This window comes from Gorilla gorilla, chromosome 5 (assembly GCF_029281585.2).
Source record: "Gorilla gorilla gorilla isolate KB3781 chromosome 5, NHGRI_mGorGor1-v2.1_pri, whole genome shotgun sequence".
Taxonomy (NCBI): Eukaryota; Metazoa; Chordata; class Mammalia; order Primates; family Hominidae; genus Gorilla; species Gorilla gorilla.
The window spans coordinates 31,612,515-31,684,603 of NC_073229.2; the positions used below are offsets into that span (position 1 = coordinate 31,612,515).

General features: G+C 38.5%; 1 protein-coding gene and 1 pseudogene across 3 annotated transcripts; both read left to right on the top strand.

Moving 5' to 3' along the window:
* Positions 1 to 2,347: 2,347 nt before the first annotated feature.
* Positions 2,348 to 57,979, top strand: RNF182 (ring finger protein 182). Of its 3 annotated transcripts, none has more exons than XM_019028669.4 (3): positions 2,462 to 2,838; positions 52,158 to 52,312; positions 54,861 to 57,979. In XM_019028669.4, the coding sequence occupies exon 3, from the start codon at positions 55,072 to 55,074 to the stop codon at positions 55,813 to 55,815; it is 744 nt and encodes a 247-aa protein (XP_018884214.1). In that variant the 5' UTR covers positions 2,462 to 2,838; positions 52,158 to 52,312; positions 54,861 to 55,071; the 3' UTR covers positions 55,816 to 57,979. The 3 variants fall into 3 exon arrangements, with proteins under 3 accessions (XP_055246640.1, XP_018884214.1, XP_055246638.1); XM_055390663.2 differs by lacking the exon at positions 2,462 to 2,838 and adding an exon at positions 39,461 to 39,543; XM_055390665.2 differs by lacking the exon at positions 52,158 to 52,312 and having other exon boundaries at positions 2,348 to 2,838.
* LOC101149741 (large ribosomal subunit protein bL35m-like) lies at positions 27,054 to 27,623 on the top strand (annotated as a pseudogene).
* Positions 57,980 to 72,089: the final 14,110 nt, after the last annotated feature.

The following is a 72,089-nucleotide window of genomic DNA, read 5'->3' on the forward strand; positions in this document are numbered from 1 at the left end:
TACATTTTAACTAAAAGTTAAGAAGAATAGCTAACTTTAGATTTCTTAATGATGTTTTGCTATAAACACTAATTCTAAAACAGAGCTGTCCAAAATGTCACATATATAATTTAAAATTTTCTAATAATCATGTTAAAAAAGTGAAAAGGAACAAATGTTAATGATTTTAATAACATCTTTTATTTAACTCAATAAATTCAAAATATATTTTAACATGTAACCAATATAAACATTATTAATAAGATATTATTTTTTTAAAGTTATTGTTCCAAGTCTTTGAAATCTGGTGTGTATTTTGCACTTACTGAACATATCAATTCAGTAGCTAATTCATATGTGGCTAGCAGTTACTGAATTAGACTGTGCAGCTCTAGATCTTTTTAGGAAAGCAAATTCATTATTTTAACCTCATTTCAAAAATGGTGAGAATAAGAAAGACTAGTCATGTATCCACACATTAATTTTTAAGCTTTAGTATCTTCATTTTCAGTTTAGCTAAACAGACTAAAAGCTGCCACTTAACCTATTCAAATGATATCCCCTGGTAAGTAAGGTGGCACATTTTAAGATGGTTTCCTGACAAGTCTTTTAATTTTCTCCAAGAGGCAGAATGGAAGCAGACCTTAAGATAAAGCTAAACCTCTTTTGGAAAAATGAATGTCTGGAAGAATGTCTCACAGAATAACGCAGGACCAGGTCACTAAGCAATTCTCTAAGTGGGGACACAATGTGGACTTTTCCAAGCCTTCAGCTGAGGGCAGGGATGGCCAAGTCAATGGTCCCTCCCTGTTCCGTATTCAGTTTTTGATCAGGCAGTAATGTGCATGCAGGTCAACAAACATTTATTAAAGCTTTTTGTTTTTGATTCTTCACTGATAAATTACTAATAAATGCTCATTTGAAAAAGCCAAACAAACCAAATATGTGTACTAAATTATACATCGTAACAGGTAACTGTCCCTTCAATTTTTTTTGTAGTTAACAGGTTACCACTTCTAGCAATTAGGTAGGCATTCTTATAGACCTTTATCTCTATGTTTTTGTTCTGTTTCTATATATCCAGTTTTTTTGTACAGAATGGGATCACCCACACATACGGTTCTGAGCCCCCCTTTTCCATTTAATAAGAAATCAATATCTATGAATTTTATATATTTTATTCTTATTAATGGATGCATAGTATTACATGGTATGAAGTGCCACATTATTTAACCATATCACTATTGATGGGCATATAAGTTGTTTCAAACATTTACTATTACAAAACTTCTGCAATGCATATCCTTTTATATCTATCATTACACATTTGTGTGTTTCTGTATGACAGATCTCTAGAATTGAGATAGCTGGGAGAAATGTATGTGCATTTTGAATTTTGGCAGGTATTGCCAAATGCTTAATGGCCTGCCAAAAAGACCTTGTCTTTTGACTTCATCTGGAATATTATTGACTTCATTCAGAATATTCCCATTACAAGAAAGTGGCCAGTCTCTCCGAGGAACAAACTGTTTTCTTTTTCCACCATGAAATAGATCTTATCTTTTCATTAGTTAATATATGTGTACCTTCAAATGGCAATAACATTGTTCTGCTTTGTGACTTCTCAAGTAGTAAACCCAGAAAACATCAGCTACCGTGGATTTTATTATAAATCATTGACATTCCTTTGGTGATTCACAAATGCCAAAAAATAAATGTCATGTTCCCCAGGGTTTGAAGAAAGACACTGTAGCTTTTGGATTCAGCAACGGATCTTTCAAGAAAACAGTATGGAGGGATGACTCACTCCCCCCATGGAGGCTGCCCTCTAGTTCGTCCTTTAGAGGAAGCATGACCAAGGGTCGGCTAGTACTTTTCTCTCCCTCTCTAAGAATTTCCTCAGGAGAGGAAAAAGTTAGCTTTCTTTTCTCTGCTCCTGAGTGCCATGGCCTGCAGTACGTGATCAGTCCTTGGCACAGAGTCACTCAGGGGCTCATGGTAGATGCTTAGCAGTCACAGCCAGTAGCTGCGCAGTGTGGCAGCAGCTGAGATCCATACTGCAGCCTGAAAGTTGTGTTTCAGCTTCTGAGGTTACAAGTGTATCCAGTGTTTACATCAGAGATAAAGCCCCCTTTCCCCTCTCTCCTACGGCAGCCCTCAACAAGACAGATACACGGGTTGGGTGGAGTGAGACCACATCCAGCAGAGGCAAAGCTTGCTAAAAGAGAGAGGAGGAGGAGGGGGAGAGGGAGGAGGCGGCACGGCGTCCCTTGGCAGCTCCGTGCATGCTGCGGCAGTTGTAACAGGAGAACCGAGTACCAGTTGCTCAACACTTTATCACTTTGCATTGCTCTTTCTCCTCCCTTAAGTGAATTTCCATTTTGAGGGTACAGCTCCACAGGAGAAAGGTGTGGTGGTGGTAGTGGTGGAGGGTGTCTGGGCGGGGGATGGTGGTGCGACGGGAGTTTGAATGTCCAGTGTGGGGAAGCAAAGGAGTGCCTACTAGGATGCGAATACCACTTGGCCCTGGGCTAGCTCCGCTTTAGCCTTCCCCTCTCGCTGGGGAGAAACAGGCGGTTTGTGAGGGAGACTGAGACAGGGGCGTGTTTGTGGTGGTGGCGGCCCATCGGGGGTCCTTGTCCTCTCCGAATACCCGGACTGCTGAGGGGAAGGGCCGGGGGGGCCCCGGCGGTTGCCATGGTGACGCAGGGTCGGCGGCTCCGCGCCGTAGAGACAAAGCCGCCCGCCCGCCAGCCCGCTAGCTCCTCGCGCGAGCTCCTCCTCCACGGGAACCTCCCTCCCCTCCCAGGCGCCGCCGCAGCCCGAGCGGCTCCCGGGCCCTGGGCCGCCGCCGGCCAGGTAAGGCGATCGCGCCCGCGGCCGGGGAGGGGTCGGCGGGACGCCGGGTGGGGTGGGGTGGGGTGGGGTGGGGTGGGGTGGGGTGGGGCCCGCCCGGCTCGCGGAGGGAGGGGTGCCCGCACTCGGCTACTCCCGAGTCCCCGGGGGCCCGTCCCCACCGAGGAAACGGCCGGCGGCCGCCCCCGACGCCGCTGCCGCCGCCGCCGCCCCCGCGGCCTCCCCAACGCCGGGGCAGCAGCCAGCCCCGCAGTCCTGGACGGCGCCGGGCCGCCCAAGCGCGCCGAGGAGAGGGGGCGGCAAACTTCGGGCCGAGCGGCGCCGGGGCCCGCGCGCGGAGTCTCTCTCCGGGCACCACGGGGGCCGCCGTCCTGGCACCAACTTGAGGGGCTGTGCGGCGGAGGGCGGCTGCGGAGCGCCCGCGCGGGCTGCACCTGCTCAGGGAGCTGCCCCTCTGTTGTTGTTATTTTCCTTCTTGGCGTGCCATCGAGGCTTTTGGGGGGGGAAAAGGTATGAAAATATTTACCTTTGGACTTTCATGTTTCATGGCATTCTCTTTGAGGAGGGGGTGGGAGGGTAGTAAGAGGGACAAGCGAAAGATTTTTACAAATCTCTGAAAAGTGAGCCCATTTTTATGCCTGTGGCTGAAGCATTTTGAGGAGGCTTCTGAAGTTCGTTTGGATATTGAATCGAAAGACCTTTTTTCTTTGGAAGGTGCAGTTGCACCTATAACTGGATGGTAAGGGTAGCCCGGCTTTCCCCGACTAGCAAGACCAGAGTGTAGAGCAGTACCGATACTTTGTCGAGGAGATACTTGGCACCGAGGTCATTGCTTTTGTTTCTAGAAGGTATTGTGTTCATGCTGTAAGGAACTGGAAAGTGCCTTGTGTTTTTATGTGTAGGGAGGCAATCCAAAGCACCTCTGGAGGCAGGTAGCTGGGCGGTGTTTGCATCGGTGTTTATGAGTGTGATGATGAGGACCACGATGCGGTTGCCATTGGGGCACTGGATAGGTTATAGGTACCTTTCTCAGTGGCCCCAACCCTTGCAATCATTTCGTGATAGTTTGTTGCAGACGCGAAGCACAGATTTAAATTGTGACTGTGAAGACTTATTTTTTTGGTACTTAGACATCATCTTACATGTAGTAATATGAAAGAAAACAGATGCATTTTCAGAAATACAGTTGATCAATTCAGAAGGAAATTGTATATATGTTAATAAGATTTGTTTTAAATCATATTTAAACAATATGAGATGTCATATTGGTAACTGGAAAATAATCTAACATATAAAATTATATATCCAACTTAGTAAAATAATGTATAAGTTGGAATAGGTCAGTTAAAGAACTGTATATGGAATGCAAGAAATTATATTTTTGCTAGAGAATAATTAATGAAAACAGTACCACTGATCATTTTGAATTGCAGTTAAGTTGATTGGAATTCTGCATATTACAACTACTTGAGGTGTCAGGCAAAGAGTGATTATTTAATATTCCTTTTCCCTCTTTTGGGATTTCAACACCTGTTAGCCTGTGATTACTGGGTTTCTCAGTCTGTTCATATTTGCCAGCAACTCCAAGTAATGCCACTTCATTAGAAGATTGTATTGGAAACTAAAGGATTGAAGTTGCAATTAACAGTTTGCAGGTTATTTCATAATTGGGCTTGTTTTTAAACTGAATTTTACCTGTGGAAGATTCACAGATGCTCTGCTAAATACTCTTTCATGACGGTAATAAAATAGTACATTGATTAAAACGAAGTAGATCTGTTTTGAGAAGATAAACGGGAGAGAAAAATAAGTATTTTCTCACTTAAGCATGAACAGCAAATAGGATATTGAAGCCTAGGCACATTATATAGACAGAGAATGTAGTTTTATGTTTTGTACTAAAAATAAATTAGTTTGTGTGTGTGTGTGTGTTTTTTTTCCTGAGGGACCAAGAGAACAGCTTTATTCAGATCTTTGTTAGCAAAACCAGTATTCAAGTTCAAGGACTTGGTCCGTGCTTTCAGCCAGATGAAACCCACACTGTGAGTTCTAGCCTAAACATTTATGCTGTGGCCCTTAATCTGAGTGCCGAAGAACGGAGATATCCATGGTGAATTTAGCACAGTAAGGACTGGTGCTTTGCCTTTGCTGCTAGCTCACACGGGCACAACATTCAATATAGTTTGGCTTCTTCAAAGCTGCATCATTTTCTGCCAAAAAATAAAGTTGGTATACAGAAATCAGCAATCATGTATTGCATGCACTGCTTGGTTGTAGTGGCTTATTTATAAGAGCTCTGAAGCATGAAATGAAGCTTGTGTCAGTGCAGTGGAAAACAATAATCTGGCATGTTTATATGTGTTACCAGTGTTCTGAGGTATGTGCATAACCAGATAATGAAAGAAAAAATACTATGATATCTGCAATATGTCCTTAGAAAATGCAAACAGCTATTGTGTTTTCTGTCCATGGTTTAGCCACCTGGTGGAAGCAGGCAACAGCACTGCATATCCCCAGGTGTAAAATACTAGTCATCACTCTTGCTGATTCACGGGAGTAGGAGTCTTTTCCTGCATTTCTAGCTTACGGGTTTTAATTTTATGACGTAAAATTGGCCCTAATTTTTGGTATAAGCTGTAAAATATGGCCTGATAATTGTCACCATAGCTGTATTCTACCTGAAAGAATTCTGTAATTCAGTTTATGAAGCATATCCAAAGACAAAAAAAAGCCACAAATGTTCCTGTTTAAGTTAGGATTAACATTATGTTTGTGCCATTGAAAGTCAGTTGTTTGTAACCATATAAGCCTGCATGGGCAGCCTAAATAAAGCCACTGAAGCCTTTATTGACTGTTTCTGGGTCAACATTCTCTTGCAATTTCTAGTTGCACTGTGGTAACATGATTACTGGTTGGTAATTTAGCATCTAGTGCAATGTGTTGTAGCATTTATAAAAGCACATTTGTGAAGGATGGTAGTTTTTAAATGATTTCTTCATTACCAAAACACTTAGGTTTAGATTTGTGGCTGGGGAGAATAGTGTGGCCCTGAGACCTCAAGACAAAATGCTGTAAATATAAGGTATTGTTAACTGACCTGCTGTGCACAGTGGGTATTGATCAGAACTACTGTGCTGAGAAAAGGCACAGGAGACACATGGTCATGGTGATAGGTTGTGGTGTTTAGTGACATGGATTATTAATAGTGATTGATAGAAGCTGAAAAACTTTTGTGGACGTGTGTTTCATTTTTCATGTTTTCAATTAAAATGGAGATAAGATGTCTTAAGCTGTTTGGTAAGCCACAAGTGCTTGGGGAAAATGTATACTTTTATACAGTATTGTACATAATTTAAGTGATATAAACATAGTTCAAGATAAACGATTGTTTTCCTGATGTGCCAATTGTAGCAGTTATGGAGTATGGTTTTGGACATCAGTCATCAAATGTTTATCAAATGCTTCCTTCTATATATTCTATGTTGCTTGATGAAAGTCAACCAACCTCTTATAGTTGGGGACTTACTTGTTTCTCAGCTATTAGGATTATTTATTTTATATGTAATTCTTAATGTATGATACCCAAATATTCTCCTTTGTTTTCAGCCTTCCTTTTTTCAAAAGTTACCAGTTAATTTTGTAATGTTTTTTTAAAAAGTTTTATATTTCTAGAGCTTATTTTAAAAATGATTTGGTTAATTTGTAATTTGATCAGAAAATAGTGTGCATAAAAAACACATTATAATCTTTATATTTCGCATTTTGAGTATTTATAGACATGGTTTGTTGGATAGTAGAATCTGGGATCCTGTTAGGTGATTGCTTATTTCCATACATGTTTTGAACTTGATCCTTGCTTCTGTATCTTATAATCGGTTGAAGTGAAAACCAAAAAACTAGGAGGTAGAGGCAGCAGTGAGTTAAAAGGTGTTAAAGAGATCAGTACATACTGAGAGTCTGCTGGCATAGTGGCCAAAGGTGGTGCAGGGGTGGGGGTGCAGTGGTGGTGGTTGGGAGGGCAGGGTCAGGGAGTCTGGGGCAGGAAGCTGGGGGACAGTGATGGCTCTAATAATCTCTTTTAACACTTTATGGTCCAGACTCTAAAGCAAATTACCTGAGGTCTTTACCTAGTGACCATTTCCAGAGGCTGGCTAGTCCTACAAAAGAGTTGCTGGTGCCGGTCCTGGTCACTTGCCTCCATTTTTCCTACCAATTAACTAAAACGTGACTCTCTTGAATTGTGGTTTAAGTGCACTTTAAGCATTGTAAACCACAAATTAAGGCCCAATAATAAAATTTTTCCACATGAGAAATGTTATCTAATTGGTCAGGTACATGATTTAGATAATCAAGATGGCAATGGAACTATAAAATAAAACTGTGTGTTTGGCTAACATATTGTATTTGAGTGAGAAGTTGTGTTTCTGATCAGTCAGTTGTGAATCATCTTCCCTCTTCTATAGCTATAGTCATTCAAGGCAGACATGGTGTTTTACATAATTTGATCACCATGTGATGTGTCGGGCACAGTTATACTGAAGAATTGTTGTTTATTCAAACTCTTGAATTTTAAATCTACAATAAAAGGTTTCTGTGTGGTCTTCCCTGGCCTTTTTTCTTCCTGTATATTGGTTTACTGAGAACTTGTTTAGTCTGATTGCAGTAATTTTGACTTCCAGCTCTTCTCTGTCAATCAAACCTTTATGAATTCTTCCCTATGGGCCAGACACTTTTCTAAGCACTTCAGAAATATCAACTCATTTAATCCTCACAACAACCCTTTGAAGTAGGTACTATTATCCCTTTTTTATGAGTGAGGAGACTAATATGATCACTTTCTGTTATGTTAACCCGAAGGTACACAACATATACCAGAATCCTGGCTTTACATCAAGGAATGCAGCAAGCTTTATTTTCTGTTTACTGATATCTACTAAGTGTAGAAATAATGACACTAATTATTATGCTTGGGCTTTCCTCCCCCATCTTATTTTCTCTTTTTGCTAAAAAGAAACAAAACCTAAAGTCATAAAACAAGAAGCATTTCTTCATAGCATATTGTGACATGTACCAGTATTCTTTTCTGTACATAGAAACTAGAATAATTTATGAAAAAGATGTTTTCCAAAGGTAGTTGTTCTTTAATTTATTATTTGTATTCATATATTAAAAGAATATAGTCAGCCTTGCATATCTGCAGGTTCCACATCTGCAGATTCTATCAATTATGGATTGGAAATATTTGGAAAAAAATAACAATGCAACGATAGAAAATAATTCAAATAAGAAACCCAGTCTAAGAACTATTTACATGGTATTTACGTTCTATTAGGTATTATAAGCAATCTACAGATGATTTAAAGTACATGGCAGGATGTATATAGGTTATACGCAAATACTATGCCATATTATACCAGGGACTTGAGCATCCTCAGATTTTGGTATCCTTGGGGGTCCTGGAGCCAGCCCCCCTGCAGATATTGAGGGGTGACTACATATTTTCCGTGGTATTGGCCTTGCTATATACATGTAAATCTATCTTGGAAATGTTGATCCATTTGCATTGCCTCACGGGATTATCCTCAACCTGGCCTCACCTGCTCTTTCCTAAGCTACCTCTTACATGTGCTAAGGACTAAGTGATACTCCCTTCTCACTCCCTCCCAGTAGAACTCTGTGCATGTCCCTCCTCTGAAATAACACATGCTCTTACTGTCTCCATAGAAGAATGATTAAGCATTTTAATTTCAGGAGCTTATTTAAGCTATGTGAAAAGTAGGACTAAATAAGAGACAGGTGTTCATAAAAGCAAGTGAGTAAACATAGTTCTGTAGGTTCTTTTAATAGTAAATATTGTAATAACTACCATTTATTAAGCATTTACTTGGTGCCAGGTACGCTATTAAGTATTCCACACAAGCTGTCTCTTTTGATTGTCACCGTAATTCTTGTTTCCTCATCTATAAAAGGCTAATAAATAGCTTATCCAAGATTGTACAGAGTTGGTAGATTTAAAAACATGATTTGTGTGGATAAACCACAATCTGAATTTGGCTGTGATTGCTTTGTTAATTACCAGCAGACAAAGAATGCCTTTCTGCTGCAGTGAAGATGCTTTTGGGATTATGTTACTTTGGAAAGAGTGGCAGTTGAGGACTGCCTGGTGGAGCAAATTCAGAGTGGCAGGTATGGCTGGCTGAGAAGGAGGAGGTAGTTCTCAGGAGGTAGCCAAGAAAAAGACATCGTTGTTCACAGTTATTGCTGCAGACCTCAGATGGGCTTTTGAGTAGAAAGAGACAGAGAACCCCTATCCTCAAGTCTATTTTTGGAAGAAAAACCAAAATTAAATGGAGTTATTTTCTGTCTCCTGAATTTGTGTTTTGTTTTATACTGTGTTCTGGATTGGAAATGAACAAGGACAAGGGCTACATGAGTGGTATAGGATGAAATGAAATGAAATGTAACTCAATAAATGTCATATCCCCCAGGCTAAATTCCCTCAGGGTCAGAGCAACATGCTTTTTGCTACAGTGGGAGATTTCCTTGTTTTAGGATGCTGAAGGTCTGGAGTGTGGTATCAGGGATGAAGTTAGAAGTTTGGAAAGATGTTTTCATTTGGGTCATTCCCCTGCATGACATGGGGTTTTCCTGGAATTCGTGGTGCATACTTTCCTTGATAACTCCTGGGGGTAAAAAGGAATGAGACTTAGAATCTGAATAGTGTGGAATAAACCCACTTTTATGATCATCTAATTATATAGATCACTGTGACCTTTTTTTCTCTCTTTTTTTTAATGTTCAAGGCCAGTATGAGAAGCCAGACAGCCTGGATTTGAATACTGCCTCTGCCACCTTTTAGTGATATGACCTTGAGGTAGCTGCTTAATCTCTCTGTGCCTTCATTTCATTACTGCAATGGACAGCATGCTCATGTCCCCTCCAAATTCATATGTTGAAATTCTAACTCCCAAGGTGATGGTATTAGGAGGTAGGGCCTTTGGGAGGTGATTAGGCCATGAGGGTGGAGCCCTCATAAAGAGTATTAGTGCCCTTATAAAAGAGACCCCAGAGAGGTCATTGGCCCCTTCTGCCATGTGAGAACACGGTGAGAAGGCACCATCTGTGAACCAATAAGTGGTCTTTGACCAGATACCTAATCTGCCAGCACCTTAATCTTGGACTTCCCAGTTCCCAGAACAGTGATGAAGAAATTTCTGTTGTTTATAAGCCATTAAGCATATGGTATTTTGTTATAGCAATCTGAGCAGACTAAGACAATTACCTGTAAAGTGGAGACAATAATATTACTTCACTTGGTGATTGTGAGGATTAAATGAATTAGCATTTCTAATGTACTTAATTATTAGTTATTAAGGGTAAGTTTTGTGTGGAGAAAGGAAAATTAATATTTAATTTATTTCAGGTAGAAACAAAAATCTAATTTTCTTTAGGCCTTTAAGTTCAACTTGCATATGTTAATACTCTGTTTATATGTCTGGTAAATATGAGCAATCATCTTCACTTTTTCTTTGACTAAACTTTAATTCAGATTGAACAGATTGGATTTCTTAAATTATCAGTCTCATTTATGAACTTAGTTAAATTTCAAACCTTAAATATTTTAAATTGCATGTTACTTTAATGTATTTATTTTTCTATTTAGATAAATCATATGTTTATTGGGCAAATTTATGACTCAAGTAAGTAAAACCTTACCAAATACTTAGGTTAAGTTCCTTTGAATATTTTGTCACTTACAAAATTAATATTGTATAGACATAGTCAAATACTCCTAAACATTTCAATCAAAATAAATCATATCTGAAATCTATTACACATTTTGAACTAGAATCACAAAGCTCATCTGTCAGTTTGATGTCAGATTCTTTTAAACATTAAAAACATGACAATTGTGCACAGGCTGTTCCAATTAATATAAGACGTATTTCTAAACTTTTCTAAAAAGTAATAATACAAATCTGATTCTCCTCATCTCTGTATTTAATTCTAAACCTTCTCTAGATTGGAGTTAGTTACCCACTAGAAGGAAGTTTATTATCTCAGATAAACTGAAGGTGTCATTCTAGGTGAACTTTAGTTATCTTACCATCCCATATTGATTTGAAATTGCTGTCCGAGCATTTTTTAATTAAAATATGGTTGCTTATTGATCACAGATTTAAGGCTTGAATGCTTCATCTGGATGGCACACATTCTGGAGAATTCTTCCTATGACATAGATGGACAGGCTTGGCCCTCCTGTGTAGTCATCATAACAATAGGAGACTCCAAACCCTTCTTTTCAGATAGTATTGGTTTTTTAATCCTTAGACCAGTGCTGTCCAATATGTACTTTTAAGTTATGGGTTATATTAAAAAGTAAGAATTGGCCAGGTACGTGGCTCACACCTGGAGGCCGAAGCAGGAAGATCACTTGAGGCCAGGAGTTCAAGACCAGCTTGGGCAACATAGTGAGATCCCACCTCTACAAAAAATGCAAAAATCAGCTGGGCATGGCGGTACGCACGTGTAGTCCCAGCTGCTCCAAAGGCTGAGGTAGGATGAGGCAGGAGGATTGCTTGAGCTCAGGAGTTCAGGTTTCCATGAGCCATGATTATTCCACTGCACTCCAGTATGGAGTGAGACCGTGCCCCTTAAAAAAAAAGAAAAAGTAAAAAGTAATTATTTTTAGTAGTAGATTTTATTTAACCTAATATATCAAAATTACCATAATTTCAACATGTAATCAATATAAAAATTATTAATGAGATTTTAAACATTTTCATTTTGCACAAACTATTTCGAATCTGATATGCATTTTACACTTAGAGAACATCTCAATTTGGAGGATATATTTTCAGCAGTTAAAGTGAGGCCGGGCATGGTGGCTTATGGCTGTAATCCCAGCGCTTTGGAAGGCTGAGGTGGACAGATCACCTGAGGTCAGTAGTTCGAGACCAACCTGGCCAATGTGGTGAAACCCCGTCTCCACTAAAAATACAAAAATTAGCTAGGCCTGGTGGCACGTGCCTGTAGTCCCAGCTACTCGGGAAGCCGAGGCAGGAGAATCGCTTGAACCTGGGAGGCGGTGGTTGCAGTGAGCCAAGATTGCACCACTGCACTCCAGCCTGGGCAACAGGGGAAGACTCGGTCTCAAAAACAGGAAAAAAAATTAAAAAAAAGAAGTGTGGCCTTACCAAAAAAGTAATGTTGTATTTGCAGGAAAAGTATTTTTCATTGTTTCAGTTTCTAAATTTAAATTAATTGAAATTAAATATGATGTAGATTTCAGCTTCTTAGTTGCACCAGCCACATTTCAAGTGCTCAATAGCCAAACATGACTAGTGGCTGCCATGTTGAATAGTGTAGTCCTAGACTTGATTCAGAGTCACTCCTCACCCTGTCTCTTATTGTTCTGGAGTCTCCTGTTGTTATGATGACTATACAGGAGGGCCAAGCCTGTCTATGTCAGCTTTAGGCCGTGCCCACCAGTGTTTGAGATATCTCCTTTCATTCTGTTGGATTCTTCATTTCCGTCGCTCACAGTTATGTTAGTCGTTTTAATGACATCTGCTTGGTTTGAAAGGCATTTTAATGTAATTTCATTAGATCCAAATATTCTATACTTTCGCCTATTTTTCTGAGTGACTTCTCCAACAATGTTTTTTTGATTTGTTTACAACAGTTGTAATAGTTCCAAAGGTGGTGCAGCGAGGTAAGCTTATGCCATCTCTGTTTTGTCATAGGTAGTTTGCCATTTAGATAGGATTATGAAGACTGAACTGTGATCCACACATGAGCTCTTAATGCTGGCTGGCAGCCCCACTCCTTTTTTCTGGTTTGTTCATTATTCTCCTGTCCTGGACAAACAAAATGAAATAAATAAACAAGAATATTAGCAGAGATAAATAAAATTGAGATAATTAGAATAATGCAAATGAGTGGATGAGTACCTTAGATTAAAGGGTAAGGTAACATTTATATAGGGATTTGAGTGACAAGAGAAGATTTGATCAAGAGCAGAGCATTTCAGACTGAATCAGTGCAAAGGCCCTGAGGCAGAGAGAGAAGACAGGAGAGTCATATGAAATGAGGTTAGAAAGAAAAGGGGTGGCCAGATTGCTCCAGACTTTGTTATTCAGGATAAGGACTTGGGTTTTATTCTATGTGGAATAGGAAGCCATTCTAGGACTTTTTGTAGAGATGGTCTGGGAAAGATGGGAGTAATTTGGTTAACATTTTAGAAATATTCTTCCATGTAGAGAATGGATCTACATGGAAGATGCAAGGGGACAAGATTGGTACCAGGGAGACTTGTTAGGAGCCAATTTCAATAGTCCAGGTGAGAGATGGTGTATTTACCACAATTTTAATTTTACATTTATTTATGTGATAGATTGATACCATCGTCACTAGACTGTAAGCTCCAACAGGGCAGCAACAGTGTCTTTTTTTTTTTTTTTTTTTGCCTAAAGTTGTAATCCCTGTGTTGTATTCCCAGACGTAGTCCCCGTATGTTGACTTAACTGTCAATTCAGCATTTTCCATATTTCACACACAGAAGATATGTGTGTGTATCATGACCAAATAAATTATTGTAGCTAGCAGGAAAGTATTCCTAAAGTCAGAATATCAAGGCCTTTATTCATATATGCAGATTAGAGTTGGAAGTCCTTCACTCTGATTCTGACAGTGGAATGACTTACAAGCCACATATTAATAAGTAGAAGATGTTTTCACAGGAAATCAGAACATTTGATGATCCAAAAAGATAGCACATTAGTTATAACCATATGATGTCACTGAAATTGTTGAAATTGTTATGATCTCTTAATCATGATAATGTGTGGATAGAAAAGTTAGTCAGCAATGTATCTTACATTGAATACATACAAAAGATGTTTAAAAATAAGACATCTTACTATGATTCATTTGAGATAGACATCACTTATTATAATGGGGCATTAGAAATGGGCTATGCTATTGATACAGCTTTGATGAGTGTATTAGTCCATTCTCACATTGCTATAAGGAACTACTTGAGAGTGGGTAATTTATGAAGAAAAGAGATTTAGTTGACTCACAGTTCTGCAGGCTGTACAGGAAGCATGGTTGGGGAGGCCTCAGGAAACTTAACAATCATGGCACAAGGCCAAGGGAAAGGAAGCACGTCTTACATGGCCAGAGCAGGAAGGAGGAAGAGAGATGGGAGAGGTGCCACACACTTTCAAAGAACCAGATCTCCTGAGAATTCTGTCACGAGATAGCACTATGGGGATTGTGCTAAACCATTAGAAACTGCCCCTTGATCTAATCACCTACCACCAGGCCCCGCCTCCAACATTGGGAATTACAATTCAACATGAGATTTGGGTGGGGACACAGAGCCAAACCATATCAGTAAGGAACTAGCATCATAAAAAATTTAATGTTTTCCCGTTCCCTATCTTTATAGACAATGATGGAAGAGTTAGAAATCCTTAAAGAGCTTTATGTCAACAATTGGACATATAATTAGGAGACGCTTAAAGCATTTTAGAACTCAGGATAATATCTCTACTGAGATTCAATTATTCTTTGGTCTGCAGTAAATTTACATGGTCGTGGTTCATTGGTCTATAAATATAAATTTTTCTTTCACAGGCGGTTTGAAAAGGGGAACATTTAGACAGCTCTTGTAAAAATCTCACATTGTAGAGTGGGAAATTTCTTAAGTAACACTGTGCTAGGCACTAATGACTCAAAGATGAACAAATCAGGTATAGCCCTACCCTGCTGAGGCTAACAGAAGAAATTACAGATAAGCGTCTGGTCATTACACAAGTGTGTGCCACGATGGGGCATATGTATGATGCCTGTGGAGTCTGTAGGAGAGGCATCCAAGCAAGATTTGGGATTTGGGAATAATTGATGTCTATACTGGATGAAGAATGTCCCAGGAAAGCAGGCAAATTTGGGACAGTTTGGGGTGGTAAGTGTGGGTAAAAGAGCTATAAAGAGGGAACAGGGCATCATAAAAGCTTAGAATCCATTTGAAATAATGTGGCTTCTTTTGGAGAGTAAAAAGAATTGGGGAGGGGGTGGAGTGAGGTCGAGGAGGAGAAAGGAGTAAGAGATGTGGCTGGTGAGGTAGACAGAGGCCAGATTAGGAAGACATTAAAATATTTTGAGCAGGAGAGTAAATGATCAGATTTGAGTTTTAGAAAGTCTCTCATGGTGTTGCATATAGACTTCACAATCACAACATTACCTGTTTTGTGTTGTATGTATCTTGTATAGACATAGGAAGCATTACTTTTATTTTTAAATACATTTGTTATTGAAGGTTAACATACGTATAGAAAAGTGCACGAATCGTAAAGATGTATAGCTTTTATGCATTTTCAAGTGAGTCTCCTGTGTAACTACTACTCACATCAAAAAATAGAAGATTACTATTACCCCCAAATCCTTCCTTTGCCTTTTTCAGTTATTACCTGCCCCCAAAGGTGACCCATAGTCTGAATTCTAACACTGTTGATTAGTTTTGCCCAGTTTAGAACTTTATACAAATGGAAACAGGCAGTGTGTACTTTATGTGTGTGTGTATGATAGCTTTCACCAACTATTTGTTTGGGATATTCATCCTTGCTGCTGGATGTAGTAATAGTTTGTTTTTTGTCTCTCTCATTTTGGTATAGTATTTCATTGCTGCATGTAGCACAATTTTTAAAATCATTTACTGTTCATAGACATTTGGGTTGTTCCCATTTTCACCTATTACAAATAGTGCTGCTATAAACATTCTTATACATGTGTATGTGAGCATTTCTGTTGTGCATCTGTGTAGAAGTAGAAAGGTCATGGGTTATATGTATGATTTAGCTGTGATACTGCTATCAAACATTTGCCAAACAGTTGTCCAGGTGGTTATATCAGTGACATTCTCAACATCAGTGTATGAAAGTTCTAGTTGTTTCTCATTCTTGCTCATAGTTGGTATTGCCAGTCGTAGTGGCAGATGAAAAATGATATCTCATTGTAGTTTTTATTTGTACTTTCCTAATAAGTGATATTGAGCATTTTTTCATGTTTTATTAGCCATTTGGATAGCCTCTTCCATGAAATGCCAGTTCAAATATTTTTGTCCATTAAAAAAGATTATCTTTTTCTTCCTGATTTTTTTTTTTTTTTTTGAGACAGAGTTTCTGTCGTCGCCCAGGCTGGAGTGCAGTCTCCACTCACTGCAAGCTCCGCCTACCGGGTTCATGCCATTCTCCTGCCTCGGCCTCCGCCTAACTGGGACTACAGGCGCCCGCCACCACGCCTGGCTAATTTTTTGTATTTTTTTTTTTTTTTTTAGTAGAGACGGGGTTTCACCATGATAGCCAGGATGGTCTCAATCTCCTGACCTCGTAATCTGCCCACCTCGGCCTCCCAAAGTGCTGGGATTTCAGGCGTGAGCCACCACGCCCTGCCTTTTTCTTATTGATTTTTATGGAGTTCTTTATATTTTCTAGATAGAAGTCCTTTGTGCGATGTATGTGTTACAGAATTCTTCCACACTGTAGCTTGCTTTTAACTCTTATAATTTTTCAATGAGAAGTGTTTAATTTTAATGAACTCATTTATACATCTTCTTTTAATGTTAGTGCTTTTTGTGTCTTCTTTAAGAATTTTTTGCCTGCTCCAATATCATGAAGATATTCTCCTATGCTACCAAGAAGTTTTATTGTTTTACTTTTCACATTTAGATCTATAACCCCTTTGAATTGATTTTTGTGTAGGGTGTGAGGTAAGGGTCAAAATGATTTTTATCTGTGTAAATATCCTGTTGACCCAGCGTTATTTATTGAAAATATTATCTCTTCCCCATTAAATTGCAGTGGCATTCTTTTCATAAAAATAAGTAATCATATGCTTGTGAATCTCTGTCTGGATTCTGTATTTTGTCCTTATGATGTATTTGTCTAATAAAGTGTCTTACATAATCCCAGCACTTTGGGAGGCCGAGGTGGGTGGATCACCTGAGGTCAGGAGTTTGAGACCAGCCTGGCCAACATGGTGAAACCCCGTCTCTACTAAAAATACAAAAATAAGCCAGGTGTGGTGGTTCATGCCTGTAATCCCAGCTACTTGGGTGGCTGAGGCATGTGAATTGCTTGAACCCAGGAGGCAGAGGTTGTAGTGAGCCAAGATTGCACCACTGCACTCCAGCCTGGGCAACAAGAGCAAGACTCTGTCTCAAAAAAACAAAAACAAAAAGTGTTTTACATTAATGTAATCCTGATATCAGGTAGTATAAGTTCTTCAGTTTTATTTTTTGTCTTGATTTTCTTTTAGCCCATTTTTAGTGTTTAGCGTTTACATACAAATTTTAGTATCATCTTGTCAGTTTCCACAAGCAACCTGATAGATTTTGATTGGAATTGCATTGACTGTGTAGATCAGTTTGGGAGAGTTGACATTTTTATAATATTGAGTCTTCTAATCAATGAACACAATATAGCTCTCCATTTAATTATGTTGTCTTTAATTTCCCTAAGTAATGTTTTGAAGTTCTCTCTGTAGTATTGTACTTCTTTCATTAGATTTGTTCTTTTTGTTGTTATTGCAAATGCCATCTTTTCACCTTGTAATTTTTTGTTTCTTGTGTATATAAATACATTTTTGTTATTTTTTTATTTTGTATTTTTTTTATTTTTTTATTTTTATTTTTTGAGACGGAGTCTAGCTCTGTTGCCCACGCTGGAGTGCAGTGGCACGATCTGGGCTCGCTGCAAGCTCTGCCTCCCAGGTTCATGCCATTCTCCTGCCTCAGCCTCCCGAGTAGCTGGGACTACAGGCGCCTGCCACCACGCCTGGCTAATTTTTTGTATTTTTAGTAGAGATGGGGTTTCACCTTGTTAGCCAGGATGGTCTTGATCTGCTGACCTCGTGATCCACCCGCCTCGGCCTCCCAAAGTGCTGGGATTACAGGCGTGAGCCACTGTGCCCGGGCATAAATGCATTTTTGTATCTTGACCTTGATTCTAGGGATTTTGCTGCATTCACTTCTTAATCTTAATAACTTATTTGTAGAATGATTTGGATTTTCTGTGTACATCACTGTATGTGATGGATAAAGAGCTTTGTTTCTTTCTTGCCTGATTCTTGTATCTTACACTTTTTTTATTGCCTCATTTCTCTATCTAGGACCTCAGTTATAATTTTGAATAGAAATGGTGATAGCATGTACTTTGTCTTATTCCCAATTTCAGGGGGAAAGCATTCAATATTTAAAATATGGCTCTTGCTTACAAGTGTTGTTGAAACCTTTTTATCAATTAAGAAGATCTCTTATTTCTAATTAATGGATATTTTAATCATGAACATGTGTTGAGTTTTAGCAAATGATTTTCCTCATTTATTGAGATGACCATATGATTTGTTCCTCCTTTATTTTGTCAATATGGTAATCACATTTTAAAAAAATGTTAGAACAGTTTTGCGTTTCTATCATAAATCCAACTGATGTGCTATTATTTTAGTGTTTTGTTGGACTCAATTTAGTGATATTTTGTTTGAGAATTTGTCTATGTTTAGGAGAGAGATGGGTGTAAGTAGCTGAATAGTGCCTCCCTTTTCATTTTTGATATTTACAATCTGTGCCTTTTTTCCCCCCTTGATCAGTCTTGCCTGGGGTTTATCAAATTTATTATTTTATCAGTGAACTTATTTTGACTTTTTTTTGCTATTGTATGCTTATTTTCTAATTTATTAATTTCTGTTCATAGTTTGTTCTTTCCTAATATTTTTGGCTTTAGGTTTTCTGTTTTTTCTAACTTTGTGAAAATGCTACTTAGATTATTGATTTTCAGCTTTTCTAACATATGCATTCAAAGCTCTGCATTTTCCTCAAGCATGGCTTTAATAGTATCCTCTTAAATTCTGTCACATTTTTTTCTGCTCAAAATATTTAAAAATATCCATGTGTTTTTTCTTTGACCATAAGTTATTAGACATTTATTGCTTAATTTCCAGTGGTTTAGGATATTCTAAAAATCTTTTTGTTGATTTCTAGCTTAATCCAGCTATTGTCAAAGAACATGCTATTAACATTTTAGTCTTTTGATATTTTTGAGCTATTCTTATGGCCTGGATATGATCATTTTTGCTGAGTGATAGACATGCACTTGAATAGACTATACAATATAATCTGTAGATGTAATTGCAGAATTTGGTGCACATAGATTGGGTCAAATTCATTAATTGTATTGATCAAAGTTTCTATCTACAATTTTTCAGTCTGCTTGTTCTGTCAGTTATTGGGAAGGATAAGCAAAATCTCTCACTGAGATGATGAATTTTTCTACTTTTCATTCTGTCAGTTTTTAAGTATATATTTTGAGGATATGTTATTGGATATATACAAACTTATAATTGTTATAATTCCTTGGTATATTGGACACCTTTCCTCTCTGTAGCTCTCATAATGGTTCTTGACTTACTGTCTACAGGTCTTATAGTAGTATATATCAACTCTCCTTTGTTAGTTGGTTAGTGTTTGCATGGTATATCTTCTTATGTACTTTAAATTTCCTGACTCTATTTTTAGTTGTTTCTTTTATAAGCTGCATATAGCTGGCTTTTGTTTACTTATCTCACCTGACAGTCTTTGGAGCAGCTAGTAGTTCATTTACATGTAAAGTACTTGATAATATAATTGGGTTTAAACTTCCCATTGTACTATTTGTTTTCTAACTGTCCTATCTGTTCTTTGTTTTTTCTTTCTTGCCTTTAAAAAAATTAATAAAGAAATTTTAATTCAGTTTTCTTCTCTCTTTTCTTGTTAGTTATACATTGTGTTTTACTCTTTTGACTGTTATCCTAGAGATTATAGCATCTATTTTTCACTTATGAATATACTTTAAATTAGTATTTTAATCCTTCCGTGATGGTGTAGTGTTATCAGAATACTTTGACTCTATAAACCCCTTGCTCTTTTTGGAATGGTTGTATCAGTTTAATTCCACACATGAATAAAATAACATGATACATTATTGCTGTTTTATACAGTTAGTGTTTATCTATATTTATCATTTATTTTCATTCCTTCATGTAAGTCTGTTTCCCCCTTTGGGATTATTTTCTTTCTGCTGGAAGAACTCCCTTTAGTATTTCTATTTTTACTTGTTTGAAACTATTTTGTCTTAATTTTTGAAGTATATTTTTGCTGCATGTAGAATTCTAGGTTGTCAGTTTCTTTCAGTACTTTAAAGATGTAATTTCATTGTCCTCTGTTTTCCATTGTTTTTGTTGAGAAATTGGCTGTCAGTCTCACTTTGGTCCTTTAGAGGTGATGTGCCTTTTTCCTCTGTGTGTTAAAAATTTTTTCTTTGTCTTTGGTATTGAAGGGTTCTGTTAAGATATGCTGAGACACTTTTTCTTTACTGTCTATCTTGCTTGGGGATCATAGAGGTTCTTGAATCAGTTTTAGAATATTCTTTAATTAAAAAAATTTTTTTTTGAGACAAAATCTTGCTCTGTGGCCCAGGCTGGAGTGAAGTGGTGTGATCTCAGCTCACTGCAACCTCTGCCTCCTGGGCTTAGGTGATCCTCCTGCCTCAGCCTTCTGAGTAGCTGGGACTGACTACACGTGCCACCACACCTGGCTAATTTTTGTGTTTTCAGTAGAGATAAGATTTTACCATTTTGGGCAGACTGATCTCAAACTCCTGTCCTCAACCGATCTACTTGCCTCAGCCTACCAGAGTGCTGGGATTACAGGTGTGAGCCACCACCCCTGGCCAGTTTTAGAATATTGTCAGCAGCTATCTCATCAAATAGTATTTCTTCTGGTCTGATCACTTTCCTCCGCTCCTAGAAGTACAATTTTATATCCTTTAGACTCTTTCACCCTGTTCTATTTGACTCCTAAACTCTTTTTCCTATTTTCCATTGTATTTTTTCCTCTTTAGTTTGGAAATTTTCTAGTGACCTATGTTTCAATTCACTAATGTTCTCATCTTCTGTTCAGTTCTTATTTTTATTTTATTTTGTTAGGGCTTTATGGAAGTATAACTTATATGCCATAAAATTCACCCATTGTAGGTGTAGCATTCAATGATGTTAGTTAAATTCACAGAGTTCTGCAACCAGAGAAAGAAAATCTTACCTTATTCTTGTCTTTTCTGAAATTCTTATTTGGTAGATTAGTAGATACAAACAGCCCTGATAGAGCTATAGTTATTTAATTACATTCAGGGAATACTAATGGCTACCTTATCTAAATGGTGAAAGTAGTTTCTAAATTATAAAGTACTGTTAATGTATACTTTTACTCATCCAAATAAAAAATATTTAATAACATATATATCAAAACCCTTGGTAAAAATAAAATGCTATACAATGTAAGGTGTTATTACCGTGTGCATAGAGGTGGTTCCTGCTTTTTTTTTCTTTTTGTAGAAATAGGGTCTCACCGTGTTGTCCAAGTTGTTCTTGAACTGCTGGGCTCAAGTGATCCTCCTGCCTCAGCCTTCCAAAGTGATAGGATTAGAGGCCTGAGCCACTGTGCCTGGCTGAAGTCCATGTTTTTTTGATGGAGATATAAAAATGGACTTTTTTTTTTTTTTAAACAGTAAATCATGTATGCTACTGGGTAAGTGAATTTTGAGATGCTAGTTACAACTTTGTACCATTGGTACTTATCTTACTGCCTTGGAACTGCTATATTTTGCATACATGCCTGTCCCCCTCTGTGAATTACAAATTTTTTGAGGAAGGTGACAATGTCTTGCTCATTGTTAGTATCATTGTATGGCACCTAGAACATGGGAAGTATTCAACAAATGTTTGCTAAGTGAATAATGTTAAAGTTTTGCAGCCGACACTTTTAAAAATGATAAGACATATTTTATTCAGTACTACTTCAGTAGGGGAGAGACCTCAGTGTTACCAGAGCTTAACTGAACTGAACAAAAGACAGGAGCCCTTTTAAATGCTGGGATGTACTATACAAAAGGTACTAAAAGACATTAAGGGTGATTTGTATGTGTAGTTAGGCAGTGTGGGTTTGTTAATTGGTGTTTATCTGGAGGAGAAACAAACTTCTTGTATCCTTAGGACAGGAAATATAGTTGTGCAAATTGGTTCTTGTGTCTTTAGGACAGGAAATATAGCTTTGCAATTTGGGACAAGATGCCCACCAGTTAGGCTCTTACCCTCCTACAAGAAGAACTGGGCAACAGGAGAGGTATCTCTTTGGATGTTTACATTTCAAAGAGGTGGCTCCCAGGTCCTTGAGGAACTGTTTCTGGGTGGTAGAGGATTTACATCTCAAAGGTACAAGGAAAAGATTTACAGTTGCAAGATTTCAGGACTAAATGCTCTAGAAAAGGAAGGTCAGGGACCTATTATCAGGTGTTGGCTAGAATGAACAGTAAGTTATTTTGGCTTAAGAAATAATTTGAGAAAGCTCTGAGCTTTCTCAGGTAGGCATGTTAAGGAGGTGGTTTTGTCATCCTAGGGACATGGCCTTGGGCTGATAGAACCTGAACTAGTGTTTGTTCAAATGTCTTAGTGTGGAGGGTTGATGAAATGGGTTGTGCTGAAAGTTGCAGTTTGTATAGGTCAAAGCGGAGGCCTAGTTGAAAAGAGGACTCAGAGGAGCCTGACTAAAGTTTGGTCAAGGAGAGGGTCTTTGTCAGTAATGCAGGGCAAGGAAAGGTAATTTATGCATGGAAATTCAGGATGAAACCAGAAATGGGGTGGAAATTAGGCATACCTATCAGAATTTAATGTCCAGCACTGGCTGAGAAAGAACTAATGTTTAGTTAACCAGGTGTGCTATATCTGTTATTTGTACTTAATCCTTTCAATACACCTGTGAGGTCAGTACTGTCTCTATGTTACAATCAAGAGACAGAAGCACAGATATTTTAAATAACATGTTTAGGGTCATATAGTTAGTGATCAGTGGAGTTGGGATTCCAACCCAGATTTTTTTGACTTCAAATGACTCTGATCATCAGTATGTATTTTAATATTGTTATATAGCAATTTGCTTTCCTCAGAAGTGATTTACATTAATAACAGTTAAGATTGCTAAGCTACTTACTAAGTGCCTGATCCTAAGAAGAACACTTAGCCGGGCTTAATAAACATTGAGGAGTGAGGACATAAGAGTGTTACTAGAGATTTGCTTTCTTAGGGTGGAAATGCCCTCAGTTGTCACTTGAATTCCTGCTAACACCCCAGTACATGTGGAAAGGTTGCTCTTAATTATAGAGCCCTGTTATGCTGGAGCTGGAAGGTCGTTAGCCATCAAGCCCAGAATCTTAATTTCTCAGATGAAAAAGCCATGACCCAGAAAGTTTAAGTGATTTACTCAAGATCTCAGAGTCTGTGCATTAGAGAGAGCTGGGCTTGATTTAGCCAAAAATTATTGTGGCCCACTTTGGGGATTTACCCTCAGATGTTGTCATCACAAAATGTATGTATCAAATGTGAAACTGCCACTTCGTTGCCAGGGCATTCTTTTAGCAAATAACCTTAAACGTTGGAATTGCCCTTATGAGGAGATGATGGTACTTCAGCAGTGCCCCTCACAGCCCATTTAGACGATTTTGCAGAGCTTTCTGTTTTAAACACTTCTGTCTGAAGTGTTTAGTGTGATGCTATAGGTTAGGCAAAAATATAGTAACAGCAACATGACAACGACAACAAAACAACCAACATGGATAAACAAATGAACCTTAAAAAAATTTTTGTCACTACAATGTTTTAACAATTTCAAAGATTGACATAGACCTCTTCTCTTACTTGTGTTAAGACCTATTAGTTTATGCTGTTTTTAGTGTTAAACAGTAAAATGTTTATTCCCTTGTTATATTCCATTACTGCTGTGCCTTAATTTCATCTTGACAGTTTTCCTCTGCCTTTTTGGCATCCCATTCATTCTGATTACACCAGTGGATTTGTTACCAGAAAGGGGTCCCAAACCAGACCTCAAGAGAGGGTTCTTGGATCTTGTGCAATAAAGAATTCTAGGTGAGTCCACAGAGTAAAGTGAAAACAAGTACATTAAGGAAGTAAGGGAATAAAAGGGTGGCTATTCCATAGAGAGACTAGGGCATTCCCAAAAGCAAGAGCAGAAACACGTCTGCCTTAGTTATAATGCTTATTTATATATAACAAAGGAAAAAGTCATGGGGAGATGTGCTTTACTACAAGGGTTTGTGACAAAGGATTGTTAATCTTTGTGTAACTACTTTGGAAAGAATCTGTATTATCTTTAAAGCAAAACATTATTATTATTATTATTATTATTATTATTATTATTATTATTTTGAGATAGAGTCCTGCTCAGTTGCCCAGGCTAGAGTGCAGTGGCACAATCTCAGCTCACTGCAACCTCTGCCTCCTGGGTTGAAGCAATTCTCCTGCCTCAGCCTCCTGAGCAGCTGGAACTACAGGCATGTGCATTATGCCTGGGTAATTTTTGTATTTTTAGTAGAAATGGGGTTTTACCATGTTGGCCAGGCTGGTCTCAAACTCCTGACCTCAGGTGATCCACCCGCCTTGGCCTCCCAAAGTGTTGGGATTACAGGCATGAGCCACCGTACCTGACTGCAAAACTTAAACTAAGAATGCTTTTGTTCATAAGATATCAGGACATCAGGACATTTCCTGGGTCTGTTATTTCCTGGGTTTGTTAAGTCCTGGGTCTGTTCAGTAAACATTATTAACTTCTTCCCTTAACTGTAGATATCCTATGACTAAAAATGTCTAGCCTCCTGGGAGTCCAGCACAGTAGGTCTCAGCCTCATTTTACCCAGCCCTAATTCAAGATGCAGTCACTCTGGTTTGAATGCCTCTGACACATTTCCCCCCTCCCATTTATAAGGGGACCCTTAATCCTGAAGGTTGCAGAGGGATAGAAATTTATCTTCTGTAGCTTCTTCAGGCTGAACAGGGGCAATGATATTCCTGCCTAACAATATTTAGGGTCTCTTGTATTTAGAGTTGGGAGGAGTTTAGTCATAAAGTGTTAGTATGGTGAAGGTCATTCAAAACTCTGAGTCCTGATGAAAGATGATACCTGGAAGATTAGTAAGTATTTAAGAAAACATTGAGTAAGCTTATCCTGAATTATATACAAAGAGTACAACAGCCATATATTCTACAACTGTAAAGCGAAATCAGTAAAATTGTCTAAAATAAACTAAATAAGACAGCTTTCTATGAACTGGGTAATTGTGGGAACCAAGCTGATATGGGGTCGCTAGCTGATTTCATTATGTGTCCAGAATTAGAATAGTGATTCAGATTTTTATGTTAATCATGCCTCATGTTTCTTTTGAGCAGCAGCCAGAGATCACTGGTTGGTTCACAGGAATAAGCAGGGTCTGTCTAAATTGCAGAAAAAACTCAAAAACAATGGATGAGACTAGAGTCTAGTAACAGGTGTACCATAGTTTGTGAAACATAATTTTTCTCTCTCCAGTCCCTATTTTTATTTAAACAAACCATGGTAGGACTGATTTGTTGGCAAAATAAATTTTAGTCTTATTGTATGTGGACTGATTTGTTGGCAAAATAAATTTTAGTCTTATTGTATGTGGCCTGGTTATTTGTATAAAGTGAAGCAAGAATAATTATTTGCCATATAGGCTCTTTTGGCTTTGATGGAACTGTGTCCTATAATCTAATCTTAGATTAGACTTTTTAAAGCCTTGAGACCAGTCATGGATTTATGTGTGTCTGCAAATATGAGTTGGATAAGTTTCTCTCCTCTGGATGTCCCAAGATATTTGGGGCTCCTGGGCCTGTCAGAAAGTGACATTCTTTACTTACTACAGGTCAGGAGCCCTGTACAAGGCTCAAGATATGAGGTCAGTTTTCTTAGGGGCTTTAATTGGCTCTATAAATGAATTTTGATTCCTTAAACCAGTTTGTTTACATTTGAAAGCATGTCAGTCATTCCAGTCAAAGCCTTGGTAAAATAACCAGTGTCTCCAATTGTGTCTTGTCACAAAGGAAAAATTCTTACTGGACTTATGTAAATAGCTGTATCACCATAAGTTAAAAATACTCACAAATAGTTTCCAAATTTGGGAGAAATCAGGTAGAGAGAAAGAAATGTGCTCTAAATTTTGTTTACAGTAGTATATTATACTCAATTGTTGAAAGCTGTAAATAGCTCAAAATAAAAGTTTTCTTGACTCTGAAAAACAAAACAAAGGCAAAAAGTCATGAATAGATTATTTTGGTCTTCTATTAGTTGTCTATGCAATTCCTGTTTTTCTCAATATTTATGAATACGTTAGTTTTCCAAGAGTCTTGGAAGATTTTCTTCGTTTTAATGGCATACATTTCAAAGCTGTGAAAGTCCTGCTTTATAAGAGTACTTGTCAGAGTCCTATAACTGATTATAAACTGCCTTTTGAAGAGAATCAAAACAAGACAATTGCTTGTGGATGACAAAAAGTCTTAGGGCAGCTACAGTCAGAGACACAATTGACAAGGAAATTTGGCCCCTTGTGGCACACAATAAGATAACAATTATAACTATTAATGATAACATATACTAAGTTATACCAGAATTATAGTAGTTTTGCATAATTTTGGAACACATACCAATAACACATATAAATAACCCAAAAAATGTCAGATGCCATTTTGTATTTGACAATACTTCCTATATGATTTTAGTATGTCAAATAAGTCAAATATGCCATTATTGGACTTCAGGGGACCTAATATCTAAAAGGATTATCAAGTCAGGAAAGACTTATTAAGTCTTTAGGTCCTAATTAAGTCCTAGTTTGATTTGGGAATGTTTGTTAAATAGCAAAGGTGTAAAACACTTTATGTTATAAAATAGAATCTCAGGTTACTGTAAGTCATTTATTTAGCCAAAATGACAACTTAAAGATTTTAAAAGGGCAAAAACCTTTACCCATTGATAGAGGGAAGAGTTAGCTTTCCGAATAATGTCTCTTTTCTCTCCTTTCTCTTTTTTTCTTTAGTTTATTCAAAAGACAAACAAAAATCTTTTATCTTTTAATATTACATGAAAATCTTGTTCAAAAGAGAAAGCCAAATTTCATTTTTGCATTAATGTACTATTAATGTCAAATCCAATTTTTAATAAAATCATATGGACAAAATCTACTCACTCCTAATCAGTTTGACCGTAAAGTAAGATTCTCATCAACGTTTTATAACCCTTTAAATTTTTTGTTGATGGCAAGATGGCTGCCTCTGCCTTTGCCAGTGCAGTGAGAGCAGCTTCAGGAATCTTATAGCCCCTGAATATTTTGGCATCTTCAGCCTACCAAAACTGTGTCAAGAATGCCTCTCTTATTTCTGCATTGTCCACTGGACGTTTTAGTCATATTCAGACACCAGTTGTTTCCTCTGCTCCCAGACTTACCACATCTGTCGGAAACCTGACATGTGGGCATCCTGCAGTAATCTTTAATAGAGTGGCCCCCTTGCTTCCAAGTGTCCTGAAGCTGCCAGTCAGATCTCTAACATTCATTTGTACACAAAAAGGCAAGAGAAAGACTGTGAAAGCTGTCATCTATAGGTTTCTTCGACTTCATTCTGGCCTTTGGTTGAAGAGAAAGGCTGGTTATAAGAAAAAATTACGGAAAAAGACACTTGCAAGAAAAAAGCAATTGAGGGAATCTGTGTTCTGCAGTAAAACCCAGAGTGAACTCTTAGATAAAATGATGATGTCCTTCTGGAAGAGGCGAAAAACTGATATGATGATGATTCTTATCAGAAGTTATCATGATCGAACAAACCTGAAAGTATAGATCAGAAGTTTTACTTGTTTCTCAGTTATTGAATATGTATCTTTGTGTACGATATCTTCACAAAAATGGGTGAGTATAAAACTTGATGTAAATTGTACCAACGACTAGGTAAACATACAGTGGCAACGTTAAACTTATAAAAGTTTTAAAACTTAAAAAAAATTTTGCTGAAGAGTAGATCAGTGCTCTAAGAAAACCCTGTTGTGCATTTTTCCAGTATTCAATTTATGGAAAAACTAAACAATACCCTCTTAATTTTAGTCAATTTGTTCACACACAGAATTTCTTTTACAAGATTAATTTTTCACAAACTTTCCACCATTTGCTCAAATTTTTAGCTTTATTCTATCTAACTTAAAATAATTATTCAGCCCTCTGAACTAGGCAAGAAACTCCTCACATTCCCATGTCTTTTTATAAGCTTTTGTTACAAAAAATACATTCTACTTTTCTTACATACCTTGCTCCAGTAGTCTCAATTACATATGTTACAATGTTAACTCGTAGCAACTTTTATTTTTGGTGAAAAACCTGGTGAGTAAGCGATTTTAACCTTGTATCAGATTGTAGAGCCCAAGACAAGGACAGAGCTGTAAAGTCTGACTCTTCCCAGCCTAGTCAGGGGACCAGGCTAATTCCATACATCTCAAGGCCTTACCTGGAATTCGCTGTAAAGCAGACAAGTCAAATAATTATAAAAAATGTCATAGAAGCAGTTTATGACCTTAACACATTTACCAAGGACAATATTCAGCTTGCCTAATTTAGACTAAATGTCTAAAAGTCATGTGAACTAAATGACATTAAAGTTTTTATTTTTCTGACAAAACAGGTACTTTTTTTTTTTTTTTTGACAGAGTCCTGCTCTGTCTCCCAGGTTGGAGTGTGATAACACAATCTTGGCTCACTGCAACCTCCACCTCCCGGGTTCAACAATTCTCGTGCCTCAACCTCCCGAGTACCTGGGATTACAGGCATACACCACCACACATGGCTAATTTTTGTATTTTTAGTAGAGATGGGGCTTCACCATGTTGGCCAGGCTGGTCTTGAACTCCTGACCTCAGGTAATCTGCCTGCCTTGGCTTCCCAAAGTGCTGAGATTACAGGCATGAGCCACCACACCTGCAGTCCCCCTTTATTTTTTTTGAGATAGAGTCTTGTTCTGTCACCTAGGCTGGAGTGCAGTGTTGCAATCTCAGCTCACTGCAATCTCTGGCTCTTGGGTTCAAGTGATTCTCCTGCCTCAGCCTCCTGAGTAGCTGGGACTACAGTCGTGTGCCACCACACCTGGCTAACTTTTGTATATTTAGTAGAGACGGGGTGTCACCATGTTGGCCAGGCTGGTCTTGAACACCTGGCCTCAGGTGATCTGCCCACCTTCCAAAGTGCTGAGATTACAGGTGTGAGCCATTGTACCCAGCCACTTATTTTTCTTTAAGTCAGTTAACCAGAGCTCTTTCATATGTAAACATCACACACACAACACATATAAATACACGGAGAGATGGAAGAAGATCTAATAGTTATAATATTTTTTATTTGCCAGTTTTAAGTTTCTTAATTGGATTACTGGCTTCAGGCAGAAGCCCTTCAAGGAACAGGGTCAGGAAAGCATGCAGTTTCTAGGGCCTAATAAGCAGGCATGGTTGGAAGGCAAAACAGATCCTCCAAAATTAAGAGTCCCATTTTTATACTGGATCCTTGATCCCCAAAAAGAGAGAATTAGCCCATCCCCTATGGGAGTCTTATCTCTCAGTTGGGGTGGGGACATTTCCATACCTTCCAGGTGGTCAAGAACATGCTTCTCTGATCCCAGTGTGCCAAGAGCAGAGTATTCCTCCCTCATAGCTGCCATTAGCTATCCCTAAAAGTATATGTCCTACCTAGTTATTACATACCAAGGCTAAAAGCTCTCATAATGCAAGTGATTTTGACCATTCATTTAGCCAGTTTTCACAGACAGAGAGACCAGAAGCCTAAATGGTAGGAAATTCCTACCTTTTTGCCAGCATGCCAGGTTTCTGGGTTACCTTTCTCTGAGTGGCTTTGATAGTATTGCTTGTTGCTCCATAGCTGTGGGGTCCAAGCCACATTATAAAAGAAAATCATCTTTTTCCATTTTGTGGACCCATAGGCAAAACCTCTCAGTTTTGCAAGATGCCACCCAACAGGCTATGTGGGGGAAACAAAGGAACATTTTCCATTTTGTCCAGAGCAAACTACACATGACAAACTTAGATACTAGTCACCCCACTCATCACCCAGCATCAACCTGGCAAGGCTCAAACTTTCCCCTTTTGGCCCCTGCCTGTCATCTTTGATCCACTTAAAGTGGGGTGGGATGACCTCTAACCAGGAGTTTCAACATGTGGTCTCTGGGCAAGACGGAAAAGCAGACAGTTGCCCTGCAAGACAGAAAAGATAGTAAAGAGACAGGAGAGAGAGAGAGGAAAGGGAAGGGCGAAAAGCATTGTCTGTTGTGGGGCTGGGAGGCGAGGAGCTCAGGGAGACCAGGGAAAGACCCACCCAGTGCAGCAACACTGAATCAAAAGTCTAGGCAGCTGCTTGTCAGTTGTGAAGAGATCTTCTCCAGCAGGCCGTCAGCTCTCACATTTCCCCCTTTGCGGGAGAGAAAGCTCCTCATTGTCCCACTATCCTGTACATGCCTAATCCTGTCACCCACAGCTGTCAGCATAGAGTTCAAGGCAGATTAATCCAAAGAGAAAAGCGGTCAACATCCCATAGTGTCAAATCCATTTTTGACCAAAAGAGGCCTTGCTGAGAGGACCCTCTAACCCCTTATGTTTCGGGAGGGATGCTAACCCTTCTGAGTTGGGTCTTTAACCCAACTTTGTCCTTTACCTGGGATGAAATGTATCCTACGATTTATCCAAAGTCGGCCAATTGGTGCTGTGCAGACGATTTTCCTTTGGTTAAGTGGGGGTCTCTCCAGTATCATCCCTTCATGGCTCATCACAGAATATGTTACTGGAAAGGGGTCCCAGTCCAGACCCCAAGAGAGGGTTATCAGATATTGCACAGGAAACAATTTGAGGCAAGTCCACAGAATAAAGTGAAAGCAAGTTCATTAAGAAAGTAAGGGAATAAAAAGGTGACTACTTCACAGAGAGACCAGGGCATTCCCAAAAGCGAGAGGAGGAACCCATCTGTCTTAGTTAGATACGATGCTTGTTTATATATAAGATAACAAAGCAAAAAGTCATGGGGAGATGTGCTCTACTGCAATGGCTTGTGACAAAGGATTGTTAATCTTTGTGTAACTACTTTCACAAGAGTATTATTTTTAAAGCAAAACTTATTCTTTTTTCCTTTTGAGACGGTGTGTCACTGCAAAACTTAAACTAAGAGTGCTTTTGTTCATAAGACAGGACATCAGGACATTTCCTGGGTCTGTTATTTCCTGGGTTTGTTAAGTCCTGGGTCTGTTCAATAAACATTATTAACTTCTTCCCTTAACTGTAAATATTCTGTGACTAAGAATGCCTAGCCTCCTAGGAATGCAGCCAGTAGGTCTCAGCCTCATTTTACCCAGCCCCTAGGCAAGAAGGAGTCACTCTAGTTTGAACACCTCTGACAGATTCCTTGGTGTGGAAACTGTGTGGCATTTCATTCCATTCAGTGACACAGTGGACAGGTGAGTTACTAGTGAAGATGTAGAACAAAGGGATTAGTACTGCCCTGGGTGTGTGTGTATGGCGGGGGGCAGAGGGGTGGTGGCACTTGTTACTGGCTATAGAGCAGGAGGTAAGTAGGAGAGCACTGGGTGAGGATGGGATTTTGGGGCTGTCAGGGTAGTTATCACAGAAGTCAAAGGCATGCAGGGAACAGAGTGGAGGAAGAGTCCAGTGTTTTATAATCATGAGTCATGGAATAGGCAGTGTGAAGCCTCTGGCTTATAAAGTGGCGTAAGTCAGGGCCACTTAGAGAAAGGAAATTTCTCCTTAGAAGAGCAAAGTAGACAATCAGGAGAGATTAGCCATACTGTTAAAGAATATTAAGGAGTGGGAATGAGGAACATGGGGAGGCATAGATACCCCTTCTCTGCATTCCTTAGCACTCTGTGGATCCTGCTCATGCGACATTGACCATGAAGTGTGGTAATGGCTGAGTTCCTTATGGGCTCCCCCTCTAGACTGTATATTTCCTGAAGGTGAGGCCCTCGCTAGCACCTAGCCCAGGGCTTATGCTGTACTAAACATTCAGTAGGCATTTGGTTAATGAATGAATATACGTGGTGGATGGGCAGGGGGAGAAACAAAGCATCCATGAGCACAGATGTTGGAAAGTAGAGAGAAAGCTTTGCTAATGATTTTATTTTTATCTTTTTATTATGGAAAAAGTTTAAACATATTCAAAAGTAGAGAAAATGGTATAATGAATCCCTTTTTACTTATCACTCAGCCTCAACAGTGATCAACATATGGCCAATCTTGCTTCATTTATCTGCCCCCCTCCCCACTGGATTATTTTGAAACAAAGCCCAGATGTCATATTATTTCATCTGTGAAGCCTCAGTATGTATATTCGAAACATTGAAGAGACTTGCCTTTAAGTAATATAACTGCAATGTCATTATCACACCAGAAAACAATTGCAGAGTAATTCCTTACTGTCATGAAATATTGGTATTGAAATTTCCCTTATTGTCTTGTAAATTCTCCCCTTCCCTATTGGTTGGTTAGAATTAGAATCCAAACAAGGACTACTCATGTATTTAGCTAATGAATCTCTTAGGCTTCTTTTAGTCTATAGCAAGCTTTTCTAACCTGTGGCCTGCGGGCCACTTGCTGCCAGGACAGCTTTGAATGTGGTTCAACAAAAATTCATAAACTTTCTGAGAACATTATGAGAGTTTTAAATTTAAATTTAAATTAAATTAAAATTTTTTTTTAGCTCTTTGGGTATCATTAGTATTAGTGTATTTTATGTGTTGCTCAAGACAATTCTCCCTTACAGTGTGGCACAGGAAACTGAAAGATTGGGCATCCTTGGTCTGTGGGTTCACCCTTCTTTTTTTCCTTGCAATTTATTTATTGAAGAAACTGGATCCTTTGTCCTGTAGAATTTCTCACAGTCAGAATTTTAAGTAACTACATCCCCATGTACTTTAATTCATTTTTCTGTCCCCTGTATTTCCTGTGAACAGGTAATGAGAACCTGAGGTTTGATCATATTTTCAGATTTTTGGCAAGAAGGCCTGTGAAGGTGGAGGGGCTCTACGCTTCCTGCTCCATGGCATCAGGAGGCAACTGCTGCCTTGTCCCTCCCTTTGTTGTGTGAAGCCCCATCAGTGAGCACAGGTGTTGTAAGCCTGACCCGTGTGTCATCCGCCTCCTTATCTGTTTTTTGCTTTGTGATTTTGGCAGCCATTGGTAATTATTGTGTAGGTTAGGGGTCAGTAAACTTTTTATGTAAAGAGCCAGATAGTAAATAGTTTTGGCTTTGAGGGCCAATATGGTCTCTGTCATTGTAGTAGGAATGCAGCATTGGACGGGATGTGCATGAATGGGTACAACTATGTGCCCATAAAACTTCATTTACCAGATTAGATTTGGACCTACTGGGAGTTATCTGCCAACTCTTGATCTAGATTGATTATTGTACTAAGGATTACACAGTAATGCAATTCCATCATTATTGGTTGAAATGCTTCTATAAAAAGAATTTTACGTCATCAATTATTTGGTTACTTTAAAGGCATAACAGAAAGGAAGCTGCATATAAAGAAAAGGCAGAATAAATTCTTGTGTCTCTCCCTTGGTTATTTGGTTTCAGAGTGGGTTATGTTCCTCACATCTTCCAAAGGAGTTCATTTTGTTTTTTAAGTATCACCATGAAATAATGGCTTTTTAACATACTTGGTGTTTCAGTCTTTCTGGACTTAGGCCCTGTGGGTACACAGGAGGAGCCCCATGGCTGGTGTTGGTTAACAGTTGCACAGCAACCACAGCGCCCTTGATGCATTATGTGCTCCATGGCAGAATGTTTCCATGTCTCAGTTTTACTGTTATTGTAAATTGTATGAGTGGTCTCTGTCTGCAGCTTTATGATCCACCATGGTACCATTTTTTAAAAGTTTTATTAGGCCAGGTACAGTGTGGCTCACACCTGTAATCACAGCACTTTGGGAGGTTGAGGTGGGAGGATTGCTTGAGGCCAGGAGTTCAAGACCAGCCTGGACAACATAGCAAGACCCTATCTCTATGCCCTCCCCATTTTCATACCTTTATTAGGTATGAAAATATATGGTTTTCAAATTCGGAAATTTGATTCTTTCCAACAGTTTTACATAATATTTAACATTTCCATGGGCTAAAACTTTTTATTAGCTCCCACATGTGAGTGAGAACGTTCAGTACTTCTCTTTCTGTGCCTGGCTTATTTCACTTCACGTAATGTCCTTCAGACTTATTCATATTGCTGCAGATGACAAGATTTCATTCTTGCTTAGGGCTGAATAGTATTTCATTGTGTATACCTACCACATTTTTATATCCATTCATCTGTTGATGGCCACTTGATTCCAAATCTTGGCTATTGGCTATTGTAATTGTGACCAGCTGTCTGTTTTTAGCTTCTGCTGCACACTGTCTCTGCTTTGGCCTAATATATCCTGACTGTTCTTTGCTTTTTTTTTTTTTTTCCTTTTTTGTTTTTTTGAGATGGGGTCTTGCTCCCATCATCCAGGCTGGAGTGCAATGGTGTGATCTCCGCTCACTGCAACCTCCACCTCCCAGATTCAATTGATTCTCCTGCCTCAGCCTCCCTAGTAGCTGGGATTACAGATGCATGCCACCACACCCAGCTAATTTTTGTATTTTCAGCAGAGATGGGGTTTCACCATGTTGGCCAGGTTGGTCTCAAACTCCTGACCTCAGGTGATCCACCCGTCTTGGCCTCCCAGAGTGCTGGGATTACCTGCGTGAGCCAATGCTCCCAGCATGTCCTTTGCGTTAGACTACTCTATAATGTTCTTTCTCTGCTTAATGTATCTTGGCTCACTACAAAAGTGTCCTAAGTTTCACTTCTTTCCATGGAGGTTTTCCAGACTAATTATGACCATCTTCAAGGATACCAACGGCTGAGCTCTTTTTCTCTCAACCACAAATATAGGAAGAATTTATTTATAATTTAAAAGCTTCCCCAAATTCATCACTTCCTGGGCTGATATGAAAGGAAGCCATGCTCTACTTTCTTCCTGCTCTATAGTCAGTAACAAGCACCACCCCCCGCCCCCCACCATACACACACACCCAGGGCAGTACTAATCCCTTTGTTCTACATCTTCACTAGTAACTCACCTGTCCACTGTGTGACCGAATGGAACGAAATGCCACACAGTTTCCACACCAAGGAATCTGTCAGAGGTGTTCAAACTGGAGTGACTCCATCTTGCATAGGTGCCTTTTGGGATAGAGTATTTAGAATGTCTGTCACACGACAAAACTACTTAATATACAATAAATATAAAACTATCTTTCCTAGCAATCTTCTTTTCATGTAAGTATCATTTTGTCTCATTTAAAAAACACTGCAGGCTTTTACTTTATCCTAATCTTCACAGTTGAATATATGTCAATCAATAATGCCACATTATGTGGCTGTGTTGCAAAGTGACACATTCATTAAGATTGATTCTAAAAGGCCTATTGAGAAAAGCCACTGAGGGCAAATAAATTCAATAAAATTTAATCTATAGTTCTTTTTCTTCTTGTCAAGCTTGGATTAAGGCATATATTAAATGTGGTAGAATATAGAAAGTTTTTTAATTTCCTTTTAAAACCTTTTTGCCCATTATTAATTGAGGCATTTCATTAATTGGATTGGTGACATTTTTGCTGAGTCCGAGTACGGTTGGACCTTGGTGAAAACGGACCTTGATGAAATCTGCTTCATCTCATGAGATGTTGTAGCCATTTTTGTTAATGCTGGAGAAGAGATGGTGTATTCTTTAGAATTATGGAAAGTGAGCAAAACGTTTTGGTTTGTGACTTTGTTTTTATTTTAGGATAATATTATAAAAATAATACCTTTGTAGCTTTAACTGTATTTATAATTTTTAGAACATTGTGAATACTGAGATATTGTAGTGATAACTATTTTGCTTAGTATGTAAAGAAACATTTGTGGAAAATTTAAAAGCCTTAAGGACAAAGTATACTTCTTCAGGTTGATATCTGGACATTTACAGAGAAACAATCCTATGAGAATTTTATTCTCTGAATTGTATTAATAGATACTTTTGGTGAGCCTAAACCTGAAGCTGATTGTGGACAAATATTTATCAATTGGAGATTTTAAATGATGAAGACAAAGAATGGAATTCTTTTATTTTTTCAACATGTATTGAGAGCTTCCTAGATGCTATGCCTTATAAGTCTTTTATGTATTTTTTAATGTTTATAGATTTCTTGGGAAGTTCATCTGATTTGATATTTTTATGGACATTTTAGAGTGTTAAATTTATAATCTGTTGGGAGGCCGAGGCAGGCAGATCACGAGGTCAAGAGATAGAGACCATCCTGTCCAACATTGTGAAACCCCGTCTCTATTAAAAATACAAAAGTTAGCTGGGTGTGGTGGTGTGCGCCTGTAGTCCTAGCTACTTGGGAGGCTGAGGCAGGAGAATCACCTGAACCCAGGAGACGGAGGTTGCAGTGAGCCGAGATTGCACCACTGCACTCCAGCCTGGCAACAGAGCAAGACTCCATCTCAAAATAATAATAATAATAATAATAATAATAAAATCTATAATCTGAAAATCTACATTATAAAATGTGTAGCATTCAAGAATATTTATCAAGACAAAGTGCTGACTTCACCACACTCAGAAGGGTGTGGTATACCATTCATGGATAGGAAGAGGTGGGAGGAGTCTTGGAGACATTTCAATATATTTATATGGCAGGTATTTATTGAGTATCTACTCTGTGCTAGCTTATGATAGGTGCTTGTGCTAGAATGGTAAGCAACATATTAGTGGTTCTTATATTCTTATAATTTACATTTTAGTAGTAGAAATTTAGAACAAACAAATAAGTTAAATTGGGCTTCTTGAAGTTTGTTGAAGGAAGTAAACAGAGTGCCATAATAGAAAATAAGGGGTAAGGGATTTTGAAAACGAGTAATTGGAGAGGACCTCCTTGAGGACTTCATATTGAGATCTGCTGTGGTTTTGGATATTTGTTACTTCTAGACCTCATGTTGAAATTTGACTAGATCTCTCATGAATAGATTAATGCTCTTCTTTGGGGGTGAATGAATTCTTACTCTTGTTAGTTCCCTTGAGAGCTCATTGTTAAAAAGAGCCTGGCACCTCCCCTGTCTCTTGCTTCCTATCTTGCCATGTGATCTCTGCAGATATCGGCTCCCTTTCATTTCTTCCCATGGATAGAAGCAGCCTGAGATCCTCATCAGATGCAGATGTCCAGTCCTGAACTTGCCAGCCAGCCAGAATTCTGAATCAAATAAACCTCTTTTCTTTATAATTTACCCAGCGTCAAGGTATTCCTTTATAGCAACACAAAACAGACTAAGGCAAGATCTCTAAGAAGGAATGAGATTAGTATGACATTTCACATTGAGCAAACAGCCTAAAACATGAAAGACTTTGTACTGTTCATGGAACTTAACAAAGGCCAGGGTGGCAGGAAAACAATATGTTCAAGGCAGCGTTGGAGGGAAGGCAGAGGCCAGATTATACGGTACCTTGCTGTGTAGAGTTTGGATTTTAATCTCTATGTAATGAAAAATGATTTAAGTGTAATAAACAGATGGTAGCTATAATCCCATTTACATTTTTAGAAGCTTACTTTGGTTATTGCAATGAAAATAATTTATAGTGGGGCAAGATTAGAAGCATGAAGATAAATTAGAAGGTTCTGCAATGAACAAGGTCAAAACCTGGATTAGGATGTTGATGATGAAGATGGAATGAAATTGGAAGATTGGAAACATACTTTGGTTGAATTGACTGACTTGCCAATGGATTGGACATGAGGAGTGAGGTATAATGTAGAATCAAAGGTGACTCCTAGTTTTTGAAAAACTGAGAGAATGGTGGTGCCATTTATTAAAATGGGGAAAACTGCAGGAAACAATTTGGTGGTAGTGAGAGGTGAGGGTTGAAATTTGTCTTAGACCTGTTAAATTTGAAATGTTTGTGTTAATACAAATGGAGGTACTGTAAGCCCTCTGGAACTCAGAGGGAAGGGACAGGCTGCAGACACAAATTGGGGGGCAGTCATCATGTCATGGTATTCAAAGCTACTGGAGGAGATGGAACAATCCAAGGGAAAGAGTGCAAGCAAGGGCTAGGGAGTTCTAACATCTAGAGATTTGATAGAAGAGGAGCTTGCAGAAAAGATTGAGAATAGTGATCAGTGAACTAGGAAGAAAACTGGAAGACTGTGATGTCATGGAACCTGTGAGAATAGATAGTTTCAAGAGTAAGGGTATAGTCATTGGGAAGAAGGTGAAGGACAGGTGAGACAAGGTGAAGACAGAAAAGGATCCATTTGCCTTTACAATCAGCCTCTGCTTTCAGGAACCTTGTCTTGATTGTCTTTGCATCCCCAGCATCTTGCACATGGTACGACACTTAATAGATATTAAGTAAATGCTTGCTGAATTATTAAATGAAAGTGATAATATATCAAAAGAGGGCTACATCATGAGTCCATCAAGAATTAAAACCTAACTTGGCCAGGTGCAGTGGCTTATATCTGTAATCCCAGCACGTTGGGAGGCCAAGGCAGGAGGATCACTTGAGGCCAGGAATTTGAAACCAGTCTGGGCAATATACCAAGACCCCGTCTTTACAAAAAACAAACAAACAAACAAACACAAACGAAAAACCAAACCCAACTGTTACTCTTTTAAGTGAATTCTATAGCAGTTGAAGACGACTTTTCTGTCAATCACAAATGTATTGATGAAGGACAGTTGGTGATTTTCAGCCATGGCTTTGGGAGTAATATGTACTTTTTTGATGGAGAGAGAGAGAGTGTGTGTGTGTGTGTGTGCGCGCGCACGTGCACATGCATGTGATGTACAGTATTAGTTACATTTAGTGAAATAGGCATCAAAATAATCTACTTAAGTTTGAAATTGTAGAAATGGTACATATAACCTATGCTAATTTCTTTAGACATTTTAGTTTTTCTTGATAAGGTTAGAGAGTTTTATTAAACTTTGGCCAAGGGAAATTATGAAGGAAGAAATTAATAGGAAAGAAATTAGTCTAATGGAAGAAGATTCAGTCATTCTTAATAATGTAATTTTCAGGCCATATTCTTATTAATCATGATCTTAAATTATGTCTTTGTTTGCATCTTCCAAATAAAGAGTAAGGTACTAAGCAAAAATCTAGACTTATGAGCTTTATATATTATTTGTTGGTGTTCCATATAGATAATATAAACAAAAGAGAAATAATGACATTTCCCTCTCAGCTCATCAGGTAGCAGAAGTTATTACAACATTGGTAAATTGTGCTTTACTTGCTGTACTTACTGTCTGCTCTATCTATAGACAGAAAACCTGTATACCTTCTGATACTGTGTTCAATGCATATTCTGTCTACTACCAATTTAGAATGCTGAAGTACCATATCAATGGATCCATTATTTCTAAATTTCTAGTCGCATCCATATATGCTTATGTATGTAAAGTATTTACACCTAAATGATTCCATTGAATCCTCACAACCACTTTGTGAGGCAGGTGTTATCTTTTAGTCCAAGATCACAGTGTCAGAGCCAGGTCCCAAATCTTGGTCTCCTGACTCTAGATGCTATGTGCTTCCATTGTAGACTGCCTGCAAGGGATGGTCATACTCCTGGCTGCACTTCCAGAGTCTTGAAGAAGAAAGCAGATGTGGATACCTAAATATAGGGTGCGGAGTACCTGGTTTTTTTTCTCTCTTATTCCTGAACATTTATTGGTTTAAAACTGCTGGCAAACAGCACAGCATAAATCACAACTCCATATATAAAAATAGTGGCCTCTCTTCCAAAATTAATAACTTAGATTGCTAGGTTATTAACTTGGCTGTATCCTAATAAATAGATTATGACTCTCCATCAAATTAAATTGCTTGTTCTTGGAGGAGGGGGGAGGTAAGAGTTTTAATTGTTGAGGGAGGCTTTCTGGAATTGCTCCTTATGCTGCCAAACAACCATTAGGGGTTATGGGTATTGTGGGTTAAATTCTTCTAGAGTCAGCTGATGGTCCTTCAAGAATGAGTGCTTGGCATTTGTTGAGCCTATTCTTTTTAGGATTTTTGAGTTGGAGACTTTTATTATAGTGAGAAGGATAGTTTTTAATGAAAGGCATAGTAAAACCCTTAATTCTGAGACCATCGTTTCTACAAAGTTCAACTATTGTTAATGCTCACTAAGGGATAACTGATAATTGGGACTGAGACCAACATATTATTGTTAGTAATTATTAACAGTAATGAGAGTCTTTTAAGCTCTAACTAGAATCCAGCTTCTGAATCTCTAGGTGGAAAAACTGGACTTTCTTGGAGGTAGATGCCACATGTGTGGTTTAAGCTTAATTTGAGACTCAAGCTCCATAAATAATGAGGTTAGGAACATCGGGTTTTGTGAATGAGCAATTGGGTGTCAGAGAGATGGCAAGCATGTGTACTTTATCTAAATAGCTGAGCGTAAAAACCAGTGTTCTGCCTTGATAGTCACAAAGAAAAATGATGCTACAAGTGCCAGAATCTCTCATATGTTTTTGAAGATAGAGTTATTAGTCAAAGAATTTAAGACATCATAGAAACTGATGATCAAGAAGTGAAAGTGTTTGAAGAGTGATTCTCCATTTTGCACAAAATAAATTGAACATAGAAGCAGGTATTTAGCACCATTTCTAAAAACAGAAACCATAGTTAATGAAAATGACAATACCTTAACTTCTATCAGTTTTCTTGTTACAGAGCCATTTAAAATATCTTGTCTCATCATCTAGAGAGCAGTGTTTACAACATTTATTTTCCAGGATGGGAGGAGTATTTTGGAAATGAGAGTTGAAATTTGACAGTTGTCTTTTCATAAGGGGAAAAATATAATCTCTCCTGTTGATGCCACATTAAAATGGTTGATGGATTCTATAAGAATGATTCAGGCTACATGAAACTGTATATGAAATATTTTGAAGAAACTCAACTTACCCTAAGACCTATACAATTAATTCATATGGACGGTGGAGTAATACACAGCATAGAGCCCTGGGTAGATAATAGGATCACAGTGACAGCTCTGTTTTTTGTTTTGTTTTTTTGAGCTCTACTTATTTTGACTTTTTTTGTCCTGACTTCTTATGTAATCTTAGGAAAGATACTTCAATGGATGTTCATATGCCTATTAAGTGGGAATTATAATTTCCCCTTACTGTAGTAGAGCTTATGCAGTGTTTCTAAAATTTTTGAGCTTTTTAAAAAGACTTGAATTAATAGAAGTTATCATAATACAAATTATTAAAGTTTATGCATGGAAGAATACATAGAAACTGTATTTTGACTGACAGAGCTTGCAAGATATATGGATTGGACAGCTTCAAAGTTCATAAAAGAGTCTTCTAGGTAGGCATGATACTCATTGATAAATGAGGGAAATAATTTCTTTGGGCAGAGATTGGCTTTGGATTAATTTGGAAAGAAATAGCATGCTATTTTGCTTATCTATTGTTACAAAAGCACCTCAAAACTAGTGGCTGGAAACAACAGCCATTTTATTGGTTCATGAGTCTGTGGCTCAGCATTTTCTACTGGGCTCAGTGGGGCACATTCTTCAGCTGTTCTTTCATGGTGCCACTCATTCAAACAGGTGTTGTCCCTGGTGGTTAGTTGAGGCTGGATGGTCTCTAATGGTCTCACATGACTAGAGTTGGTGCTGGCTTTTGTCTGGGCCTTTCCCTCTGTGGTTTCTCATCTTCAGAGAGGCTAGCCTAGGCTTCTTTGATGGTGGTCTCAGAATTCTAAGAGAGCAAGAGCAGAAGCTTCAAGACACCCTGAGGTCAGAAATTTGCTTCACACTCTTAATGTTGGTCAAAGCAAGTCACAAGGCCAAGATTTAAGGGATGGGGAAAAACAGATTCCTCTACTTGTTGATCAGATGAAAAGAAGATCACATTGTAGAAAGTGTTTGTACAGCTCTGTGGAGAATTATTGCAGCCATATTTGCAGACAAATTGCCACACATGTTAGGGGCTAGAGCAAAGAGTATTTAGGGGAGATGGTCTACTAATAAATTTAAAAATTTGAAATTGAAGGGTAATATCATGAAAAAGTGGGGAAGAAGACCCGAAAACAGTTCAAGATCCAAATAGCAAAGACTCAAGACAATCTCAGTTAAGAAAAACACGAATGTGTTTAAAATGTAAAAAAAAAAAGAATCATTATCTAACTAGTATATAGAAATACAGCTCTTTGAATTAAAAGGTAGAACTTGAAAGGCATTATTTAGGAAAGATAGCCAAAGGCAAAGGAAAATGATTCTCATACCCTTGAGTGTCCAGTTTATGGATTCTTAGAATGAGACAGTTTGATATAGAGGAAGTAAAAAATAATAATATGCAAAAAGAATTCTAAAAAGTGAATTTCAAAAACAGTTAACTTAGGGATGAGTATCAGTTTGGTACATATCTTTATGTAATAGCCGCTGAACATGATTAGTATTGCCAATGTTCTGCCCAAATTAAACTTTTATCACAAATTTCCATTTTTCCATCTAGGTAAATATTTGGGAAAAACTCCAGGAATTATAGTTGGCAAGGATTCTTGAAAGATAGCAAGCTAAAGTGGCTTGCTATCTTGCTCTCTCAATTCTACTCTATCTGCCTTTCCTGATCCCAACGACTCCTGAAGCCAGCAGACCCCTGAGTGCAAGTGAAACCCCAAGCTTTGTGAAAGCTGAGGGTGGGGAGTGGGGAGCAGATGGGGGATTCCTTCCTAGGCTTGGCTGGTACCGAGGGCTCGCATCCATTGGATGAGTCCCACCAGAAGATCAGGATGCACTGCATACTGTGATGAACTTGACCTACAGAGGGTGGGGACTCCTGGGAGGAAAACTGAAACTCACCCTCACCCCATAGTGTGTGTGTTCCACAAGAGACCAAGGAGAAAAATCCATAGTTGGGGGCGTCCTTTGGAGCAGGAGGCCTTGGAAGGGTCCTGGCAGCCTACCTGCTGTCACACTGCTAGATCACAGGAGAAGAGACCATTGTGTTTCCCGCTACTCATAGAACTTCAGTTCCATGGGTCCTTCAACAATCAGACCTGAACCCCAGTGATATAACAAAGAAAAATATTGGCACTGTAGCCAAAGGGAAGGCAGTCTATGAGAACAGACAGAACTCACGCTGAATGTGATGGAGCGGCAGCCAGAGACAGATGACAACCTGACAAAAAATAGAAAGAGCACATAAGGAGATGCAGATGCAGCACAAGAAGACTTTCTAGAGATGAAATGCATGATTTCCCCATCAAACATTTTAGTAAATGAACTGAAGGTGATAATGATCATTCTTGGGGCTTGAATTGGTAGCCTAGTTGGTCAACTAGAAGAATCTCAAAGTACAGAACAAAAATATAAAGGAATGGAAACCACAAAAGAAAATAGATCCAGGAAATATAACATGTGAGTAAGAGGAAAGCCAGAAAGAGAAAAAGGAACAGATGGAGGAAAGGCAATAATTAAGTAAATATAAGAAACAAATTTTTTGAGCTTAAAAATCAGGACTTGAGTCTGTAAATTCAAATAGCTTATTAAGTTCCAGTCAAAATTTATGAAAAAAGACACTCTGGATTTATTGGAAAAGTTCTTGAACTATATATTAAGAATAAGAGGCAAAATCTTAGAAGCTTCTAGACAGAGCAAATTACTTACCATGAAGAAGTATCACACTAGCAGCAGATTTCTCATCTGTGACACAGAAAACTAGAAATAGTAATTTCTGCAGGCCATGGAGATGTTACCAAAATACCAAGGGTTTGGTCTAGGCCCTACTTGCTCACCACACAGAAAGCCAATCACGAGACGATGAGTATTGCCAAGGAAGAAGGCTTTAATTGGGTGCTGGGGCTGAGGAGATGGGAGATCCTTCTCAAATCCATCTCTCTGACAGACTAAAACCGAGGGCTTATATAGCACGGAAGAAATGTAACAATGTGTAAGAAAACAGGAACTAGAGAGGGGCAAGGAAGCAATCATGATCAATGAGGGGCCCCTCGAGGATCTGGTGTGGTGATCTGGTGAGTTTCAGTTCTTTGATACTTTTTTTTGAGTGGCCTGGAAGTCCTCTCCTGAGGACGGAGCTCAGATAAAACAAATACAAGTTTTAAGCTTTAAGACAAGAAAGGGCAATCTATGTTTATACAAAAGAATAGTCTATAGGACTACTGGGTTGGTTTCAGAGAGAAAAAAGACAGCAGCCGGAAAATCCCATACATTTCCCTGTCAGGAGGAAATTTATTACTACGTAAGAATTCAGAAATATCATCACCTATTTTCTGACAAAGATACTCAATAATACAAAGAAAAAGTAACTGAACAAAAAGTTAACCAGAAACACAGACCTCGAGATACAGGAAGATGACAGGAGGGAAATATTTGGAATTGAATCAAATAAATCAAGTGAGGAGGAAAGAATGAATTAATATATAACAGCCTTTATATTAAAGGTGAATGAACTTGGAAAATTCACAAATTTTTAGAATTCATTAGATGTTTTAATCGGAAAATTGTCAGACTGAGTTAAAAACCAAAACCCAGGTCAGGCATGGTGGCTCATACCTGTAATCCCAGCACTTTCGGAGGCCAAGGTAGGTGGATCGCTTGAGTACAGGAGTTTGAGACCAGCCTGGGCAACATGGCAAAACCCCGTCTCTACTAAAAATACAAAAATTAGCTAAGCATGGTGGCGCACACCTGTAATCTCAGCTACTTGGGAGGCTGAGGCGGGAAGATTGCTTGACCCTGCGGGGTGGAGGTTGCAGTGAGCTGAGATCATGCCACTGCACTCCAGCCTGGGCGACAGATCAGGAATCTGTCTCCACCCACCCACCCCCCCACCAAAAAAAGTAAAACCCAGTAGTATGCTGTTTTGTGTGTGTGCGCGTGCGCATGTGTGTGTGTGTGTTTTCAAACATGCTCTCTCTGTTGCCCAGGCTGGAGTGCAGTGGTGCAATCATAGCTTACTGCAGCCTCGACCTCCTGGACTCAAGTGAGCCTCCCATCTCAGCCTTCTGAGTAGCTGGGACCACAGGCATGCACCACCACGCCTGGCTAATTTTTGTATGTTTTTGTAGAGACAGAGCTTTGCCTTGTTTCCTAGGCTGGTCTCCAACTCTTGGGCTCAAGTGATCCACCTATCTTGGCCTCCCAAAGTGCTGGGATTACAGGCTGTGTACCACATCTCTGGCAGCTGTTTATAAGAAACATTTGAGATAAAGTAATTGAAGATGGAGTTGAAAGGATGCACATACATCCCAGGCAAATGCGGAGTCAATAGAACAAGTAATATAAGCTTTAGATAAGGTATAAAGGTTGATATTTAAGTTAAAGGCATAAATAGGATAAGGAAAGACATTATATAATGACAAAAAGAGGCCAAGTTTATGAAGAAAATAAAGCTGTATATGTAAGCTAACATAGCCACTAACTCTGTAAAACAAAACTGTTAGAAATGCAAATATAGTTATAGTGAGACACTTAAATAAACCTCTCTCACTTGTTTTGACCTGTGATAACCTTGCACATACCTTGATGATTCAGAAATTGAATAAATTAAAAAGTTAGGTTTAATAGATATTCTAGAACCACACAGAATATTTCTTTCTAGACTACTTAGAAAAATATACTTGACCACAAAGAGCGCCATAATAAATTAAAAGGAAAAGATTTTTTTATAGATTTTGTTCTCTGATCATAATCCCTTACTATTAGAAATTACATATGGCAATAAAAAATAAATTTTATTTAGAAATTTAAGAAAAGTATATAACCTTTTTAAAATTTATTAATTTTTTTTTAAAAAATAGAGATGGAGTCTAATATTGCCCTGGCTAGTCTCAAACTCCTAAGGCTCAAGTGATTCTCTACCCTCAGCCTCCTGAAGTGTTGGAATTACAGGCGTGAGCCACCATGCCTGGCCCTGTATTACCTTTATATCAAAGGAGAAATCAAAGGTCAAATCACAAGCCATCTAGAAATCAATAAAAGGTACACAATCTATTCCACAAGCTATGGGATAGAGTGAAAGCTGTAGCCAGTGGAAACACGATAGTCTTTAGCTATTTTCAGTATTTAAGCATAAAGACAAAGTGTACTCTTAGTATGAATTGGGAAAAAAATCATAACAAACAAAAATAAATTAGAGGGAATAATAAAGATAAAAGCTGAAATTAATGAAATTAAAAGTAACAGAAAGGATAAATACATATATTAGCTGGTCTTTGAAAAGCACAGTAAAATAGTTCGATTAGGTAATTAATAAGGAGTAAAACAACTTAGAAGACTATAAGTGAGAAAAGAAACAATCGGGGCAGAGGTGATGCAAAGATGATAACATAATTTGCGGAACTCTACAGCAATGAATTTGAAAACCCAGAAGAAATGGATTTTTTCTTTGTCAAATATAAAGGTCTAAATTTAACTGAGGAAGAAATGAACATTTGAATAGGACAGTAACCCTAAAAGAGATGGAAAAATGATTAAAGATCTTCTACTGCAAATGACAGTGGAATCATATGAAATTATGGCTGAGTTTTATGTAACTTTTAAAGAACACATAATTTTATCAGTATTTAAACTGTTCCAGAAGATGAATAGCTCCTGTTTCACTTATAACATAAGCATACAGTTAATACCAAAACCTAACAGCACAAAAAAGTCTAGAGACCAATTTAATTTTCAGTACAGATGCAAAGTTTCTCTAAGATTTCATTTGGGGTGGTATTCAGGCTAATACTGGTGGAGGAGAAAAGAACCAAATAAAAAAGAATGCACACACACAAAGGCCACTAATAAATAAATAAATATGTCTGATGACCTTTGTGTATTTATATATGTAAATGTGTTTATGTGTACATGTGCATGCATGTGTGCACACATGTGCAAATGAAATCTTAGAGAATGCTTATTGCCTGTGAGTTTTGTTGAATTATTTATTTATATAAATTTCTGTAATACTAAGTAGGAACCTAGATCTAAAAACACAATAAATTCTCAACGTCAAGTACAGCATGGTAACTGTATTAGGGCACTTTGGGTTGTAAGTAACAGAAATCCATCCAGAAAACTAGCATAAGCAAAAAAAGGAATTTATTGGCTCACAGAAACCTTCATACATTATTGACTTCAGAAACTCAGTTCAGGTCTCATCAGGCTTGTCTCTGTTTTTGTTTTTTTTTTTTTTTTACCTCTGCCTCTTGTTTTCCTTTACTGTCTTAATATTTTTGGCTTTATTCTTCTTATTCTCCCTCTTGCTGCCATGGCAGTTCCTTGATACATCTTTTTCTGGTTCTGTGTCCCTTCCCCTGGTCCCTGTCCTGTCCTGTCTTGTCCCTAGCTTCAAATAAAAAGAGTTGCAGTCAGGAGCTTTGAGAAGTCCGGTTTGGGTCACATGCCCATTAGACTAATCCTTGTGAGTAGGGGAGTAGTGGAGTATGTGATCAGCCAGGCCTGGTCCCAAGTCCACACCTTTGGAGAGAAGGGAGGTACTATGATTAGCACAGCCCACCCACCATTTTGTAATTTGAGTGAGTAGGAAACACTACCCCAAAGAAGTGGGGGCAGTTGGGAAGGGAGCAATGTGATCTAAAGGAGAAAAAAAGATCCTAGGTAGACAATAACAACAGGTGTCCACTGGAGGGACTTTGCTTTAAAATATAAGCCAAGTTTGCCTCTTCACCATCAAGGGAATTAAGTAGCAGAGTAAGATGGATTTGAGTCTAATAATAAGTGGTTTATTATTTAGGGCTGTGAAAACAATCATTTGCCCAATAGTCCAGGAGCTTAAGCTAATTTATGAGAATAATAGTAGGTAATTATTTATTTGTATAGTCTTATCCCCAGATGACTTATAAAAGGATGAAAGACTGTTAATTGGTTAGTTAGGAATACCAGCTTCATATATTTGAAAATGTATGTATTTTTCTAGGAACAGAAAACTTTGTATTTATTTTTAAGGCAATTTCAGCATACCAGATTCTTTCCTCAGTGTCTGGTGAGACATACTTTAGCACTTGTTCTTATCAAGGCATGCTACAGATATGTCCATCCTAGAGATTCATCCATTTTCCCTCTTTTGTTAATATATAATAATTTACATATTTATGGGGTACATGTGAGTGTAACATACAAAGAATGTATGATGGTCAAGTCAGGGTAATTAGGGTATTCATCACCTTAACTGTTTATTATTTTTATATGTTGGTATTTCAAGCCTTCTGGTTACTTTGAAATATACACATTATTGTTGCTAAGTATAGTCACCCTAGTATGCTATCAAATATTAGAATTATTTCTTCTATCTGATTGTATGTTTGTACCCATTAACCAACCTCTCTTCTTTCTCCCTCTCCCACCTCATCCTGAGATAAAGTTTTTTAGCTCCCATATGAGTGAGAACATGAGGTATTTGTCTTTCTGTGCCTGGCTTATTGCACTTAACATAATCACTTCTGGTTCCATTCATGTTGCTTCAAATGACAGGATTTCATTCTTTGTTATTGCCAAATAGTAGTTCACATTTTTTTATCCATTCCTCTGTTGATGGGCACATAGCTTGATTCCATATCTTTGCTATTGTGGATAGTCCTGCAATAAAAATGGGGGTGCATGTATCCCTTTGATATATTGATTTCTTTTTCTTTGGATAGATACCCAGTAGAGGAATTGCTGGGTTGTAAGGTATTTCTATTTTTAGTTTTTTGAGAAATGTTTATACTGTTTTCCATAGTGGTTGTACTAATTTATATTCTTACCACCAGTATTGATTTATAGTAAATGCATGAATATTAAGATGATAGATACGTGACATTTCAATTTTGTGAAAAAAATTAATGGACTTACATACAGATCATATGGAAAAAGTAAGTTGATCCAAAATATGCGTTGGCAGAAAAATATACATTTTGAATGTAGAAAAATCTGTATCTATAAAAATAGCCAAAACAGTCATAGATTCCCTTTCTTTCCTTTTTCGTTTTCTATTTCCTTTCCTTTCCTTTTTTACTGTGAAAGATAACACTAGTACAGAAGACGTACTGTGTGATGGAGTAGCACAAAATGAACACTTGTAAGTACCACCCCGGTCAAGAAGAGAGCATTGTCAGCCACTCTGTAGCCTGCACTAAGTCTGCTTGGACACTGTTTTTTCTTCCCTTCAAGGCGTCGGCTGTCCTGATGATATGATTTGGCTCTGTGTCCCCACCCAAATCTCACCTTGAACTGTAATAATTCCCACATCAAGGGTGGAGCCAGGTGGAGATAATTGAATTATGGGGGCAGTTTCCCCCATACTGTTCTCATGATAGTAAGTTCTCATGAGATCTGATGATTTTATGAAGGGTTTCCCATTTTACTTGGCATTCATTCTCTCTTGCCTGTCACCACATAAGATGTGCCTTTGCTCCTTTTTCCCCTTCTGTCATGATTGTGAGGCCTCCCCAGCCATGTGAAACTGTGAGTCCATTAACCCTCTTTTTCTTTATAAATTACTTAGTCTTGGGTATATTAGCATAAGAATCAACTAATACAGTAAATTAGTACCAGGAGTGGGGTACTGCTATAAGGATACCTGAAAACGTGGAAGCGACTTTGGAACTGGGTAACAGACAGAGGTTGGAACAGTTTGGAAGGCTCAGAAGAAGACAGGAAAATGTGGGCAAGTTTGGAACTTCCTAGAGTCTTGGAGGGCTCAGAGACAGAAAGATGTGGGGAAGTTTGGAACTTCCTAGAGACTTTGAATGCCTTTGACCAAAATGCTGATAGTGATATGGACAATAAGGTCCAGGCTGAGGTTGTCTCAGATGGAGATGAGGAACTTGTTGAGAACTGGAATAAAGGTGACTCTTGCTATGTTTTAGCAAAGAGACTGATGGCATTTTGCCCCTGCCCTAGAGATCTGTGGAACTTTGAACTTGAGAGAGATGATTTAGGGTATGTGGTGAAAGAAATTTCTAAGCAGCAAAGCATTCAAGATGTGATTTGGGTGCTGTTAAAAGCATTCAGTTTTATGTATTCACAAAGATATGGTTTGGAATTGGAATTTGTGTTTAAAAGGGAAACAGAGCGGCTGGGCGCAGTGGCTCATGCCTGTAATCCCAGCACTTTGGGAGGCCAAGGCGGGCGGATCACGAGATCAGGAGATCAAGACCATCCTGGCTAACACGGTGAAACCCCGTCTCTACTAAAAAATACAAAAAAAAAAAAATTAGCTGGGCATGGTGGAACGCGCCTGTAGTCTCAGCTGTTCAGGAGGCTGAGGCAGGAGAATGGTGTGTACCCAGGAGGTGGAGCTTGCAGTGAGCTGAGATTGTGCCACTGCACTCCAGCCTGGGTGACAGAGCAAGACTCTGTCTCAAAAAAAAAAAAAAAAAAAAAAAGCAGGGCATAAAAGTTGAGAAAATTTGCAGCTTGATGATGCAATAGAAAAGAAAAACCAATTTTCTGAGGAGAAATTGAAGCTGGCTCCAGAAATTTGCATAAGTAATGAGGAGCCAAATGTTAATTGCCAAGACAATGGGGAAAATGTCTCTGCATATCAGAGGTCTTTATGGCAGCCCCTCCCATCACAGACCCAGAGGGCTAAGAGAAAAAATGGTTTTGTGGGCCGGACCTAGGGCCTTGCTGCTTTGTGCAGTCTTGGGACTTGGTGCCCTACATCCTAGCCATGGCTAAAAGGGGTCAATGTACAGCTCAGCCCATGACTTCAGAGGGTGCGAGCCCCAAACCTTGGCAGCTTCCATGCGGCATTGAGCCTGTGGGTGCACAGAAGTCGAGAATTGAGGTTTTGGATCCTCCACCTAGATTTCAGAGGATGTATGGAAATGCCTGGACGTCCAGGCAGAAGTTTGCTGCAGGGGTGGGGCCCTCATGGAGAACTTCTGCTAGGGCAGCGTAGAAGGGAAATGTGGGGTTGGAGCCCCCACACTGAGTCCCCACTGGGGCACTGCCTAGTAGAGCTGTGAGAAGAGGGCCACCGTCTTCCAGACCCCACAGTGATAGATCCATAGACAGCTTGTACCATGCATTTGGAAAAGCTGCAGACATTCAATGCCAGCCTGTGAAAGCAGCCAGGAGGGAGGCTGTACGCTACAGAGCCACAGGGGCAGGGCTGTCCAAGACCATGGGAACCCACCTCTTGCATCAGCATGACCTGGATGTGAGACACGGAGTTAAAGATTTGGCTGCCCTGCTGGATTTTGGACTTGGATGGGGCCTGTAGCCCCTTTGTTTTGGCCAGTTTCTCCCATTTGGAATGGGTGTATTTATCCAATGCCTGTACCCCCATTATATCTGGGAAGTAACTAACTTGCTTTTGATTTTACAGGCTCATAGGCAGATGGGACTTGCCTTGTCTCAGATGAGACTTTGGACTATGGACTTTTGAGTTAATGTTGAAATGAGTTAAGACATTGGGGGACTGTTGGGAAGGCACGATTGGTTTTGAAATGTGAGGACATGAGATTTTGGAGGGGCCAGAGGTGGAATAATACGGTTTGGCTGTGTGTCCCCACCCAAATCTGACCTTATATTGTAATAATCCCCACATGTCAAGGGCAGGGCCAGGTGGAGATAATTGAATCATGGAGTCAGTTTCCCCTATACTGTTCTCATGATAGTGAGTTCTCACAAGATCTCATGGTTTTATAAGGGGTTTCCCATTTTGCTTGGCATTCATTGTCTCTTGCCTGCCGCCATGTAAGACATGCCTTTGCTCCTCCTTCACTTTCTGCCATGATTGTGAGGCCTCCCCAGCCATGTGGAGCTATGAGTCCGTGAAACCTCTTTTTCTATATAAATTACTCAGTCTTGAGTATGTCTTTATTAGCAGCATGAGAATGGACTAATAAACCTGACATGTAGTCTAATCACCGCCAGAGTTTTCATCATAGCTTTACCACCTAAGCTTGCACCCTTAAATGCTACAGCTTGGTTCTGCCTGGTTTGTGAACTTTATATTAATGGACTCATACAGTATTACTCTTTTGGATCTGGCTTTCACTGAACATCATGATTGTTGTCCACAGCTTTTGACAGAAGTGAAGGCAGGTTGGAGATGGGCTGGAATGAGTATCTCTTAGAGACCCAGAGAACAACTCTGACTAATTATAACCCTAGAAAGGTTTAGATTTTTGGTTATTATTCAAGTTCTTTGAGGGATCTTAAAATCATAATAAGATAGATGAAACTTTTTTTTTTTTTAACTCTAGCAGTTGGTAGCCTGGCTTTTCAAGAGGAACAATCACCATGCTCTTTTTTGCCATTCCAGGAAGAAATACTTGTGTTGGCTGCATTTCCAGGGATGCTACCAGAGCTGAAGGCTGTCACCTGGTCTTGCCCAGAAGAGCCATTCTTAGAGGCAGGACTTGATGAAGGCTTTCCTGCTGATGGAATAGGTTTGCTAGAGCTGGCCTTGGAATTAGAGTAGGTATATTTTTTATTGGATATTTGAATATTGAGTATTTTCGTTGCATGTTACCAAGAAGTCCCTTATATAAATTTGTATAAATATGGACATTATAATCACATAACACTCTATCTTAACATACTCAGTAATCTGATAGAGTATTTCTGTGACAAAACAAAGCTTTGTTTCAAATAATAGCTCAATATTTTCAAGGAAATAATTTAGGTTCACATAATTATCAGCTAGAAATTGTGGCTGGCCCAACATAAAGTGTTACTGCTACTCTTCTAATGGTTGGAAGCTTGGTACAGAAAGTAGGAATGTGACCTGCTGACTGTCAAATGCTGATGTTCTAATGTGTTCTCACGTATTCATAAACACTCACATGTCTACTCTAGCTTTCTGTACAAAATTTCTAGATGTAATTTTGCCTAGTTATCTTCACTGGCTGTTTTAATCTTTTTTTCTGATGTCTTTATGCATGTGTTTACATACTTTCTTTTCCTTTTTCCACATGACTTCACATACCTCAGTCCTTTCTATGGCAATGGGGACAGATACTGCTGCTAACCCTACTGGGACCATCAGCTTCCTAACCTCTGGATTCAGGAGAGCATTACATCTGGGTGGGCATGTAGCTGCAAAGAACAAATGACATGTTCCATTTGGGTGGGCTGAAGTCTGTGTGTGGCTACCAGGGGTACTGTTGTAAGAGCCTTGTGCTCAGCAGGGAATGAATGGGAGCTTTCCAGGTGGCAGATCACCAGTGAACTGCCCAGGGCTGGGGACTGTCCCATGAAGTGAGCTAGGACTGTGTGTGGTGACCAGGATAGAACTCCTTCTTGTTCTTTGGCTGTCATCCTGAAGATGTTCATCCCACAGGAGGAAAAAAAATGCCAGCCTTGTGGAACTGTGAGCAGGACATAGTCATATTTTGCAGTGACATGGGCATGTGTATCCTGAATGGGATCAGGATCAGGAATGAGGAAAATTAGGGCACATGGAAGGAAAGGAGAGAGAAGAGTTGATGTTTGTGTCTGTATATCTTTTTTGTGTGTTAGGCTAGATACATAGAGCTTGGTTCGTGGTAGCAGTTTTGAAATACAGGCATACATATAATGTATTTGAAAAAATCCTACCTACATTTTTGGCTACCAGAGATTCTATAGATTGACTTCTTTTTGCCACCAACTATACATCTTGCCACTGCTATCCGTTACACATTCTTGTAGAATAGGAAGTCAATTAAAAATTAAAGTCTTAAAATGAAGATAATATGTATTAATAAGTCAACTATTCATGATTTTTAAAGTTATCCAGATTCAGCTACCCACTGCCTTTCTCTGTTAGTGCAGTATGATCCATAGCAAATTTAAATGTCTAGCACAGTTACTTACTCTCTGCCCTCAGAATTGTTATGACAGCTTTCTGCTATTATTGCTTGGAGATGTGCTCAGAAAATCAAATACATTTTGATATTTTTCTAAGCCAAACATAATTTAAGGTGAATCAACTACCAAAAATACTACATATATTAAAGCTAATTAAAAATAATTTGGAGATTTTCTATATTACTGCTCCCTTCCATTAGTACTGAAAATTGAGAACTGACTGTGCATATGAAATTAACCTTCAACCATTTGTCCAAAGCTGGTAATAACCAGTAATAGTAATTAGTAATAGCAAGGACTGTAGATTGTATTACACTTTCCTTTTACTAAAGAAAGAGTTTGCATGAAATAAAGTAGATGAGTAAGTGAATGTTGAGTATTTCTTCATAGCCATGCACAAGTGATTTCTTCATGTCTAGAGACATAGCTATGCATGTTTTATCTGTGTTTACTTCTCCTTCTTGGGACTTAGACTTGACTTGTTCATAATGCTTATATCGGGTGTTACATGCCTCATTCTTCCTTTAGTGAATGTATATGCACAGCTGTGGTTTTCAAGACTGGTATTGAAACAAAAAAATTGAAATGGAATAGTCAAACAATAAAGGCATTTATATAACAGATTTCTTTACACTGAGAAGGTAAGAACAGTCTGCTCTACTTAAATATGCTCTTATCTCTCTCAAAGCAGTCTCTGAAAACACATTTTTAACATTTGTCCTTAATATTCCCTTTTGTGTATTCCTAAGCACTATTGACGGTATTTAGACACCTGGTATTTACACCAACAATACTCTGAATTAGTTTTCTGTTTCTGATACATGTCCCATTCTGTTTTCAGAGGCCAGAATTTGTTACAAGTTTCAGAGTGAAAATCTCTTGTATCTAGACTAAAGTATGTTCTAGAGCACATAGCTAGTTCTACACTGTCCTTTACACCCATTAGGATTCTTAACTCTTTCTTCACTATCATGCTTGTTGACTGAAACAGCTAAGCATGGAGATAACACTTTTCTGTTCTAGGGACAGAAGTTTGTGAAAAGATGAAGGGGATTTAACCTTTTAAGTTTATTGCTTCTAATCCTTGAAGCTCAGAAAATTCCACAAAGCACTTTTCAGAAACACCGTTTCAGTGAACTGTTCATTATATTAGAATCTCTTTTCTTCTTTACAGACCCTTCATGTGGCCTTTATAAATATGCATTTGAGACAGAGTTATATGCAGAAGTTGAAAATGCTTGGAAGATTTCTGGTTTCTTTCACTACTTGTCCTGCCTTTTTGCATCGCTGCCAGATTTGGATGATATGATATTCAGAGGGGCACCTTAATCAAAGCCATTCTTCAACAAGACCCACCTGGCATAAGATTGCACACATAATTCAAGATGGCCAGTCAACCTCCCGAAGACACTGCGGAGTCTCAGGCCTCTGATGAGCTGGAGTGCAAAATCTGTTACAATCGATACAATCTGAAACAGAGGAAACCCAAAGTGCTGGAGTGTTGTCATAGGGTTTGTGCCAAATGCCTCTACAAGATCATAGACTTTGGGGACTCCCCACAAGGTGTCATTGTCTGTCCTTTCTGCAGGTTTGAGACGTGCCTGCCAGATGATGAAGTTAGTAGCCTGCCCGATGACAACAACATCCTTGTAAACTTGACTTGTGGAGGCAAAGGGAAGAAGTGCCTGCCAGAGAACCCTACTGAGCTGCTGCTCACCCCCAAGAGGCTGGCCTCTCTGGTCAGTCCTTCTCACACGTCCTCCAACTGCCTGGTCATAACCATCATGGAGGTGCAGAGAGAGAGCTCCCCGTCCCTGAGCTCCACTCCTGTGGTAGAATTTTATAGGCCTGCGAGTTTCGACTCTGTCACCACTGTGTCACACAACTGGACTGTGTGGAACTGCACGTCCCTGCTGTTTCAGACATCCATCCGGGTGTTAGTGTGGTTGCTAGGTTTGCTCTACTTCAGCTCCTTACCCTTAGGAATCTACTTACTGGTGTCTAAGAAAGTCACCCTTGGGGTCGTCTTTGTCAGCCTGGTCCCTTCGAGCCTTGTTATTCTTATGGTGTATGGTTTTTGCCAGTGTGTTTGTCATGAATTTCTAGACTGTATGGCACCTCCTTCTTAACTGATATGCAAAATAAGAAATTGGACACATATTGCCCTGTTTGAGTGTGAAGTTAGATAATTTATAATTTATTTTCTTTTATGTTCTTTATGATTAGTATCCATGACATTAACAAAACCCTTGGCCACATGTTGTCTTGATTGGTTTTCCTGTAGGCTGGAAGTAAAAATGTTCATTTCTACTTAGGGGTTAGCAAAATTGTATAAGCTCACACTTCATGGAGCACTGACAGCAGTGAGTCTTCCCAGAGAAAGGACAGGGTTTCTCTCAGCACTGCCAGACAGACGGCAGGGGTGTGGCGTGTTATGCTATAGGGAGAGCATGGATCCCTCCTTTCGTATTCATGGATGTTCTATGATGGCAGTTGGACACAAGAGGAAAGTTGCTCTGAGACACAAAGTGTGTACTCCTTTCCCTCCCCATACCCCTGGTATTGGAACACCCTAGAATTGTCTTCAGGTGTTTTCTCTCTAAAGTCACTCTCTGTGGTCGGCGATCCCATTGAGATACTTGTTTCCTCTGCGCATTCTCCCTTGCCAAGAGGAAACTCGGTTCCATTCCCTTGGGTAGTTTCAACTGAATACCTGTTTTGCCACATTACTAAGGAGAATGAAAAGCACTGAGGAATTTGCATCACAGTCAACTTCATGGCAGAATGTGGCCATTTGTCCTTGAGACCCACTCTTTCCTCCATGTCTGTTTTCCTCTCTCCTCAATGTCTGTTTTCCTCTCTCCTCAGTCTTATCTGAGAAGAATGGAGGAGAATGAACTTCTCATACAGCGGTTATTATTGATGAAAACCTTCATTTGAGTCTTTCCTTATAACATCTTAGTTTTGGTTTTTTTTAACCACATTGCCCAATCAGCCTCACCCCTTGTCCTGAAAAGGTTCCATTTAAATTAGTTGCTATAAATTCATCAAGACTTTTTCTCCCCATTATATTTTTGGTTCTATTAGGATTTACTTAACTGAATCTTACAACAATTTGAGGTGAACTGTGGCAATGAAAACCAGAAACAGTTAATGAGATGCTTCAGCTCACAGTTTGAAGTGCTGAGAACCTAAGTATTTTGCTGTACGGTACTGAGCTGTACCAAAATATGATGGTTTAGGTTTACGTGCAAGACTTTGTGTTGTAGTCTAGACAAAGGGGTGGGCAAGAGACATGCAAAGCTGATGCCCTGCTTGAAAAGACCCTTCAAGGAAGTAAAATGGCAGGGGCAGAGTGCAGCTTAACATGTTGCTATCCCTGTTGTTTTTGAGTTGGTTTTGGAATGGATTCAAGTTCTTACACAATTTATTTTGAATACAAGCATAATCTAGGTGAATTGAGTTAATGAACTTCTTTTCATGATGTAGGGAAAGTTGAATGTATATATTTCTAAGAAGAATTTGTTTAGCAGATTACAAGTTGGCAGAATAGACTGTTCACAGAAACTAGGCAAAAATTTAAAAAAACATTCTAGTCTCTAAAACCCATTACTAATGATTAACATTAAAATATTTGTAACTCTTAGAAAGGGGGCATTACTAAGACGACTTTAACTTGTTATGAAATCTTTGTTGTGTGATGCAGGTACAGTGTGCTCATTCCAACTGGAATAGCAGTTTGATTTTAATTGTAAAACTAAACTTCGGGAATATGTATGCCCAAAGTAAGTAGGATGAGAATAGTATACATGGGATATGGTCCAATGAATTTAAGCCCCAAGATACAGCTATATACATTTATGATTTCATAAAATCTAGTTTAGATAGCATTGTGATGCAATTTCCAGAAATCCATTTGTGTTTAGAGTAAATACCATGTTTAGAAGATGTTTTGTGGTTTGGATTTATATATTTGTAAGGTTTTTTTAAAAAAATGTTCGTTTTGTTTGAAATGTAACATTGAGTAAATTGGTGAGTTATATAATGAGATTTCTAGAAAGCTCTGGACATGGGTACGATGTGTTTTGCTTATCTGTATAATGTCTACAGTGATAAACTTGTGTCTCCGTGTATTGTGGCAGTCTTTTTTCTAGTTAATTTGGCTTTAGAGAGCAGTCTTTGTATGACACCAGAAAACTCTTCATGCTATTGAATGAAAAAAAGATAGTGCTTTAATATTTTATTCACTGTGATACTGTTTTGTTTGTCTATTAAATTGTTATTATTTCCAAATTTAGAAGTTTGATTTCTCTGACTTATGGTTAAAATTCAGTTATGACTTTGCACCTCTGTTAGCTTTAGATAACGGCAAACATGAACATTCAGAAACGTTGGTTCAGCTAATGCCTTTATCATGCCCGTGAAGACTTCAGAACTTTCCAACAAAGGGGACCTAACCCATCACACTTTTAAAAGGCCTTCATAGTTTTTTTATTTTATTTTATTTTATTTATTTATTTATTTTAAAGCAGGGGAGAAAAATTAGGGGAGATGAAATAAAAATATCGTCTTTATAAATAAATTCTTCGGTTTTAGTTTGTTTGATTTCATTTCCAGGTTTTTGCCTAACTACTCAACAAAATAGAATCCAATTTAGTTGGGAAATCACTTACCTTGTATGGTCTGGGAAAATTTTAAAAATCACATGGCATCTAACTATGACCATTGTTAGGCAAAGTAGAAATAATTTGGGAATATGCAGCAGTTTTATGCTTATGATAATTAGTGAATTGGCAAGAATAATGGTTTCATTCACTTCTGAAATGTTTATGTAAATGAGCAAAGAATCAGCTTAAAGAAAGCAGTTACCTGTATTGGTCATAACTTACAGGGTGAACTCATGCATATCTGCTGAGAGACCTGAAAGTGATGTGTATTTGCCAGATTGTAAACAGATACTAGGCTTCGAAGACACCTTGAAGAAATGTCTTAGTATGTCAACCAGGTAGTCCCAAAGCCAAATGAATCCTGGTATTGATAGGCAAACTGATATAGCCATTATGAATATGAGCTCTGGAGTAGCTCATATTTATAGTTCATGAGATACAGATGAGATGCAAATGAGTTAGAGAGAGTATAATGCAAGCAAACTACGATTTTATGTTTCTGCATATTTTGAGACTTGCTCTTTTTGCCTACTCTTCTTGGTAAAAAATACCTCCACTTGCCTTGATTCCTTGGAAATGCCATAGAAACACCACAAATTATTCCAGAGCTTTACTCAAAACCTGTGAGAGTCTTGGTATGGTCCCTGAAAGAGTTTAACCATTTGCTCTCCAAGTTAGAGTTTTGTGTGCTTTCTACATCTTTGCCCTTTTATTAAATTATTCTCTCTACTTCAATACCCTTTATGAATTTTTACTCCTTTGTGAGGAACTATAGGCTTAGTATTGGGTCTTTCCTTACACATTTACTTTTGTGTAAAAGAGATTTAAAAAATGTGAATGTTGAAATTTGAGTAAATTCCAAATGAGTCCTGGAGGTAATACAGATTCAACCCAGTTCCTGATATCATTTCATACTGTGGTAGACTCCAAATCTGCATATACTCAGTGTACAGACATTTATGGTTCTGACATGAAGGTGCTTTAAGCTTATGAATAAAAGAATCAAAAATTAAATTACATCCTGAACACTGTGTATACTAAGTAGGGATCTGTGCTAATGTATTTTTAAAAGTGGTTAAACCTTGATTTAATTAAAACATCAATTAACTGAAAAGTCACAAGCATTTTAATTAAGAGTTTATTAGATTTGTAACATATTAACACTTTAAATTGAGAGGGTTGGAATTTCACAGGAGAAAGAATATGCTCTGACAGTAGGTGATTTTAGATCTTGTTTTTCCCATGAAGTGTAAGGAAAGTTTCTTTGTACATTCACGTTCACGTTACATTTACATTCTTATTACCTCGGATAAGAGGTCTGGCCTGAAGACATAGCTTTGGGAGTCTTTAGCAATTCTTCTTTTTTATAGTCTATTTTTAAAATTTTTAAATTGAAATATAATTGTATATATGTAGTACATAGTGGTGTTTTGATACATATCATGTATAGTGATCAGATCAGGCTAATTAGCATAGCCATCTCACACATTTTTCATTTTTTTGTTGGGAACATTCACTATCCTCCTTCTAGCTATTTAAAACTATATAATCTATTGTTAACTAGGGTCATCCTACAGTGTTATGGAATACTAGAACTTACTCCTCCCATCGAGCTGTAATTCTGTATCCTTTAACAAATTTCTCCCCATCTCTCCCTTCCCTCTACGCTGCCTAGCCTCTGGTATTCTGTTCTGCTTTTTACTTCTATGAGAACAACTTTTTTTTTTTAGCTTCCATAGATGAGTGAGAACACCGGTATTTAACTTTCTGTTCCTGGCTTACTTCACTTAACATAAGGTCCTCCAGTTCCATCCATGTTGCCACAAATGATAGGATTTCATTATGTTTTATGTCTGAATAGTATTCCATTGTGTACTGTACCACATTTTCTTTATCCATTCATCTGTTCTTAGATACCTAGGTTGATTCCATATCTTGGCTATTGTGAACAGTGCTGCAGTAAACATGGGGTGCAGATGTCTCTTCCATACACTGATTTCTTTTCTTTGGATAAATGCTCTGGATTGCTGGATCACAGTCTTATTAGTTTTTTGAGGATCCTATTCTCCATAGCGACTGTACTATTCTCCCTAGTGACTGTACTAGTTTATATTTCCACCAACAATGTATTTCAATAGCAGCTGAAGGTGAGGGGGTAGAGAAATGTTGAGGCCCAGAGAGGACTGAGAGGCTGAGCTCTCCAGGCTATAACTCTGAATGCTCAGTAGGGCAGTGGGCACAGCCCCTGTCATGGTGCAGCCAGAGGGGGAGAATGGACACCAGAGGCAGTGGTCATGGGAGCAAGGATGAGGGGGGAGTTAGGATGATTGGGTGAACACAACAGAAGTAGATGGGATGGTGAAAGAAAGAAAGGTTCTTCAAGCTTATTTCATGAAGATTTTCAAAGATACAGAAAAGTTGAGAAAATAGAATAATTATCACCTGTACACTTATCACTTAGAGTCAATTGTTAACCTTTTGCAATATTTGTTTTCTATCACCCTTAAAAATAAAGAACTTCCCTCTAATTTGACTAAAACATTATTATATTATCTCAGACATTAAAAATACCTTTCTAATATCATTTTGTATACATTTTTCTCAAATTTTTCTATTCTCAAATATGTTTTGTAACTTAAAAAAAAAAACTCAACCAACAAAAATAAAAAAAAAAAATACCAGTATCTGGTCTAGTCTCACACATTGCCTTTGATTTTTTCATATCTTTATTCTCTCCTTCTGGAATAGTCACCTCACCTTGTTTTCCCCATAACCTTGACTTCTTGAAGAAAGCAAGCCAGTTACCTTGTATGATGTCCCGCATTCTGTATTTGGTGGTGGTTAATTTCTGTTACCTGTATTTTCTGTAAGCCGAAAATCTAGAAGCTTGATTGGACTCAGATTTTGGGCAACAAGTTGTCTTAGTCACCTTTGTATCACATCACATTTGGAGGCATAAAATGAAAGGTTGCCCTCACATTCAAAACACTCAGTTTGATCACTCAGTTAAGGTGGTCTCTCTACTTCCCCTGTGCAACTGTAAAAAAAATCCATGGGGTGACACTTTGGATCCATGCAAATATTCTCTTCCCTAACAATTTTCACCTGATGGTTTTAACAGCCAGTAATGATCCTTGCACGAATCAACTACAGGTACTTCGTTTTCCAAAGATTTGGAGTGTTATTCTGGTGAGAACTAACTCCCGCCTCGACTGTCAGCTGTGTAATGCAGGAAATAGAACCATAGGAGCCAACCCTTGTCTAAAGCTTCAGTAAATCTTAAGGTTTCAATGCATCGTTATAGTTACCCAATTATCGAAGGCATAAACTGGAATGAAAATCACAGTCTTTTATCTTCCAATGTACTTTCTATGATCTCAGAGGAGAAAGAAGCCCAAATCATCTGTGAAGTACCTTTTTTTAACCTTTAAATAATTCACTGGACTCTAGCCTTGAACTGTCCACTCTCAACCAATCTCTTGTTGAACATTTCATAGGCAGCTCTCTGTTCATCTGCTGAATCATTACTTCCTTGAAGACTATGTACTCCTTATTCTCAATCTTTGTCAAATCTTAAATTCTTTGCTTTAGACAGCTCTCTTTCCTTGTTATTCTAGTAATTTAGTCTGTTTTTCAGAGTGATCCTGTTTGCCCAGAATAACCTCTTGCCTATTGTCTGACCATTTCATCTCTTCTTAAAATCCCTGCCAGGCAGTGGGTTCCTCCACAGCATTCACTGTGTGTTCCCAGTCTTGATACTCTGCTGGAACTTTTCTGTATATCCACTCCCTGTTGTTAGATCTTTTTCATTCTTCATAGCAGCAAGTAGAATGCATGCAGGGCATCTATCAAGTCACACAATAAATTCTGTAATCTTTAGATAATGTTTTCAAACTTTTAGTAAGCATTATTTTTTAGTACATATATGCTGTGTAATTCTAAACTTAACATTTGCCCCTAATTCTTGCCAATACAGTCCCAATTTGGTTGAGCCAATCACGAATTATGTCTTGGTTAACAGATGTATACTGGACTAAAGTCAGATAATTCTGAGTTGGCTTAATGGTAAATCCTTCTCAGTAGTTCCGAATAAGTTAAACTTTTTATTGTTCCATGCCTACAAATAAGAGAGCTCATCTTTTAACATAGCATTTCAAAAGAGTTAAAGTGACACTTTAGCTATGAAATGTTATTTTTAATGCCACATAACATCATTAGTCAATAAATGAACATCTGTTTTTGCTATGTGCTGAGCCAAAACCTCCTGCGCTCTTTGTTTCTTCCTCCATTTCCTCTGATTTCTTTAATGTCACTTAGGACATTAGTGACCTAGCGCAGTCACTGCCACCTTCCTCCACACCTCCTGTACACACACACGCTTTATATTTCAGGAAACAAAGCTCTGTGAAAGAGAACCACATTAGTCTTCCACTAGCTGGTGATTATCCATTTAAGTATTATTTTAAAATATTTTTGTGATGACTAACAACTACATTTATGACTTCTTGTAGAACAATGGATTCGGCTGCTTGTCTCAGAGGTAATTGTGCCCTCTTTTGCAATATTCACCATAGCTGAGCAATGGAGATTATTCCTAGCTAAATGATGGAATGGTTGTTGACAGTGCTTCCATTTGACGGTTTTTTGGGTTTTTTTTGGTTTGGTTTTGTTTTTGTTTAGATGGAATCTCGCTCTGTCGCCAGGCTGGAGCGCAGTGACGCGATCTAGGCTCACTGAAACCTCCGCCTCCTGGGTTCAAGTGATTCTCTTGCTTCAGCCTCCCTTGTAGCTGGGACTACAGGCATGTGCCACCACACCCAGCTAATTTTTGTATTTTTAGTAGAGACAGGGTTTCACCATGTTGGCCAGGATAATCTCAATCCCCTGACCTCGTGATCTGCCGGCCTTGGCTTCCCAAAGTGCTGGGACTACAGGCCTGAGCCACCACACCTGACCTGATGTGATTTTTTTTTCCCCAAGAGATTCCAGTTTGAACTATGTATTTCTATGGTTAAATTTACTGTCATTACAAATTTTATTGTTGGTTAGAATTTTAAAAATTATGAAATTATTTCTAGCCTATAATTTGACCAACTCTTAATCACCCGTTAAGAGGGAATAAACAATATGCCCTAATTTTGTGGGATTTTTCTGTTGCCAGAGTGGAGAATGGAGAAGTGGTCATTGGGAGACCAAAGAATATTAAATTCTGTCCTTGAAACGGGAGGAAGGTGGCACTGCTAATTACCAAACTTTTGATATAGTTTGGATACTTACTTGTCCCCCGAAACGTCATGTTAAAATTTGATCCCAATGTTGGAGTTGGAGCCTAACAAAAGGTTTGAGTCATGGGGTGGATCCCTCATGAATGGTTTGGTGCCGTTCTTCTCCTGCTAGAGGGTGAGTTCTTGCTCTGTTAGGTTCCCCGAGAGCTGGTTGTTAAAGGAGCCTGGCACTTCCCCCTTCTCCCTTGCTTCCTCTCTGGCCATGTGATCTCTGCACACACAGGCTCCCCTTTGCCTTCTGTCATGAGTGGAAGCAGCCTGAGGACTTCACCAGAAGCTGAGCAGACACTGGTGCCATTCTTCTTGTACAGCCTACAGAACTGTGAGCCAAACATATCTCTTTTCCTTATACATTACCCAGCCTCGGGTATTCCTTTATAGTAATGCAAAAATGGATGAAGACAACCCTCTTTCCTACTTACAGCTTTATATCCCAAATGGGAACCTTGCCAAAGTTTTTGATACGAAACCTAAAGATTCATTATTTTAACTCAAATATTGACTACTTATGATGCATAACATACAAATATTTCTGGATTCTTTGACAAGATATCCATACATGTCACAACTCATTGGAAGGATATAAAGACAAGTATAATGTTTCCAAGGTGTATCTGATTAAAGCAGTAGTTTCAAAATATATGACATAAAACATGTCTCAGTAGCTGGCCCAGGAAGGGAGGACTTCCTGGCTGTGCCTGCTCAGAAGCTGTGCCTATGCATCTTTCTTTTAGAGATTCTCATGAGTGTTGCTGCAGGAAAGGGCCTGAGAAGTCATTTGGTTAAGAAACTTATTTAGCAGTCCAATCCAATGTTTCCCCAAACTATGTAACCATGGAAATCTTTCTGAAAACATCTATTAATATTTTATGGAATTAGTGTTCTGTGGAGCATATTTTGTGAACGCTGCAATACAGAATTGATAAAACAGTCATAATATAGAATCTGAAGGCAGACATAAATCACGAAACCAGTGCATGAATCTAAAAGGCAGTCAAAAAGTCACAATTGGGCAGTGCATCCCAGGAGAGTGGCAAAGTGCAAAGGGGCAAAGGAACAGACCACCAGGAGCATGGATAGTGAAGGAGTATTGATCCCTACACTTGTTCCCAACATAAAACAATTTACAATGAACAATTCTTGTCATACTTTCATGGAATGACATATTCAAGCTTTGTTTCTAGCCCCTACTAAATATCTAAATATATGTAGAAGGGGATTTCAAGTGGAATAATTAAGTGCTAGTTATTTTTTGAGCCTATGAAACTTCCACAGCTAATTCTCAGAATAGACCTAATATTCCAACTGTTGGAAAACATGTACCAGATTTTTAAAGTTTTGGTCATTGAATGTTAGGGCTGGAAAGATTTTATATATCAGAGGCCAACTGCCTTGTTTTAAATTATAAAACCAACACGTAGAAACTGCCTTGTTTTAAATGATAAAACCCACACTTATAAGCTGCCTTGTTTTAAATGATGAAACCAACACTTAGAAATTACCCCTCTCATAAAGGCAAGAGATAGGTTCTAATAAGGACCACTGAAGTCCCAGTCTGCTTTTTACCCTACACTCCCCTGTCTCTTTGTCAATAGCCGTCAGTTTATTTTTCCCACATGGGTTACTGAATTTTATGGACAACAAAATATGCAGTGGGACAGAGATTATTTTATGCCTAGAAGCTATGTCTAGCTACAAAAATATGTAATGAAGATATGAAATAATCACCTACATTCTTCAACATCCCATTTTGTTCTTGAGAAGTAAAGTCAAAGCATGTGAGAACAGAAAACTTATTCATAAACAGACACAGAGCTTTATCATATACAAGCAGACAGCTGTAGTCATTAGGGAAAGGAAGAGTGTTGAGGTGAGAGGTCAGTACGTGAGTGACAAATGATCAGAATCAGGAGGCTTTCACATAATCTTTCCTTACCCTGTGCAGCACCCTAATCTAGACCCCTTACCTGGATAGTTGCAATCATCTCTGAGGCAATTTTACTGCATCGTGTAAAGAGCACCCTATGCCATTCTGACCTCCTCGGTACCTGGGATCATGATCAGATCCAGGAAGGTAATGTTTGCATGCCCTACTCCCTTAGTGCATGGACCTCCACTCTGGTGATGGGTCCCGATGCCATCCTCTCACTCACTCGCTCTCATCACCCGTGCATGCTCTCGAGTGGCTCGCGTTTTGGCTTTTACAACTTCACTGAAACTGCTTTCTCAGAGGGACTGATAGCTCTTTAAAAAAGTAACTTCTATTTTTATTAAAATTATACATCTTCGTGGTATTAAAAGTTACATAGTATTAAGCACTTTTAATGAAAAACAGGTGCCTCTGAACCATCCTTCCCTGTCCTCCTAAGGGCAACCACTTTCTACTCTTAAATATTTCTTTCTCTTTACTTCCATATTTCTGAAAATTGTACTTATATGATAATTTCTTATTTTTTTTTCAATTTTAGCCATTATCTATCGATATTCTATTGTGGAAAATGACTTAATTTTCTTATGGCCTTCCCTACACACACACACACACACACACACACACTCTTTCACTTCTTACATGTTCCCAATATAATTATATCACAATTCTTGGTAAAATCAACATTTGGCGTTTAGATTGTTATGACTATCTAATATCACTCATAGCCGAGGTTCTAGTGTATTGTGGATACATTTTCTTTCATATACAACTTTTTGTTTTCCCTGGAATTAATTGCCTCATTTTAGAATTTGCTTAGTTTTCTTTGTATGTATAACTGAAGCATCCCCAGAGTCTATGATTATTGAAGAAACCTTTCCTTTCTGTCAAACGTGATAGATAATGTACCAGTTTACCCTCATGGCGACAGGCCTCCTGGAGCCCTTCACTCTCTTGATTTAATCCAGATCAGTTACTTTCTGCACAGCTGCCAGCCATGCATCCTGAGAATTCTCTGATCCCCTTTTCTTGAGTCCCTTGCCGTCTTTTGCTAGGTTTATTCATTTTTTGACAAGAAAGCACATTCTCTACTAGCTTGCTGGGAGAAAAAGATGCATGGAGGTAAAAATGCTAAGACCCTGCATGTCTGAAAATAACTTTCCGTCTACAGCTATACCACTCTGAACGTGCCTGATCTCATCTCAAAACATCTTTCCTCTAGCCCTAAGCTTGATCGATGATTTGGTTAGAAATCATCTTCCCTCATTGCTTTGTTGCCTTTCAATCCCCACTTTGCTGCAGAGGAGTTATTTAGCATTCTAATCTCTGATTCTTCGTATGTCTTTTTTTTTGGTTTTTTTCCATTTTGAAAACCATTAGGGTCTTCTTTTTTCTCCACAGTGTTCTAAAAGTTCACAATGAGCATTGTAATCTCTGATTCTTTGTATGTCATTATTTTTCCATTTTGAAAACCATTAGGGTCTTCTTTTTATCCACAGTGTTCCACAATGTCGCAATAAAAAAATTAGTGTGCAGCTGTTTTCCCCCATTTTTTTTACTAGGGACTCATTAGGCACTTTCCATTGGGAAGCTCATGTCCCTCAGTTCTAGAAATGTTCTTGCATTTTAAAAATTTTTTTAATTTTTTTACAAAATAGCTTTATGTTTTCTTTATTCTTGTTTCTGGAACTCCTGCCCGTCAGCCTTTGAACCTTCTGAGTTGATCCTCTGAGTTTCTTATCCTGTTTCTCATCTTTCATGTTTAATCTGATTTCAGAGAATTTACCTCAAATGTATCTATCAACATTTCTCTTTCACTTTATCATGCTTGCCATCATTTTTAATTTCTTAGCGTGCTTTCTTGTCCTCTGAATGTTTCTTTTGTTTTTCTTGAATGATACTCTCTTCTTATTTCTTCTCATTCTTTTGTGAGAATATTAATTTTAGAGTTTTTACGTGTTCTTTTGCTCCCTGTGCTATTTCCTTTGAGTCATATTGTCTGTTTATTTTGGTCTCTATCTTTCATGGAGACGATCCTTCAAGTATCTGATCTTTAGCTGTCTTTTCAGTTTAGTGAGGAGCTAAACAAACTAGTTGGAAGCTGTGTATGCATGGCTGGGGCTTGTCAACTGATGGGCCTCCGGGGAAGTGTCTTCTGTTTTATTGGCAGATGCCCAATTCTCAATCCATGTAGGTCTTTCTTTTATATTGACGAATCTCACCACAGAGGATAATCCTGGCTGCCAGTGTCTTGGAAGCTGAAGGAAGGAGGGTGTCAGACTCCCTTCTCAATATGCAGCCTGTCATTGAATACCTTTGTTTTCAGCAGGGCTCATTCCACCCTCAGATGCATGTGGTGTCTCTGAGGACAGACATTCTCTGGTCTTCAGCAGGGCAGGGGAGGAGCAGTTGCCAGGCTTCATGGAGGAGTAGACAAGGGGATCTGGGAGGTGAATTTTCTGGGTGCCAACTCTCAATGGCCTGGTCCTCTCCAGAGTCACAGGTAGCTGGTGTCTTTAATTCTCCAGCTTTTCCAAGGTTGTTCTGCAAGAATTAGCTTACCTCTTTCTGGTACCCTTCCTCTCCTCCCTGCCTTTCCACTTGCTCCTGCTGCAGGCTTGGGGGCAACTTGCGGCAAAATATATGCCTACTACATTTATTGGCTGTAGTGATTCAAAATGAGCTCCCATGGGTTCCAGAAATGTTCGAACTTTTTCTTCTAATGTATACACGCGACGCAGTGAGGGTTAAAAATGCTCCCAAAGCACATGCAGTGCCATGTACCGATTCTACTTGGAGCATGGATGGGTTCACTTGGAGTTCAGAATTGCAAAAGAGACACACATCCTCAGTAGCAATCTTACCAAAGAGAGAGATTCTGTAGCAATGGCTGTTAATATCATCTCACTACATTAGGGTGTGAAAAATGTGCAGGGGAGTCTGGTAGATTTGTTTTCCAACTCGCTCTAACATTTCCTATATTTAATGGAGACAAGGAAAAATGGTCACTGGCTTAGAAGTTATTTTTAATGGAATTTGAATAACCATGAGCAGAAATCATTCTCTGTTTTAACTTAAGTCTAATAAACATGTCATGGTCCTAAGGGTATAAAATAACTCTCGGGTAGAAATGAGACGTAACACTTAGAGTGATTAATGATCTCATAATCTGAAAATCTCAGATCATAAAAGCCAGTGTTTTTCTTTTAAAAGGTTTATTGTGGCCAAGGTATTCATCAAAATCTATTTTGCAAGATGCTGACATTGTTCTAATATAAAATTCAGAAATAATTAAACATTTGTCAGGCATCATGTGTTTTCAATTGTGCAGGTAAATGTGGGACTAGAGTCTGTTGTGTCTGTACAAGCATCTGACATTGGTACATCAGCCAACTACTGCATAACTTTGGGTTGTGAAATTATAACATGCTATATATTAAGGAGTAACAAACCTGAAGTGATGTGCTCTGTTGAGCAACGAAGTATTTTTCTGAACTTTTTAAGTTACTGATGGTTATGAATTGTAAATCCTCTGAAGAATGTAAGGCCTTGTTCCCTCTTCCTGTAGCATCTGTAGCATGGGAGACTTGCAAATGATAGCACTGTCAAAGATTTACTGAGCACTTACATATTCTTACTTCTGGGTTAACTGCCTTTTTTTTTTTTTTTTTTTTTAGATGGAGTCTCACACTGTCACCCAAGCTGGAGTGCAGTGGTGCGATCTCAACTCACTGCAACCTCCGCCTTCCGGGTTCAAGTGATTCTCCTGCTTCAGCCTCCTCTAGTAGCTAGGATTACAGGTGCCCGTCACCATGCCCAGCTAATTTTTGTTTAGTGGAGATGGGGTTTCACCATGTCGGCCAGGCTGGTTTGGAACTCCTGACCTCAAATGATCCACCCACCTCTGCCTCCCAAAGTGCTAGGATTACAGGCATGAGCCACCGCATCCGGCCTGGGGTAACTGTCTTAAAATGCATATTTCGGTCAATCACCATAGCAACTCTGTTGTGCTCATCTAGAGACTAAATTCAGGATGCTACCAGGTGAAAAAGAAAAGTTGTCTTTTCCCAAACACAGCTCTATTCCTTACAGGTATTTCCTTTAAGCTGTTTTTTTATTATTATTATTAAAATATATCTACTTTACATAGTACCTATAGATTCCAGTCTTTGAGAGTGGAGATACTTAACTCACATTACTTTCCACTTTCTCTTCTCTTAAATTTTGTCGATTATGTTATCTGTAATTCTTCTACCAAACTGGTCTTATACTTCAACTTCAATCTAATGTCTCCATGTCTGGATGCCTCTCTTTGTTCCCTAAACTCCGATTCTGAGATCTCAGCTTTTTTTGATTTGGAATGGAAACTCTGAAAAAGGCCAAATGCTATGCTTGCAAGCAGCCTGAAGTAAATATTTTTTTAAATAAACTTTTTTATTTAGAAAAAGCTTTACACTTACAGAAAAATTCAGAAGACAGTAGAGAGAATTCCCATATACCCTACACCCAGTTTCTCTTCTTATTAATATCTAACATTGATAGGGTATGCTTGTTACAATTAATGAACCCGTATTAATAAATTATTATTGAGAAAGTTCATACTCTATTTGGATTTCCTTAGTTTTGTTCTAATGTCCTCTTTATGTCCCAGGATCCCATCTAGGAAATTACATTACATTTAGTTGTCCTGTCTCCTTAGGTTCCTGTTGGCTGTGACAGTTTGTTAGACTTTTTTTTTTTTTTTTTTTTTCAGTTGGAATTTCACTCTTGCTACCCAGGCTGGAGTGCAATGGTGCAGTCTTGGCTCACTGCAACCTCTGCCACCTGGGTTCAAGCGATTCTCCTGCCTCAGCCTCACAAGTAGCTGGGATTACAGGCGAGTACCACCACACCTGGCTAGTTTTTGTATTTTTAGTAGAGATGGGATTTCACCATGTTGGCCAGGCTGGTCTCAAACTCCTGGCCTCAAGTGATCCACCTGCCTAGACCTCCCAAAGTGCTGGGATTACAAGTGTGAGTCACCGTGCCCAGCCAGCTTTTCTTGTTTTTGATGACTTTGGCAGATTTAGTCAGGTATTTTACAAAATGTCTCTCAACTTGTCTGATGTTTTTCTCATCATTAGACAGGGGCTATGGGTTCTGGGGAGCAAGATCACAGAGATTAAGTGCCATTTTCTTGCATCATGTCATGATACAGACTATCAACGTGACTCATCATGGTTGATGGCCTGGTCATCTGGCTGACACAGTGTTTATCATGTTTCTTCTCTGTAAGGCTACTCTTTTCCCCACTTTCTGCACCGTACTCTTTGGAAGGAAGTCACTATGAGCAGCCTGCACTTAGGGAGTGTGGGTTATACTCCATTTTCTTGAGCATAGAGCATCTAGTCAATTATTTGGAATATTTCCATATGGGAGATTTGTCTCTTCTCCTTCATTTATTCATGTTTTCAATCTTTAGTTATTTCAACATGGACTCATGGGTACACATTTTATACTTTGGGATATAATCCAGTACTACTTTATTTATTTTGTTGCTGAAATTCTTCCAGCTTTGGCCATTGAGAAGTTTTTCAGTTGGCTTGTATTTCCTTTTGACACGTGCTAATTATGGTGGATTTTTATATTGTTTTTCTTTTTGAGCACTTTCTTACTTTGGGAACTACAAGAAGTTCTATAGATAGATAGATAGATATAGATATATATCTCCTTTGGTGAGGTGTCTGTTCAGATATTTTGCCTATTTGTTAATCAGGTTGTTTGATTTTTATTGAGTTTTAAGAGTTCTTTGTATATTCTAGATGCAAGCCTTTTATCAGAGATATGTTTTGCAAATATCTTCTCCTAGACCGTGGCTGATCATTTCATTTACTTAACAATGTCTTTTTCAGAGAAGAAAATATTAAAGTCCAGTTTATCGATTTTTAATAAAATCAAATTTATCAACTTTTTGTGGATTGTGGTTTTTGTGTTGTATCTGAAATTTATCACCAAACTTAAGGTCGCCTAGGTTTTCTCCCTTATTTTCTTTCTCCCTTCTTTCTTTCCTTCCTTCCTTCTTTCTCTCTTCCTTCCTTCTTCTCTTTCTTTCTTTTTCTTTCTTTTCTCCTTTGTTCTCTTCCCTTTCTTTACAGTTAAGTCTATGATCCATTTTAAGTTAATTATTGGGAGAAGTTTGAGGTCTGTATATAGGTTCAGTTTTTGATATATGGACATCCAGTTGTTCCAACATCAATGAGGGGACTATCCTTTTCTCCACGGAATTGCCTTTGCTCCTCTGTGAAAGATCGGTTGTCTGTATTTATGTACCTCCATTTGTAGGAGAAAGGGATAGTCTTTGCTCCTCTGTGAAAAATCGGTTGTCTGTATTTGTGTACCTCCATTTGTAGGAGAAAGGGATAGTCTTTGCTCCTTTGTGAAAGATCAGTTGTCTGTATTTGTGTACCTCTGTTTGTAGGAGAAAGCATTCAGCCTTTCAGCATCAGGTGTGATGCTCCATAGAATTTTGCCTTATAGATGCTCGC

Excerpts from the sequence above, each read along its gene's own strand:
- RNF182 (XM_055390665.2), top strand. The coding sequence starts at position 55,072 with ATGGCCAGTCAACCTCCCGAAGACACTGCGGAGTCTCAGGCCTCTGAT.